At 47.0% G+C, this 72,089-nt stretch overlaps 2 protein-coding genes and 1 long non-coding RNA gene across 5 annotated transcripts; 2 read left to right on the top strand and 1 right to left on the bottom strand.

The window, feature by feature from the left end:
- Positions 1-543: 543 nt before the first annotated feature.
- RCN3 (reticulocalbin 3) lies at positions 544-9,236 on the top strand. Of its 2 annotated transcripts, none has more exons than XM_077259800.1 (7): positions 544-696; positions 2,625-2,872; positions 5,437-5,630; positions 6,948-7,123; positions 7,227-7,287; positions 7,501-7,700; positions 8,321-9,236. In XM_077259800.1, the coding sequence occupies exons 1-7, from the start codon at positions 652-654 to the stop codon at positions 8,426-8,428; spliced, it is 1,032 nt and encodes a 343-aa protein (XP_077115915.1). In that variant the 5' UTR covers positions 544-651; the 3' UTR covers positions 8,429-9,236. The 2 variants fall into 2 exon arrangements, with proteins under 2 accessions (XP_077115915.1, XP_077115914.1); XM_077259799.1 differs by lacking the exon at positions 5,437-5,630 and adding an exon at positions 5,690-5,883 and having other exon boundaries at positions 545-696.
- Positions 9,237-27,222: 17,986 nt separating this feature from the next.
- Positions 27,223-69,262, bottom strand: NOSIP (nitric oxide synthase interacting protein). Of its 2 annotated transcripts, none has more exons than XM_077259795.1 (9): positions 69,191-69,262; positions 53,617-53,709; positions 52,185-52,290; positions 39,603-39,684; positions 38,963-39,104; positions 38,695-38,819; positions 29,546-29,733; positions 28,236-28,344; positions 27,223-28,109 (listed from the first exon to the last, which is right to left on the bottom strand). In XM_077259795.1, exons 2-9 carry the CDS (start codon positions 53,684-53,686, stop codon positions 28,038-28,040), a joined length of 894 nt encoding a protein of 297 aa, XP_077115910.1. In that variant the 5' UTR covers positions 53,687-53,709; positions 69,191-69,262; the 3' UTR covers positions 27,223-28,037. The 2 variants fall into 2 exon arrangements, with proteins under 2 accessions (XP_077115910.1, XP_077115909.1); XM_077259794.1 differs by lacking the exon at positions 69,191-69,262 and adding an exon at positions 54,995-55,159.
- On the top strand, positions 55,074-59,750 carry LOC143770303 (uncharacterized). The gene is made up of 2 exons (XR_013214593.1): positions 55,074-55,163; positions 58,539-59,750. It is a non-coding gene; the product is annotated as an uncharacterized LOC143770303 (long non-coding RNA).
- Positions 69,263-72,089: the final 2,827 nt, after the last annotated feature.

Raw genomic sequence — 72,089 nt, 5'->3', positions numbered from 1 at the left:
TCTGCTCATGTCTTGTGAAAATATTTTTTTTATTTTTTTGAGACTGCAAATTTCTACCAGTGAAAAAGCTTAAAAAAAAATGTGATACAACTTTCCACCACTAGGTGTCACTTTATACTGGTAAATGCAGCGCAGCTCACATTGCTCGCGGATTTCACACTACTCTGTAGCAGCACCTTTCCTCAAAACCCCAATAAAAGCCATCAAATTTAGAAGTTTTGGAAAATACATAACACGTCTATTAAATATTAATCATAACTGAGAGCTTGGTGGCAGCACTGAGTGTGGACTAACTGGCTGGTTACTATGGAAACACTGATCCTCTGTACCAAGAAATTGAACTTTTGAATCTTTATGACCCAATGCGGCACCCTTAGCACTGGCGGCGTGTATAAGGCGTTGCTTGGCAACAGACTTACCATCTGATGACCCGCCCCTTTCCGGCGCGTGTACACCCACTCAAGAGAGGCAGAAACACGTGGTCGTGCTAACGTGGCGAGCACTGACCAATGAGAAGCAAGAGCTCAGTCCAGAACCTTCTCTGACCACGCCCACTCATGGGCGTTCCGATATGCTAATTTGCCCAGGACCCGTCCTTTCCACGCCTACTTGCTGCGAGCATTTTAAAGGGGCCGCGCAGCTGATACACAGATGCAGACTGCGATCGCTGGGCAGAGGCTGGAGGAGCAGCACGAGGTAAAGCGGCGGGTGCGGGGAGACAGGACGGGACTGCGGCATCGTGTGCGGGCGATCATCAGCTGCAGGAACAGACTGTATACAGCGGACTCCATCCTGTGCACTCTGCTGTGCTCTCCCAGCATCCCCCATAGCTCTGGGCATGGCAGAACTACAACTCCCAGCATCCCCCATACATTGGGCATGGCAGAACTACAACTCCCAGCATCCCCCATACACTGGGCATGCAGCAGAACTACAACTCCCAGCATCCCCCATAGCTCTAGGCATGGCAGAACTACATCTCCCAGCATCCCCCATAGCTCTGGACATGGCAGAACTACAACTCCCAGCATCCCCCATAGCTCTGGGCATAGCAGAACTACAACTCCCAGCATCCCCCATACATTGGGCATGGCAGAACTATAACTCCCAGCATCCCCCATACACTGGGCATGCAGCAGAACTACAACTCCCAGCATCCCCCATAGCTCTGGGCATGGCAGAACTACAACTCCCAGCATCCCCCATAGCTCTGGGCATGGCAGAACTACAACTCCCAGCATCCCCCATAGCTCTGGGCATGGCAGAACTACAACTCCCAGCATCCCCCATAGCTCTGGGCATAGCAGAACTACAACTCCCAGCATCCCCCAAAGCTCTGGGTATGGCAGAACTACGACTCCCAGCATCCCCCATAGCTCTGGGCCTGGCAGAACTACAACTCCCAGCATCCCCCATAGCTCTGGGCCTGGCAGAACTACAACTCCCAGCATCCCCCATAGCTCTGGGCCTGGCAGAACTACAACTCCCAGCATCCCCCATAGCTCTGGGCCTGGCAGAACTACAACTCCCAGCATCCCCCATAGCTCTGGGCATGGCAGAACTACAACTCCCAGCATCCCCCAAAGCTCTGGGTATAGCAGAACTACAACTCCCAGCATCCCTCATAGCTCTGGGCCTGGCAGAACTACAACTCCCAGCATCCCCCATAGCTCTGGGCATGGCAGAACTACAACTCCCAGCATCCCCCAAAGCTCTGGGTATAGCAGAACTACAACTCCCAGCATCCCTCATAGCTCTGGGCATGGCAGAACTACAACTCCCAGCATCCCTCATAGCTCTGGGTATAGCAGAACTACAACTCCCAGCATCCCCCATAGCTCTGGGCATGGCAGAACTACAACTCCCAGCATCCCCCAAAGCTCTGGGTATAGCAGAACTACAACTCCCAGCATCCCTCATAGCTCTGGGCATGGCAGAACTACAACTCCCAGCATCCCCCATAGCTCTGGGCCTGGCAGAACTACAACTCCCAGAATCCCCCAAAGCTCTGGGTATAGCAGAACTACAACTCCCAGCATCCCTCATAGCTCTGGGCATGGCAGAACTACAACTCCCAGCATCCCCCATAGCTCTGGGCATGGCAGAACTACAACTCCCAGCATCCCCCATAGCTCTGGGCATGGCAGAACTACAACTCCCAGCATCCCCCATAGCTCTGGGCATGGCAGAACTACAACTCCCAGCATCCCCCATAGCTCTGGGCATGGCAGAACTACAACTCCCAGCATCCCCCATAGCTCTGGGCATGGCAGAACTACAACTCCCAGCATCCCCCATAGCTCTGGGCCTGGCAAAACTACAACTCCCAGCATCCCCCATAGCTCTGGGCATGGCAAAACTACAACTCCCAGCATCCCCCATAGCTCTGGGCATAGCAGGACTACAACTCCCAGCATCCCTCATAGCTCTAGACCTTGCAGAACTACAACTCCCAGCTCGTCCTGGAGCTCTGGACGTGCCCTGTATCTCCCATTATGCTTTGTTGCTTCAGGACTACAGCTCCCAGCATGCTCTGTAGAGGCGGGTGGGCGCACAGTGCTGTGGCCCGCTGCGGGGAGGGTGCAGTGACCTTTCTAGCTCGCAGTGACCTTTGGCTTTTGCAGGGCACAATGATGCGGGCACGCTGCTGCTGCGTCTTCTCCGTTCTCCTCGCTCTGGGGGTTTGCGCCTCGCTGGTGACGTGTAAACCGGCCCAGGAGAAGAAAGACCGCGTCCACCACGGCAAGGACCTGAGCGACCACGCGCACGACGACAGCAAGGACTTCCAATACGACCACGAAGCCTTTCTGGGCAAAGAAGAGGCCAAGACGTTTGATCAGCTCACCCCCGAGGAAAGCCAGGAGCGGCTGGGGTAAGAGCGCCACGGCTAGCCCTTCGGTACTACAACTCCCAGCATGCCAGGCCATGTTCGGAGAGTCGTGCTGTAGGCTGATCTGACCATGCACATATACCATGGGTGTCAGCTGTCACATACACCCTGCATATGGCAGGATCGGAGACCACCCTGATCCCGGCCTTTATACTGTGGCGGTTAGAGCGGGGTCTCCAGTTTAGGCGACCCCCCCATCCATGCCTGTGTCCCATAGTGCTCACTTTCTTTTAGGGTCCCGTTCTAATACATAGAATTAGGAAGTTACCGATTCCAGACATTAAAGGTCATGTAAATCCCCTAAAGTTGTGACCCTCCAAACATTGGGGCTCAGTCTGCAAAAAAAAAAAAAAAAAGCCAGGTGTCCAATGTGACACTCACACATGGAGGAGGAGCGGTCCCCACCATATCCCACCCACAGAAAGCCTGGAGGGGCCGGGAACATTCCAGACTGTTAACGTGGCAGGATCCAGATTTTTTTTTTTTTTTTTTCTTGAGGTAGGAGGGATTAGAATGAGAAACCGTCTGGCCCCTTGTAAGGATGCAGAAGACCTCTCGGCACCAAAGTCCGCTCCACCAGTGCAATGCAATTCCAAATTCTTCTTCTCCCGGGTGGATGGACATCAGTGAGGCTGCCGGGACCGGTCGCTTCTGACCCATTCATAAAAACAAAAGCAGACTTTTTTTTTTTTTTTTTTTTTTTTTACTTGATCCTCCATGCATGTACATTTTGGTTTAGATGGCCCCTTTCTCATGGTTTGGGATCTATGAGCAGATACTTGCCCTGGAGGACCCCGACCATCTGTGTTGCAGGAAAAGTATTTCTTTCAATGGGCATCATGTAATGCTTCATTTTACCCCATGGTGGCGCTGCTTCAGAAATTAACACTTTGGGCATGCCTAATCCTTTTGATGGCAGCGGCTTATTCCCTTCTCTCCATTGAAAACACATGCACGCTCGGATGAGCTGAGAATGCATATGTCTGGGTGTTGGGAGGGATAGGTGATGCATCCAAGATTTATGGCCATCTTTAGTCCAGGTGGATGTGCCTGTGTCCTCCAGTGAGACGACCTCTTTGCAGGGGAGTCGTAAAAGGAACTAAAACGGGGGGTCGTATAATGCAGAAAAGCCCCTTTAAAATGTAAATTCAGACTGACGCTCCGCATGGTCATGTAAGGCTGCTTTCACATTAGCGTCGTGCAATGCGACGTTGCAGCGCACCAACGCATACTGTGCAGGCGCCGCACAACGGGGGCAGCGGATGCTGTTTTTCAATGCATCCGCTGCCCCATTGTGAGGGGCGGGGGGGCGGGGGCGGAGTTCCGGCCGCGCATGCGCGGTCGGAAAGACGGGAACGACGCACCAAAAACGTTACAAGCAACGTTTTTTGGTGGCGACTGTCCAACGCAACTGTAGCACGACAGTTGCGACGTGTGGCAATGCGTCGCACTGTGTCGCTAATGCAAGTCAATGGAGAAAAAACGCATCCTGCAAGCACTTTTTTGCAGGATGCGTTTTTTTCTCCAAAACGACGCATAGCGACGTGCAGTGCACGACGCTAGTGTGAAAGTAGCCTAATACAGGACCGGGATATGCAATGTAAAGGTCGACTAACATGGGTCTGTGGTCAGGTGAGGGTCTGGGCAGTGCACCTTCGGTACAGATGCCATGTTAACGCTTCACAAACTTTGCAAATCTATCAACACCAAGATTTATCAGTGGGTAAACCAGACCCCAAAATTAAGGCCCACACTAAAATTAACTCTGATCCAAGCCAGTTTTCCAAAAATGAATGGGTTTCAAGACCAGTTTCCCTAAATCGAATGAATGGGACCCAAGACCAGTTCTCCCTAAATCGAATGAATGGGACCCAAGACCAGTTCTCCCTAAATCGAATGAATGGGACCCAAGACCAGTTTCCCTAAATCAAATGAAAGGGACCCAAGATCAGTTTCCCTAAATCGAATGAATGGGACCCAAGACCAGTTCTCCCTAAATCGAATGAATGGGACCCAAGATCAGTTTCCCTAAATCGAATGAAAGGGACCCAAGATCAGTTTCCCTAAATCGAATGAATGGGACCCAAGACCAGTTTCCCTAAATCGAATGAAAGGGACCCAAGATCAGTTTCCCTAAATCAAATGAAAGGGACCCAAGATCAGTTTCCCTAAATCGAATGAATGGGACCCAAGACCAGTTCCCCTAAACTCATTCAAACCCCAGTGCAGACACCAAAATGAACTCTGACCCAAGACCAGCCCCCTAAACTAAGTCAGACTCCTAGCAAAACCTAGCCTAAATCCGTCTAAAATGATTAAGACCCCTTAACATAAATGTGACCTTCCCGGTTCTGCTGCGCACAAGCTCTGAGCTGTGACCAGTCCACGATCTTGTGTGCCAGACCTCCGTACCCCATGCTTCTATGATGGAAGGTGTGAGGGGTCCAGATAGCGGAGCAGCCCCTGATCTAACGCTTGCTGTGTTACTGACCGGTGCAGGACACGGCGCTCCGACATTAATCTCTCCAGTTTTTGGTTTGTTGCAGGAAGATAGTTGATAAGATTGACAGTAATAATGACTCCTATGTCACAGCGTCGGAGCTCTTGGCCTGGATGAAGTTTGTGCACGGGCGCTTTGTTTCCGAGGATGTGGATAAGCAGGTGCTGCTGTGCGATAAGAACCGCGACGGAGCGGTGTCTTGGGAGGAGTACTCCAAACAGACTTACTCCCATCTCATAGGTACGGCCCTTGTGCAATCTCCGCTTAATCGTTGTTTGTTTCCTTTCTGTCTCCTGCAGGAAGATAGTAGATAAGATAGACAAGAATAAAGATGGCTTCATTACTGGCGAGGAGCTGAAAAATTGGATCACGCACTCCCAGAACCGATACATCTATGACAATGTGAATAAGCACTGGGCAGATTACGATAAGGACAAGGACAATGCCATCTCCTGGGAGGAGTACAAGAACACCACGTATGGGTATGCCGCAGGTAAGGGGGTGAGAGCATGGCCTGTCAGAGGGGAGGGCTCCTGTCAAACTGCCGCTTCTTAAAGACCACCTAAATGTTCTCCAGAAAAGCCCGGCGTCTCCCTGCCAGGTGTCCGAACTAAACCGACTCGGGTTGGATACTATGGCCAACCCCCACCGGATAGGTGACGACTAAATGTGTGGGGTCTGACCACTGGGACTCGCTCAACTCAAGGATTCTTGTAGTGAGCATGCTCGACCATCACCAAAACTGCGGTGGTCACATGCTCACTGCCATTCCCAAAGATTCACAGAAGTGGAAAAAACTCCTAATTTCCCCCTTTCTTAAAGCATTATTTCCATGATCACAGTTCAGGAGTGCACCGCTCCCCTGCCTCCTGCTTGTCCGGGAGACGGTGCGCTTCTGATGATTGACCGTTCGGACAAAGCTACCTTGTGCAGCAAGCAGGGGCAGCTCTACCTGTGCAGCATAAGGGCCGCATCTAGCGAACAGTTGTGGCGTTCATTGCCCAGGAAGCAGACCACCTCTTATAGACTGCAGCGCTGGCCGGTAACCTACACACCCTTTACAATTACAAGTCTTGGGAATGGAGAGGGTAAATTGCAAAGTTGCTCGTTTCTACAATTTTACCCCTTAAAATGGGAGTATAATGTCCTCTGTGTGAATGGAGTAGCCGTGAGCAGCTCTCTTGTGGCAGTGCCAACAAATTACATGTCTGTATAAGCGGTTTGCATCGCTTTCCCCCATATCGATGGCACATTGGCTTTCTTGGCGGTCTCGGGTGCAGTTTGGGGGCACAGTGCTTGCTCCGGGCAGGATTATGCTTTCATTCCCTTATTGTGCATGCTCTGGTGGAGTAATAAAATATGGAATAGATAAGTTTAGGAACAAAACTGTCCCGGCCGCAGGGGGTGGACATGACACCGGGATTAAGAGAGAATGTGTCATGCCCGACCCCACCCTAAGGCCCTGCACCGTTTTGATGTCGACACCGTGAGTTTCTTGGTTTGATCAATGTTAAACCCAAGCGATGACAAGTAACGTCCGTCTTTCGTCCTTCTCAGGAGAAGTCGAGTTCTACGACATTCCCGATAAAGAAACCTACAGGAAGATGATGAAACGCGACGAGAGACGATTCAAGCAAGCCGACAAAAATGGCGACCTGATCGCCACCAGGGAGGAGTTCACGGCATTCCTGCACCCGGAAGAGTTTGACTATATGCAAGACCTCGTGGTCACGGTGAGACTCCGGTGTTCATGGTGATAGTCCCATCTCTCACGGTGGGGAAGGGGTTCAGGATGTTGTCGTTCATTTCTAAACTTTACCTTACTGGCTTTTGTAGGAAACCATTGAGGACATCGATAAAAACGGAGACGGTTCAGTGGATGTTGACGAATACATTGGTGAGTTATATTATTACAATCCCCTTTTATTAAAACACCTGGGCGTCATAAAGGGGGTCTTCCTTCTGGCTGCTAAAGATTGGGTCATTTACTCTGAAGAACCCTCCCAATATAAAACCTGTTTTTCATCAATCAGGACAGCTTTGATGGAGAAAAATAGTTTAAGGACGATCATGTCCTTAATATTGACTTTCGCCCCCCCCCCCCCTTTAGGCGACATGTTCACTCCTGAAGCCGACGAACCTGAGCCCGAATGGGTTAAAACAGAGCGCCAGCAATTCAAAGATCACCGCGACTTAAATAAGGACGGCAAGTTGGACCGGTCCGAGATCAGCCACTGGATCCATCCACATGACTATGACCACGCAGACCTGGAAGCCAAGCATCTCATCTACGAGTCTGACAAAGACAAGGTAAGCGGTCGTGTAAAGATGAAACCCAACGATTATCCAAAGTCCATGGAAGAAGAAGCCCCTTTTAGCAACATAAACTGTCCCAAAAAAAACGTATCTTCCCATTCCACATATTCCCCTGCATTGATATTTCAGGAAATAATTGCAGAACCACTGTCAGACACAGCCAGACTCCACAAAGAAAAGGCAGAAACTGCTTAGAACCACTCCTGCCTTCCGGATTTCTGAGCGAGTGCCACATACAGTGTCAGGTTATAACTTGCCTTTCCTCTTCCGGACACAGCCATCATATGATTGTCTGGAAGAGAGAACAAGGACTTATCAAGCCCAGATCAGCTCTGCAGTGCAGAAAGGAGGCAGAATTTGACCTGTAATGGAGGTAGTGGCAGCAAAAGTGGATGACATTTCACGAAAGCCTCATGCACATGCTGCCTGAAACCATCATCTCTGCAAAAAACTCAGTCCAGATTTTGGAATCCTCCTCATTTCTACTTCTGCTGCAGAGACCGAACTCTATGGGGAAAATGTAATAGACTAGTGCCCCCCAGTGGCCAAAAAGTGAATGCATAAAAGAGTAGTGTTTGTAGATATATTTGTATTCATTTAATTTTTTTTTTTAGGATGACAAACTGACCAAGAAAGAAATCCTGGACAACTGGAACATGTTTGTGGGCAGTCAGGCGACAAACTACGGTGAAGATCTGACGAGGCGGCATGATGAATTTTAGGACGTTTGGTCCATTTCTGCTCCCGAACGAGCGTACATCACCCAGTACATTGCTGGTAACTGACAGTATGGATTGCTATTGTGACTTGGGGGGGGACTGGAGGGGATGGAAAATGTGGGTATTATATATATAATTTTTTATTTTTTTTTCTGAAGATTTCTCATTCAAGAAATAGGACTGCTGCCGTCGGGGAAATGACGGCAGCCATGCTGTCCTATATTTCTAAAACTTTTTTTCTCTTCTTGTCTTCACAAAAGCTATATCTGATACGGAAAACCTGAATACCATTATTAATAAGGGGTCCGCGCCACTACCCTATTACATGTCTGAAAAATGCGAAGTGGTCCTAGATGGGGACAAGAGTGGTCATGAAAGCAGATCAGATCACTAAGGGTTAAGCCTCATTTAGACATGAGAATACGTATCGGCCATGGGTCCCAAGACCCCCCCCCCCCCCCCCCCCCCCCCAACTTGGGTCTGGAGAGTTGCAGCCAGCCCGTACTCTGATGTGTGGACCAGGCTTGTCCCATCACAATAAACATACATGATCTCCGAAATCAGGACTTTAAATCCTCATTAACTATCAGTATTGGGGTCTCCTAGCCCTCCTACAGGATACAACTGCCTTTACTATCTTGCGATATATCCCCCTTGCTCAGGGTCGGATCCTAACATTACAAGTTCTTGTGTCCACCGCTACGTCTCATTTTCACGACTGACCTAATGTTTTTGTATTTTTTTTTTTTTATATACATTTTTTATTGAGCCCATTTTCAACAAATCAATAAATTATTAAAAAAAAATAAAATTGATGTATTGTTTTCTTAAAGTAAGAGATCGCAAATGCAATTGATGACAATTTGCTGCAAAACTGATGTTAAAACATAATTTTAATTGAAGATGTTATGTCATATTTTAATGTTCAGATAAACCGGATTACTTACCGGCAGGGCCGGACTGGCCATCGGGCAGTTCTGGCAAATGCCAGAAGGGCCGGTGGCAGTAGTGGGCCGCTCGAGTGTGCCGCTGTCGGCACACTCTCCCCGCTGTCGGCGCACTCCCGGCCCCGCATTCAACTATACCGGCGTCATAGACGCCGGTACAGTTGAATGCAATGATGGAGGAGAGAGCGTCTGCTGACGCTTCCTCTCCCATCATTCCCCGCTCTGCCTGCCGCTGACACTGCGGGTGCGCGATGACGTCATATCATCGCGCACCTGCTGTGTGACCGGGCGGGCAGACTGCGACTGCTGAGACCAGAGCCAGAGCAGCGTGGGGCAGGAGGAAAGGTGAGTAGAGTGTTTTTTTTTAATCAATGAGTGATGACTGGATTGTGGAGCTATTGGGGGGGGGGGTGCTGCATTATATTCTATGGGCCTGTGCTGCATTATATTCTATGGGCCTGTGCTGCATTCCATTCTATGGGCCTGTGCTGCATTCCATTCTATGGGCCTGTGCTGCATTCCATTCTATGGGCCTGTGCTGCATTATATTCTATGGGCCTGTGCTGCATTATATTCTATGGGCCTCTGCTGCATTATATTCTATGGGCCTGTGCTGCATTATATTCTATGGGCCTGTGCTGCATTATATTCTATGGGCCTGTGCTGCATTATATTGTATGGGCCTGTGCTGCATTATATTGTATGGTGGCTGGCTGCATTACATTCTATGGTGGCTGGCTGCATTACATTCTATGGGGCTGTGCTGTATTATAGTCTATGGGGGCTGAGCTGTGATGCTGGATACAGCTGTAATTATGTTATATAGTCGTGTTACACTCCCCTCACTTCTTGTAGCCTACAAGTGTACAAAGATATTATACAGTCACCATGTGACAAGTGGGCCTGTGTGACTTCAAATGCCAGGGCTGAATTTTAGTCCCAGTCCGGCCCTGCTTGCCGGTAATACTCTTTAATAGAGCCACGACAGCACCCACTTGAGAGAGGGGATCTGCCCCTAGCAACAGGAAACCCTATGGAGAGATAAAAGGGGCGGTCCCCCTCGCTCCCACAGTTGGGTTACAGAGATTGCGAGGAACCGCCCACCAGTTTTAGTAGGCAATCCAATATCATTATTTATCTTTAGTTAACTTATGTATGGCTAACTACAAGAACCATTCACCCTTATCAGTGCTCTTATGAGAAAATAACTATTAGGGAGGGAAGTGATGGGGTGCTGTCGTGGCTCTATAAAAGAGTATTACCGGTAAGTAATCCGTTTTTTTTCTCTTCGCCACGACAGCACCCACTTGAGAGACTTTCAGAGATAGTTATTTGGGAGGGATCACCGTGTTAAGAACTGATCTACCGAAAGATAAGTCAGATGAGGAATATAAGTCCTATAGTGACTATAAAAGGTAGTAGGAGAAGACCAAGTTGCGGCCTTACATATCAGTTCTATTGGGACCTCCGTTCTCTCAGCCCAGGATGAAGCCATCGCCCGGGCAGAGTGTGCCTTTACGGTTTCAAATAGTAATAAATATAGCGTGCACTGTCAGAAGTTTGGGGTGCAGGTGTAACGGACCAGATAGCCACGTAAATAGTTAAGTATAAATTCACCGCACTCTCACAGGGAATATAATGCAGAATCTTTTCAAATTTATTAAATGTGTTTCTGGGAGCATAACAGAATATTTTAACAAAGCGACGAGACGTTTCGGCTCCGCCGGAGCCTTTATCATACTCGCTTGTTCAGGTAGATAAAAGGTGTAGGAAGAATCGGGATAAGGGTCCCGGTGATGCTATTATTGCGTGATGCCCAGGCGTAGTAGCACAATTAGGGATCGTTGGGGATCTGTGTCAGTAGCGTAGATAGCGGCGCTCCCGTGCCTAGCTGCGGGTCACCGCCGCGATCTATTCTACTGACACAGATCCCCAACGATCCCTAATTGCGCTACTTGATATTCAATTTTTTAAGATTTATTATAGTTCTATATGACCCATCTGGTTTTGGAATCAAAACTAAAGGGGAGTAAAATCCCTTTCCCCTCTGATGAAACAGGACTTCTACCAATACTCTTTTGGATAGGAGATTTATTTACTCGGACTCCCATGACAGCACGACGAGAGAGGGGATCCGCCCATCAGGAACAGGAAACCTACAGATACAAAAGGGCGGCACCTCTCCCCTGCATCAGTTGGTTTCCTGTTCCTAAAGGGACGGGTGCCTACAGACTAATCTAAAGGAGCCCAGGCCGGCCGGCCGAATCTGGTAGCGGGGGGGGGTCTCCTACCTCGGCCGGTGCGGAGAACCCTGGAGACGCCACGGTGGTCCTGGCTGGACTGCACGCGGTGGCGTTCGCAGCAGGGAGCGGAGTCCGGAGGATTTCCTGCCTCCATCAGCGTCAGCGCCGGTAAGTATATCCCATTGGCGGTGCAGCGTGAATGCGGGGTGCCGGCGGCAGGACTGCGTGGGTGAACACCCGGAGCACTGCGATCTGTTCGCGGCATCCTGCACCGCTCTCAGCGTGTGCTGGAGCGTTTCCGGGTGCGGTGACGTGGGGGGGCGGAGTTAGTAGCCGCTTCCGGGTCGCCGGATGTCTGCGCATGCGCAGTCAATCCAAAATGGCGGCGCCCATCGCATCCTGAACGCCGGTCTTCCCACAGCGCTTCCTACCCTCCCTGCTGTATCCTGAGCCAATAGGGTAACGCTGGCCTATCTGCTGACCGGATCCAAGGGGGATTTAAGCAGGTGACGACTGCAGAACCCTGCTTTTGGTCGCAATTCATCATGGAGAGTGGTGGTGAACAGCAGCAGCAGCTGCTGGATGAGGTGCGTCAGAAGCCCAAGGGAAGCGTCCAGTCGTAGAAGCTCATCCGGGAAGGGATCCAGAGCTTCGGCTAGGAAAGAACCCCCTCGTATTCCGGTACTTTACTTTGGCGCACGGGTAAGTGATCTACGTGAAAGCTCACTCTGTGACGCAGGCCCCTTATACTTTATCATTCTAGGGGAAGAAGAGCGCGGACAAGTCAAAACATAAGGAATGTGCCCTCTGTGGGGTCCCCTTACCGGACTCTTGTCCCAAAAAATTATGTGCCCCCTGTATACAACAGACGGTGAGGTCTACAGGAGTGGTTGGGTGGAAGTGACATTAGGTCAGATAGTAGTTATCACCTATATTGTCCTCCCCTAGGTAGCGGAAGAATCTGTGAGTGCGGCTAACCTGAAGGAAATGATCCGTTTGGAAGTAAGGGAATCCCTACGGTCCCTATCCCAAACGGGAGGTTCAAAACATAGGACCCCCCTGAACTCTAATTCTTCGGAGGAAGAAAGAGAAGAGGGTGCCTATCACTCTAGACCTTCCTCCTCTTCATCAGATGAGGAGTCTGGACGATTCTGTCTACCCCTGGATAGAATTGACAAAGTGGTCAAGTCTGTTAGAGGCACAATGGGTATAGAAGAACCCAAGCCGCAGCCCTCAAAACAGGATATGATGTTCAGCGGATTGGATCGTAAAAAACATAGATCTTTTCCGGTGAACGAGAAGATCCAAGACTTGATTCTCCGGGAATGGAAAAAAACGGAGAAAAAGGGTTCCTTACCGCCAGCATTAAAACGCAGGTACCCTTTTGATGATCCGGTCGTGGATACGTGGGATAAAGCCCCTAAGCTGGACGCGGCGGTGGCGAAAGCATCAAAGAAAGCCTCGTTGCCATTTGAGGATATGGGGACCCTCAAGGACCCCCTTGACAGAAAGGCAGATACTTTTCTTAAAGGTACCTGGGAGACGGCGGCTGGATCTCTCAGACCAGCAGTTGCTGCAACATGTACAGCCAGGTCTTTAATGGTCTGGCTGGATCAGTTAGAGACCCAGCTTAAGGACGGCGTTTCCAGAGATACTATTCTGAAGGCTCTACCAACAATGCAGAATGCTGCGGCCTTTCTGTCAGACGCATCTGTGGACTCAGTCAGAATGGCGGCTAGAGCGGCAGGACTCTCCAACGCGGCTCGTAGAGCCTTATGGTTGAAGTGCTGGTCAGGCGACATTCAATCCAGAACTAAGCTCTGCGCCATCCCGTGTAAAGGAGAATATCTCTTTGGACCAACTCTGGATGAGTTGCTGGAAAAAGCGAGGGATGATAAGAAGAAATTTCCTAATCTGTCTTCAGCATCCTACCGCCGGCCCTTCAATAGAAGGAGATTTGGTCGTGGAAAGAAACGCGGGTCCTCACCCTCTAGAGAAAGTTTTAGATGGGAGGACAGACGCGGAAGAGGTACGGGCTATATGTTTCGCCGTTCCTCAAAAGAACAGAAAAAACCGGACCAATGACTAGCGATCCCTGTGGGGGGCAGACTGTCAGCATTCTCCTCAGCCTGGTTTGACATTACGAACATTAAATGGGTCCGAGGCATTGTAGCAAAGGGTCTAAAACAGGACTTCGATCACTGGCCTCGAGATAAATTTGTTAACCCCTTTACGTTCCTCCCCCCTTGAACAAGCAGCCTTGGAAGCAGAGGTCACGAACTTATGCTCCAAGAATGTTTTGATTGAAATCCCAGAATCAGAAAGAGGGAGGGGGTTTTACTCTCCTCTTTTTCTGATCAAGAAGCCAGACGGATCGTTTAGAACGATCATAAATCTCAAGGGCCTTAATAAGTTTCTGGCCAATTAATCGTTCAAAATGGAAACAATCAGCTCAGCAATAAAAATGTTGTTTAAACACTGCTTCATGGTAGTTGTAGATTTAAAGGACGCATACTATCATGTTCCAATACATGAAGACTTCCAGAGGTTCCTGAGAGTAGCGGTGTCAATGGGGGGACAAATTCGTCATTTCCAGTTTAGAGCTCTTCCCTTTGGCTTATCAGCGGCTCCTAGGGTGTTTACAAAGTTAGTGGCCGAAGTCATGGCGCACTTACGAGAGTCTGACATCCTGATTGTCCCCTATTTGGATGATTTCCTTATAGTAGGGTGTTCAGCAGACCACTGCCTTTCTCAGCTAGAAACAACCACAACCAAACTTGAGCATCTGGGGTGGATCGTGAATTATGAAAAATCCCGGTTACAGCCCCAGAAAATACAGAGATTCTTAGGGCTGTTGTTAAATTCAGAAACCCAACAGTGTTGTCTTCCGGCCGACAAATTGTTACACATCCAACAACAGGTGTCTAGAGCAATTGATAAACCATCCATGACCCTTAGACAGGCTATGTCACTGTTAGGATCTCTAACCTCATGCATTCCCGCTGTCCTTTGGGCCCATTTTCACACCAGACCTTTACAATCCGAGGTACTGGTTAATGATAGAGCTTTACAAGGGTCTTTGCAGTCAGATTACTTTGGGTCCAGAAGCTTTAACATCTCTTAGATGGTGGCTAATCAATGACAATTTATCGGCAGGAGTTCCCTGGGTGACACAGGCAACACGTATTGTGACAACAGACGCTAGCCCTTCAGGTTGGGCAGCACACATGGATGACATGATAGTTCAGGGTCTATGGAACCCCCTAACATCAGCCTCCTCCAACCAAAAAGAGTTAATGGCAATTGAACTTTCAGTTAAAAAATTACTCATATCTGCAGGGTCACCACGTCAAGATCCTCTCGGACAACCAGGTGGCGGTCGTGTACATAAATCACCAGGGTGGAACTCATTCCGAATCACTGATGAGAGTGGCAGACCGTCTATTCCAGACAGCGAAGAACCATTTTCTATCTTTAACCGCACTGCACATAAGAGGAAAAGAAAATGTGAAAGCGGACTTTCTAAGCCGCAACACCCTGAGACAAGGGGAGTGGTCTCGTGTTCAACCAGATAGATCCACCTCTGGATGTCCCCATTTGTGGACAATTTGCCACCAGGGACAACCTAAAGACAATAAAATTCTGTTCCCTAAATCCCAGGGAGAATCCTCTGGCGGTAGACGCCTTTCTGATCAATTGGGACTTTCGGTTGGCTTATGCGTTCCCCCCCGCTAGGCCTGATACCTCTGGTAATCAGAAAGATAAGAGAAGATCGGGCAAGAGTTATATTGATTGCCCCATTCTGGCCCAGAAGGGCCTGGTTCACCTGGCTCAGGATCATGTCAGTGGAGGACCCCTGGGTGCTTCCGGACATTCCAGATTTACTCCACCAGGGTCCGATCAGCCATCCTCAATAAAGAGTCTCCATTTGACGGCATGGAGTTTGAGAGGGCGTTACTGAAAAACAAAGGGTTCTCCCCAAATTTAATTGAAACACTTATGAAAAGTAGGAAACAGATTACGACAACAATCTATGCTAGAACCTGGTGGAAATTCCTGGCCTCTTCTGATTTTAATTTAGAAGAGGGAATACCTATAAAACAAATCTTAGAATTTCTGCAAAGAGGCTTAAAGCTAAATCTATCCACTAGTACTCTAAAAGTACAGGTCTCGGCCCTAGGGGCCCTGTTTTCCTGTAACGTCGCCAATAATTATTGGATTTCAAGGTTCATTAAAGCATCTAGTAGGGCTAGACCCATACATAAGGATAGATCTATGCCTTGGGATCTTAACCTAGTCTTGTCAGCATTGACTAGAGAGCCGTTTGAACCATTACAATCAGCTTCAATTAAGGCCTTATCCCTTAAGACAGCATTTCTGGTAGCGATAACATCTGCCCGTAGGGTGGGAGACATACAAGCTCTCTCCAGACTTCCCCCTTATACAGAGTTTCTGCCAGATAGGGTAGTCCTCAGACCAGACCCGGCCTATTTACCAAAAGTGTCATCACGGTTTCACAGGTCACAGGAGATAGTTTTACCATCTTTCCTTCCCAATCCCTCCAACCCTAAAGAAGAGCTACTCCATACGTTAGACGTTAGGAGATGCCTGTTAGAATACATCTCTGTTACTGATACATGGAAGAAAGATAATGCGTTATTTTTATCTTTCCAAAATCCTTGAAAGGGACTCAGGGTATCAAAGTACACACTAGCGAAGTGGATTAGGGAGGCTATCTCTTTGGCTTATACTGCAGGTGGGGGTCCGACTCCGCAGAATCTGAGGGCGCATTCCACCAGAGCCATGGCTACATCCTGGGCGGAAAAATCTGGAGTATCAATCGACCAGATATGTAAGGCGGCCACATGGTCATCCCCGTCCACCTTTTTTAAACACTATAGGTTGGATTTGGGGGCCTCCTCTGATCTCACCTTCGGGTTAAGGGTGCTACAAGCTATAGTCCCTCCCTAAGGTAGTGTTACATCTCTGTAAATCTCTCGTCGTGCTGTCATGGGAGTCCGAGTAAAGCATTAAGCTACTTACGGTAGCGGCATTTCTCGGAGGCCCATGACAGCATCCTTAGTTCCCTCCCTATTCACGTGGGGGTTGCACCTCCTATAATGTATATATCTCACATATGATACCCAGTTCCAATATATTGGTTAAAAATTTTGTATATAAACTGTATATAATGTATATTTTTGCGTGCCACTAACCGCGGTAGTCCTCTCAAGGCTCTGAAATACAACTGATGCAGGGGAGAGGTGCCGCCCTTTTGTATCTGTAGGTTTCCTGTTCCTGATGGGCGGATCCCCTCTCTCCTCGTGCTGTCATGGGCCTCCGAGAAATGCCGCTACCGTAAGTAGCTTAATGCTTTCCTGCTCCAAAAACTGTTGTTGAGATTGAGACTTTAACCCCTTCCTGACATCCGACGTACTATCCCGTCGAGGTGGGGTGGGCCCGTATGACCGCCGACGGGATAGTACGTCATAGCCGATCGGCCGCGCTCACGGGGGGAGCGCGGCCGATCGCGGCCGGGTGTCGGCTGCATATCGCAGCTGACATCCGGCACTATGTGCCAGGAGCGGTCACGGACCGCCCCCGGCACATTAACCCCCGGCACACCGCGATCAAACATGATCGCGATGTGCCGGCGATGCAGGGAAGCATCGCGCAGGGAGAGGGCTCCCTGCGGGCTTCCCTGAGCCCCCCGCAGCAACGCGATGTGATCGCGTTGCTGCGAGGGTCTTACCTCCCTCCCTGCCTGCTCCAGACCCGGATCCAAGATGGCCGCGGATCCGGGTCCTGCAGGGAGGGAGGTGGCTTCACAGACGCCTGCTCAGAGCAGGCACTGTGAAGCAGCCTGTACTTCTCGCAGATCGGTGATCTGTCAGAGTGCTATGCAAACTGGCAGATCACCGATCTGTATTGTCCCCCCCTGGGGCAAAGTAAAAAAGTAAAAAAAAAAATTTCCAAATGTGTAAAAAAAAATAAAAAAAAATATTCCAAAATAATGAAAAAAAAATATATATATATTATTCCCATAAATACATTTCTTTATCTAAATAAAAAAAAAAAAAACAAAAGTACACATATTTAGTATCGCCACGTCCGTAACGACCCAACCTATAAAACTGCCACACTAGTTAACCCCTTCAGTAAACACCGTAAGAAAAAAAAAAAAAACGAGGCAAAAAACAACGCTTTATTACCATACCGCCGAACAAAAAGTGGAATAACACGCGATCAAAAAGACTGATATAAATATCCATGGTACCGCTGAAAACGTCATCTTGTCCCGCAAAAAACAAGCTGCCATACAGCATCATCAGCAAAAAAATAAAAAAGTTATAGTCCTGAGAATAAAGCGATACCAAAATAATTATTTTTTCTATAAAATAGTTTTTATCGTATAAAAGCGCCAAAACATAAAAAAAATGATATAAATGAGATCGCTGTAATCGTACTGACCCGAAGAATAAAACTGCTTTATCAATTTTACCAAACCCGGAACGGTATAAACGCCTCTCCCAAAAGAAATTCATGAATAGCAGGTTTTTGGTCATTCTGCCTCACAAAAATCGGAATAAAAAGCGATCAAAAACGGTCACGTGTCCGAAAATGTTACCAATAAAAACGTCAACTCGTCCCGCAAAAAACAAGACCTCACATGACTCTGTGGAGCAAATGTGGAAAAATTATAGGTCTCAAAATGTGGAGACGCAAAAACTTTTTTGCTATAAAAAGCGTCGCTGGTTTCACACTTCCGTTTTTGTCTGCAGCGTTTTTTGCACAAAAAAACGCATGCGTTTTTTCCCTATATTTAACATTGAAAACGCATGCGGTTTTTTTGTACGCGTTTGGTCGCGTTTTCAAACGCATGCGGTTTTTTCTGCATGCGTTCATTTTCAGAAATACAACCTGCAGTATTTTCTTGCGTTTTTAAGCACATGCGTTTGTTTGCGTTAAAAACGCATGCATTTTTATCGAAAAAAAACAGAAAACACACTGAAAAGCCACCCACCACCATCAAGGTGATAAAGGGATCCTAATCCTAACTCTACCCCTAACCTCACCCCTAACCGTTTAATGAACATTTTCTGACAGTCATAGTGCCACGTATTTCAGTGCCACGTATTTCAGTGCCACGTATTTCAGTGCCACGTATTTCAGTGCCACGTATTTCAGTGCCACGTATTTCAGTGCCACGTATCACGTATTTCAGTGCCACGTGTTTCAGTGCCACGTATTTCAGTGCCACGTATCACATATTTCAGTGCCACGTATTTAAGTGCCACGTATTTAAGTGCCACGTATTTAAGTGCCACGTATTTAAGTGCCACGTATTTAAGTGCCACGTATTTCAGTGCCACGTATTTAAGTGCCACGTATCACATATTTCAGTGCCACGTATTTCAGTGCCACGTATTTCAGTGCCACGTATTTCAGTGCCACGTATTTCAGTGCCACGTGTTTCAGTGCCACGTATTTAAGTGCCACGTATCACGTATTTCAGTGCCACGTATTTCAGTGCCACGTATTTCAGTGCCACGTATTTCAGTGCCACGTATTTCAGTGCCACGTATTTCAGTGCCACGTATCACGTATTTCAGTGCCACATATTTCAGTTGCACGTATTTCAGTTGCACGTATTTCAGTTGCACGTATTTCAGTGCCACGTATTTCAGTGCCACGTATTTCAGTGCCATGTATTTCAGTGCCACGTATTTCAGTCACGTTTAGGGTTAGGGGTAGGGTTAGGGCTAGGGTTGGAGGTAAAGTTAGGGTTGGGGCTAAAGTTAGGGTTGGGGCTAAAGTTAGGGTTAGGGTTTGGATTACATTTACGTTTGGATTAGGGTTGGGATTAGAATTATGGGTGTGTCAGGGCTAGGGGTGTGGTTAGGGTTACCGTTGGGATTAGGGTTAGGGGTGTGTTTGGGTTAGGGTTTCAGGTAGAATTGGGGGGTTTCCACTGTCCAGGCACATCAGGGGCTCTCCAAGCGCGACATGGCGTCCAATCTCAATTCCAGCCAATTCTGCGTTGAAAAAGTAAAACAGTGCTCCTTCCCTTCCGAGCTCTCCCGTGCGCCCAAAAAGGGGTTTACCCCAACATATGTGTTATCAGCGTACTCGGGACAAATTGAACAACAACTTCTGGGGTCCAAGTTCTCTTGTTATCCTTAGGAAAATAAAAATTTGGGGGGCTAAAAATCATTTTTGTGGGAAAAAAAAGAATTTTTATTTTCACGGCTTTGCGCTATAAACTTTAGTGAAACACTTGGGGGTTCAAAGTTCTCAAAACACATCTAGATAAGTTCCTTGGGAGGTCTAGTTTCCAATATGGGGTCACTTGTGGGGGGTTTGTACTGTTTGGGTACATCAGGGGCTCTGCAAATGCAACGTGACGGCTGCTGACCAATCCATTTAAGTCTGCATTCCAAATGGCGCTCCTTCCCTTCCGAGCTCTGTCATGCGCCCAAACAGTGGTTCCCCCCCACATATGGGGTATCAGCGTACTCAGGACAAATTGGAAAACAAATTTTGGGGTCCAATTTATTCTGTTACCCTTGTAAAAATACAAAGCTGGGGGCTAAAAAATCATTTTTGAGAAAAAAAAAAATTATTTTCACGGCTCTGCGTTATAATCTGTAGTGAAACACTTGGGGGTTCAAAGCTCTCAAAACACATCTAGATAAGTTCCTTAGGGGGTCTACTTTCCAAAATGGTGTCACTTGTAGGGAGTTTCAATGTTTAGGCACATCAGGGGCTCTCCAAACGCAACATGGCGTCCCATCTCAATTCCAGTCAATTTTGCATTGAAAAGTCAAATGGCGCTCCTTCCCTTCCAAGCTCTGCCATGCGCCCAAACAATGGTTTACACCCACATATGGGGTATCAGCGTACTCAGGACAAATTGCACAACATTTTTTGGGGTCCAATTTCTTCTCTTACCCTTGGGAAAATAAAAAATTGGGGGCAAAAAGATCATTTTTGTGAAAAAATATGATTTTTTATTTTTACGGCTCTGCATTATAAACTTCTGTGAAGCACTTGGTGGGTCAAAGTGCTCACCACACATCTAGATAAGTTCCTTAGGGGGTCTACTTTCCAAAATGGTGTCACTTGTAGGGAGTTTCAATGTTTAGGCACATCAGGGGCTCTCCAAACGCAACATGGCGTCCCATCTCAATTCCAGTCAATTTTGCATTGAAAAGTCAAATGGCGCTCCTTCCCTTCCAAGCTCTGCCATGCGCCTAAACAATGGTTTACACCCACATATGGGGTATCATCGTACTCAGGACAAATTGTACAACAACTTTGGGGGTCCATTTTCTCCTGTTACCCTTGGTAAAATAAAACAAATTGGAGCTGAAATAAATTTTGTGTGAAAAAAAGTTAAATGTTCATTTTTATTTAAACATTCCAAAAATTCCTGTGAAACACCTGAAGGGTTAATAAACTTCTTGAATGTGGTTTTGAGCACCTTGAGGGGTGCAGTTTTTAGAATGGTGTCACACTTGAGTATTTTCTATCATATAGACCCCTCAAAATGACTTCAAATGAGATGTGGTCCCTAAAAAAAATGGTGTTGTAAAAATGAGAAATTGCTGGTCAACTTTTAACCCTTATAACTCCGTCACAAAAAAAAATTTGGGTTCCAAAATTGTACTGATGTAAAGTAGACATGTGGGAAATGTTACTTATTAAGTATTTTGCGTGACATATGTCTGTGATTTAAGGGCACAAAAATTCAAAGTTGGAAAATTGCAAAATTTTCAAAATTTTCGCCAAATTTCCATTTTTTTCACAAATAAACACAAGTTATATCGAATAAATTTTACCTTTAACATGAAGTACAATATGTCACGAGAAAACAATGTCAGAATCGCCAAGATCCGTCAAAGCGTTCCACAGTTATAGCCTCATAAAGGGACAGTGGTCAGAATTGTAAAAATTGGCCCGGTCATTAACGTGCAAACCACCCTTGGGGGTGAAGGGGTTAAAGAAGTCAACAGGAATGAGTCCGGAGGGACTCGGACAAATTTTAATTTTAAGCCTGAAGTTATGAGGCTAATTGCCCAAGAGTCAGAGGTTACTATATGCCATTGTGTGGAGAAAAAAGACAACCTACCACCTACTGGTAGATCTGTCCTAACGTGGTTTGTCTTCCATTTTAAATGGGTGTTTTCTGAAAAAAATAACCTTTTTGTTAGGTATCCTTATTGGCCCAGCGGTCCTGGTTTCTAAAATCTATTTATTAAAAACGGGCTTCTGGAATGCTCTCCTACAAGATGGAAAATAATTATTAGGGAACCCCTTTTTCCTCTCACCCGCTTTGGTCAGGATTTCATCTAGTTTTGTACCAAACAGGTACTCACTCTGTGGCATGGAAGACCACACAGCTTTGATTTTGTTTGGGCGTCTCCTTTCCAACCCTTTAGCCAAAGCGCTCGACGTGCCGCATTGGTTAGGCCCGCTGATTTGGCTGCTAATTGAATAGAGTCCGCAGATGAATCCACCAGAAATGCTGTAGCGCCTCTGATCAGGGGTAAAGAAGAGATAACTTATCTCTGGAGAGGCCCCCTTTTAGACCTTCTTGTAGGTCATTAAGACAGACATGGACCTTGCCGTACATGTAGCTGATATAGCCGGTTTAAATGCCCCTGTACATGATTCCCATGCCCTTTTTAACAGAGTCGGTTTTGCGATCCAGTGGGTCTTATAGGGAGCCAGAATCCTCTACTGGAAGTAAGGATTTTCTGGACGTGGACGCTACTGCCGCGTCTACTTTCGGGGCTTTAGCTCAAGTAGACATGTCCTCGTCCGTAAAGGGATAACGCCTCTTCGATGATGAAGGCAAACCTTTTTACCCTTTGCTCTCCCATTCTTTTTTTAACTAAATTTTTGATTGCTATTACTGGAAAGGTTGGTCTTTTCCTTTCTGACAATCCTACGAACATATCCTGTGGTGTTTTGGGGTCTTTGGTGTCCTTAATACCCATTGTGTCACAGACAGATTTAACAAGATTATCAATACTTTCTATCTTGCTCACCTTCTGAGGAAATACATTCCTGGGAAATATCCGAATCTCTATCTTCGTTATCAGTAGAACAGTCTGATTTTGGTGAATTATACTTCCTGCTTTTACCTTCAGGAATACTCTCTGAACTACGTAAGGCCCGCAATTCGTCCCTGATCATTTGTCTGATGTCATCTAATCTTACTGAGGATTCCTCACGTAAGGTGGTTTCAATACAAGTGTAACACATTCTCTTTGTATGACTATCTGGGAGGGGCTGGGTACATGAAGCACATTGTTTGTGTTTTGATTTTTTGGTTCTTTTTGCCTAGGGTGCATAGAGAAAAAAAAGGGAGCAATAATCAGCTTAATAGGGCGGGATACACACTCACCCCAGTGAAGCTATCGATCAAGGTACCGGCTGGAGAGGAGGAGATGAAGGCACAGGCTGGGAGGTGGATCGGTCGGATCTTTTCTCCTTAGTGCTTCTTGTGGATCTGCTCTGTTTGGATCGTCCACTGCTTGTGCAGCTGCCAGGTGCATTGACTGTGTCTTCTAACGAAGGCACCGCTGAGTCCTGAGGTGATGCCATGCTTGGACGCCGGGGTATCAGCGCTGGCGTTCTTTTACACTGGAGGCCGCCATCTTCTTCCTGTTGTACCCGGAAGTCTTTGTCACTTCCGGGTCGCGGCCATCTTGCGTGCACCTGCGCACTGCCTGCTTGCCGGCGCCATCTCTCTCCTTCACTCAACCCGGAAGTTTTTGTTTCACTTCCGGGGGAACAGACATCGGGCTCCACACTTGCACGTACGCCCACCGAGAACGGCGTCGCGCTTACCTAGGTGCGTTTAGCCCTCCGCAGGCCAGCTGAAACGTCTTCCTCCTCCGTGAGCCAGGCGACTCCCCGATCCTGGACTCACGGTGCCTGCCAGCAGAAGGGGGAGCTGAACCAGGACCCCCGACGCTGCTTCCAGCACTGGAGCCCCTGCCATCCTCTAGGGTAAACCGCGCAAGAGGCGTCCAGGCCAGGTATCCTCCTCTCCACGAGTTCCCTTAGGAACAGGAAACTAACTGTGGGAGCGAGGGGGACCGCCCCTTTTATCTCTCCATCGGGTTTGTTTCTAGGGGCGGATCCCCTCTCTCAAGTGGGTGCTGTCGTGGCGAAGAGAAAAAAAGGAATTTTCCCCAAATTTGACACATTATATCCCCCCCAACTTATAACTACGGTAACTTTTTTGGCCAAAGGGGGGAGGGTCTCACCACCGATCCAGTTTCGAAGGGAGCCTCCACTCTATTTATTGTCAACGAGACTGACGGAAGTAGTAGAGTGCTGTAATCCGCTTTTTTTCTCCGGATGTCTCGCAAAGAATGGATGGAGTGAAGGTTGAACTCACCACTTCCCCTCTCGGACAACATTCTCTCCTTCACACTCACAATTCCTCGCCCACCCCAGCACACTCCTACCTATCACACATTCAGAAATCTACATGCCATTAACCCTCATACACTTTCAGACTCCTTACACTCATCACTGTCCCCAATCTCTTCTTTTTCCTGTCCTGATCTGGCTGCATATCACTACAATGACACTCTTAGAAGCACCCTAGACCAAGTAGCTCCCCTCACCCTCAGAACCTCCAAACACAGAGTGAAACAGCCCTGGCTCACATCGCAAACCCGATATCTCCAGCGATGCTCCAGGTGTGCTGAACGCTTATGGAGGAAAACTCGCACCCCAGAAGACTTCATACACTTCAAATTTATGTTAAGGACCTATAACTTTGCCCTTCACCTCACCAAACAGTCCTACTACACCACCCTGATCTCCTCACTATCCAACCACCCCAAGAAACTGTTTGACACCGTTCACTCCCTCCTCAGGCCAAAAGCACAAGACCCTATCACAGACATTTGTGCTGATGACCTGGCCACCCACTTTATAGAGAAAATAGACAATATCTGTCAGGAAATCCGCTCCCAGACACCAAGTGCAATGACTCCCGTCCCTCCCTGCATCTCCCCTGGCTCACTCTCCACATTCGATCCCATCACAGAAGAAGAAGTCTCCAAGCTCCTCTCCTCTTCCGACCACATGCACCACCGACCCCATTCCCTCACACCTCCTCCAGTCTCTCTCTCCAGTCGTCACAACTCGCCTAACTACAATTTTTAATCTCTCCCTCTCCTCTGGCATTTTCCCCTCCTCCTTCAAACACTCTATCATTACTCCATTACTAAAAAAACCCACCCTTGACCCATCATGCACAAACAACTACAGACCGGTCTCCAATCTCCCCTTCATCTCAAAACTCCTGGAGCGCCTAGTCTACTCCCGCCTTACCTGTTACCTCTCCACTCATTCCCTCCTAGACCCCTCACAGTCCGGGTTCCGCCCCCTACATTCAACAGAAACTGCACTCATCAAGGTGACCAATGACCTTCTGACAGCAAAATGTAACGGTGACCACTCTGCTCATTCTCCTCGATCTCTCTGCAGCTTTCGACACTGTTGACCACCCTCTCCTACTTTCTAGGCTCCAGTCACTAGGCATTAAGGACACTGCTCTCTCCTGGTTCTCTTCCTATCTTTCTGAACGCTCCTTCAGTGTTCTGTTCTCCGGCTCCACTTCATCTCCTCTTCCTCTCACTGTCGGGGTACCCCAGGGCTCAGTCCTTGGCCCCCTTCTCTTCTCCCTCTACACGGCCCCAATTGGACAGACCATCAGCAGATTTGGCTTTCAGTACCATCTTTATGCTGATGACACACAACTATACACGTCATCCCCTGACCTTACCCCCGCTGTACTACAGAACGCCACTGACTGTCTGTCTGCAGTCTCCAACATCATGTCTCTCTATCTGAAACTCAACCTCTCCAAAACTGAACTTCTTCTGCTCCCGCCTTCTACTAACCTCCCTAAATCTGACATTTCCCTCTCCGTGGGTGGCACCATAATAACACCCCGGCAGCAGGCACGCTGTCTAGGTGTTTTGTTTGACTCCGATCTCTCCTTCACCTCCCACATAATCTCTTGCTCGCTCTGCTTAGACCTAAAGAACATCTCTAGAATCCGCCCTTTTCTCACCATGGAGACAACAAAAACCCTCACTGTTGCCCTAATCCACTCCCGTCTGGACTACTGCAACTCTCTATTAATTGGCCTCCCCCTCACGCGACTTTCCCCTCTCCAGTCTATCCTTAATGCAGCAGCCAGGGTCGTCCATCTGGCTAATCGATACTCGGACGTGTCCGCTCTTCGCCAGTCGTTACACTGGCTGCCCATTCATTACAGGATACAATTCAAAGTACTTGTTCTCACCCACAAAGCTCTTCACAATGCAGCACCCCCTTACATCTCCTCCCTCATTTCTGTCTATCGACCAAACCGACCTCTGTGCTCTGTAAATGACTTTCGCCTAACCTCTGCACTAATCCGTACCTCCCACTCCCGACTCCAAGACTTCTCCCGTGCTGCGCCAATCCTCTTGAATGCTCTACCCCAAGATATTAGGACCATCCACAACTTGCATAGTTTTAGGCGCTCGCTCAAAACACACTTGTTCAGAGCGGCCTATCACGTTCCCTAATCAAACTCATTTTATGTTTGTGTGTGTAGCCCAATTCACTATCTCTATCTACCCCCCACTCCCTGAAGATGGCTGGACCATCATTGTAAATACATCATTGTAAATACACACCTGTACTTTGTATCTCCCCACCTCATTGATTGTAAGCTCTCACGAGCAGGGTCGTCTTATTTTGCTTTATTACTGTATTGTTAACATTGTTACCTATGACTGTTGTGTTCGAAACTGTTAAACTGTAAAGCGCTGCGGAATATGTTGGCGCTATATAAAGATTATTATTATTAACGTGCGCCAACTCCGCTCTGTTCAAGATGCAGCTCTACAGAGACAGATTCTTAAGATCCTGGCAGTCAGACCAACAAGCTTTCTTTCCCCTATCTTATCAATAACTGATACTTTTTGCCATTTAGGAAAAACGGGGATTTTTGGTACTCACCAGATTGTTTCTTTTACTTGTAGCCTTCATGATATTCTGTCCCCACCCCAATGAAGCAGTAAAGAGGATTTTTGGTCCTCACCATATTGTTTTTTTTACTTGTAGCCTTCATGATTGTCTGTCCCCATCCCAATGAAGCAGTAGAGAAAAGAGGATATTTGGTACTCGCCATATTGTTTTTTACTTGTAGCCTTCATGGTTTTCTGTCCCCACCCCAATGAAGCAGTAGAGAAGAGAGGATATTTGGTACTCACCATATTGTTTTTTACTTGTAACCTTCATGGTTTTCCTATGTCCCCCACTAGTGAAGGGGCAGAGAAACCCTTTTAAATACAAAAAGCAGAGTAGTGATATTATTGAGGTTTGTGTAATGTTTAATTTTCCCAGCGGAGGCGCTGCAGGAAATCCGAACAGCTGGATCTGGGGAACCACCAAAAGCTACATCTAGGCAGCTGAACATGGAATAATCCAATGGAAGCAATAGACTCCATTTTAGGCAGATTATAATAGACAGATGCATTACATGTCTACACACCAAGAATTTCCAACATAAAGACAAGAAAAGGCTTTTTGTCTTTTTATTGAACACAGATCAAGCGCTTCAATACATTGCAATAACTCAATTACTTTTTTTTCACCATAATTAGGAGGGATAAAATATTAACAGGAGAAAAGAGTGTAAAGGGGTTGTCCAGATCAAAAAATAAAATATACTATCAAAGTCATCCCGGTATTGGTGTTAGCCGCCTCCATACACACAAACTAAAGTGTGACATTATAATTTTTTTTCAACTGGACAACCCATTTAAAGGGATTTTTCTGGTTTCGCAAAAGCCCTTGTGCTTTAGTCACTCTCCTCGGGTCCAGAACAGGGTCTCTGCCGCTGCTCCTGCCATCATTGATTGGCTAGACACTGGAAGGAGTGACCCAGACTCCGTGTTGGACCTGTGTAGGGCGAGTAAAGAATAATTGGTTTGTTTTACAAACTGCAGTTTTTTAAAAACGGAAAATCCTCTTTGTAAAAATGAACATTTTTACCGCTTCTATATAAACGGAAGGGGGCGATTCGTTTATTAATGTGGATGTGATACCGGTTAGCTCGGGGGGTCTCCATTTTCCAGGCGGATCCCCCACTGGAGCAAACGTGATAAATGATAGAACTCCGAAAAATACAAATAAAGTAACATTATACGTAGCCCACAGAAAACTAGAAGGAAGCGTCAACGGAAAGAATAAGGAAACGTCCCATTATCCGGCATCTTGACAATTTACGTTGCGGATTTGCTCCTCCACGTGTGCATGAGATTTTTAACACCTCATGCACACACCCCGCAGGGACCTGACTGTCCAAGAATCCTTTTTGCTCATGAAGCCGTATCACGCCTGCATGACCGGCCGCGCTTCTTTAGCTTCCAGCTGAACTCCGGACCCGGAGAATCCCGTCCCTCCCTGTAATACAAATACATCATGGTGGGACTCGCTATCGACCAAACAATCAGCGCCACGAAAAAGGATCCATGTGTGGGGCCTTTAGTAAAAATCAAAACGGGATGGGGGGAAGAAATGTCTACATACCCTCTGCAGCACGATGATGTCCTTCTCGGTAAGCTTGTCCCCGCTGATCGGGTCGGTCATATCCTTCTTTATTAGTTTTTCAACACATTCCAGGGTAACAACCGCTCCCCTGCAAAACAGAACGTGGAATATAAATGATATTGGGAACCGATAACTCTGGACAAAACATCTGAGACTTCTACTCTACCATTTTTTTATTTCCAGCAGTCCTCTAGCTTCATGTCACAGCACACCTTCCCCACGGCCTGCACAAAGCATGACCGTATGAATAAGGAGGAGGCAGCGAGAAGGACCGTGGAGGGGGAAGGAAGCAACTTACAATGACTCTTTACTGCCTTAAAGGGGTTGTCCACTACTAGGATAACCCCTTCTTGATCTAAATGTTTGGCCCCGATAAAATAATAAATCCTATACTCACCTCCTGTGCTGGCGCCGTTCCAGCAGCGTCGGTACTCGTGATCCCAGGCTCACATGCGGTTTAATGACTCGTGATCCCTGTGCCCAATCATCACTGGCGTCACTGTTTCCACCGACTTCCGAAGAGGAAGTCAGAGATCAGCTGCAGCCCAGACCTCCTCTTCATGTTCAAAACGTCCGAAGGCGGAGACCGTGACGCCAGTGCTGATTGGTTGCCGGGGTTACGTGTCACGCCTGGGACTGCGAGTGCCGACACCGCTGGAACAGCGCTGGTACGGGAGGAGAGTAAAAGATTATTTTATTGGGGCCAAACATTTAGATCACGAAGGGATTGTCCCAGGAGTGGATAATGAAAATAAATAAAAAATATATATTTATAATAAAAAAAATTTAAAAAAGTTTGCCTCTTTTCCCCCATCCAAAAAAAGAAAAGGAATAAACATATATACATTTATTACATACGCACATATTATAAATATACATATTTTTTGAGCACGACGAAGATACTTGGTAGCACACGAGCATGCTCCGATAACACCTATCCGAGCACACTCATCGCTAGTCACTACTGGTTTCACCCACTAGGCGGCAGCATTACCCCAGGCAGAGCACAGATGGATGCAGCACGTTCTGCAATACAGAAATAACTGCTGTCTAGACTGCAGACGAGAAAGGGCGTCCGCAGCTCCGATGGAGGCAGAGAACGTCGCACGCATGTTGATCATGGCCTAAATCTGTCTGTTCAACAAGCCAATGTTAGGTCACACTGGCATCATTAAATAATAAAATGGTTATTAGCGATGGGTAGCTCTCCCCCGTGCTGTAGAATAATGGGGTCAGACGTGCCCATGGCTTCATTATACCACCGTGATAAAAGAGGAGCTCTAACTCACGAGGGCCGCAGCACGGCGCAAGGAACGGAGTTGCCCAATATGTCCCGAGTCACGGCGCACACGTATCTGTCCTGGCGGTTTATGAGACCCACGCGATCCACCTTATCATCCACCGCTGTGAACTTCACTGAGATCAAGTCTTTCATCTTCAGGGGTCTCCCGCTCATGGGGCAGTACACCGACTTGTCCTGTATGAAAGAGAGAAGAGCAGGAACGACTGAAACCGGACGTGTTTCTAGACTACAAACAGAGGACATCTATCACCCCCAAAATGACTATTAAACCAGCTGTACAGTGCTATAGAGGGCTTATAGTGGGGGAAACACCAAGGTTACTTACCGGTAGCCGGTTTTTCCGGAACCCATGACAGCACACCTGAGAGAGGGGATCCGCCCAGTCAGGACAGGAAACCCTACTGAAAATAAAAGGGCCGTACCTCTCCGTCACTTCAGTTGGTTTTCAGAGCATAACCCCCTGGTTAGTACACATGGCAATCCATCACCAAATCAAATTAACTAACAAAGCACCCAAAGCAATAGTGCACACCGAAAGGGTGATAAAGGGGGGGAATATACGGGTGCCGTCATGGGTTCCGGAAAAAAACGGCTACCGGTAAGTAACCTTGGTGTTTTCCCTTCCCCCATGACGGCACACCTGAGAGACTTTTGTAGAATGAAACCTTAGGGAGGGACCACCGCTTGTAGTACCCTTCTACCAAAGGTTAGGTCAGCAGAGGAAGAAAGATCTAGCCAGTAGTGCTTGAAAAAAGTTGAGGGTGAGGACCAGGTAGCGGCCTTGCAAATTTGATCAATTGATACCTCAGCCTTTTCTGCCCAGGAGGTAGCCACGGCTCTGGTGGAGTGAGCCTTGATGCCTTCAGGAACAGGAGTGCCACCCGCAGAGTAGGATAAACGAATGGCCTCCATGATCCATCTAGCAATAGTACTTTTAGCTACCCCACACCCTCTTTTGTTACCCTGAAAGGCTACGAATAGGGTTTGGTCTTTTCTCCACTGACTAGTCATAGATATGTATTGTAACATAGATCTTCTTACATCTAGCATGTGGAACTTTTGTTCCCCTGGATTTCTAGGATTACTACAGAATGATGGTAAAGTAATCTCTTGACTCCTATGGAATTTTTGAACCACCTTGGGGAGATACGCCGGGTCTGGTCTTAGAACGATCCTGTCATCAAAAGCCTGAGTATAAGGAGGGCATATAGACAGGGCCTGTAAATCACTTACCCTACGTGCCGATGTTAAGGCTACTAGTAGAACTATTTTAAGGGTAAGCAACTTAGGCGATAACTCCTGCAAGGGCTCAAAAGGCTGTTTAGTTAGGGCTTCTAAAACTAAATTTAGATCTCAAGGAGGGATTTTTGGGATAACGACCAGTTGAGATCTACTACAAGATTTTATGAATCGCGAAACCCATCTATTTGAGGCAAGATTACAGTTATATAGGGCCCCCAAGGCTGAAACCTGAACTTTAAGGGTGCTGGTTGCTAACCCAAGATGTAATCCTGCTTGCAGAAATTCTAGGATAGGACCCACTGGAGCCACCTCCCCCAATGGTTCACCCAGGAAGTCAAGAAATGTTTTCCATGTCCTACCATAGATCCTGGAGGTTATGGGTTTTCTGCTTTTCAATAGGGTGGAGATTAAACCCGGTGAGAATCCTTGGAGACTTAGTAACGCCCTCTCAAATTCCAGGCTGCCAGATGGAAGCCCTTCACCTGAGAGTGGGTCACTGGGCTAGCAGGTCCGGAACCTCTGGCAGAATCCATGGGTCCGTTACAGACATCTGCCTTAGAAGGGAGAACCATGGTCTCCTTGGCCAGAATGGAGCTATGAGGATAATTTTCCCTTGATCCTCTCTAATCTCCCGGATCACAGCTGGAATCATCACTATCGGTGGGAATGCGTAGGCCAGAGAGAACTTCCAGGGTATCAGTAGGGCATCTACTGCGAAAGGATGTTCTCTTGGATTTAAGGAGCAGAACTTTTTGACTTTTTTGTTGTGTGAGTTGGCAAACAAGTCTATTTTTAGTGTGCCCCAGGCTTGGACTATTTGTTGGAATATCTGGGGGTTTAGGGACCATTCCCCCTGTCTTAAGCCTCTGCGACTCAGGAAGTCTGCTTGTGTGTTTTCTATGCCCCTGATGTGTAGTGTCGTCAGGGATGACAGGTGTTGTTCTGCCAACTGAAAGGGTAGATTTGATGCTTCCATGAGGCCTTTGGACCTCGTCCCCCCCCGATGATTAATATACGCCACTACTGCTCGATTGTCCGTCAGGATTCAAGTATGGCGACCCCGGAGCAAAGGGAGAAAATGTCTTAGGGCTTTTTCCACTGCCCATAGCTCTTTTTCGTTTGACCCATAGTTTTTTTCTAGTAAGGACCAGGTTCCTTGTACAGAGTGAGACCTCAGGTGAGCCCCCCAACCTGTACCGCTTGCGTCGGTCGTGATGATGTCTTTGACCGGATTTTGCCACTGGACCCCCATTGTCAGGTGGTCTTCCACCGTCCACCAAAGTAGGGAATCCCTTACGCCCAGGGAGAGACAGATTTCCATCTAAATGCCCTCTTAAAGGGAACCTGTCACCCCGTTTTTTAAAGATGAGATAAAAATAGCGTTAAATAGGGGCAGAGCTGTGCTTTACATTAGTGTCTTTTTTGTGCCTTTATTCCCCAGCTATGCTGCCGAAATACCTTTGTAAAGTCGCCGTTTTGGGCTGTCACTCACGCTGGTCTGGTCAAATGGGCGTGGTGACATCGCTGTTTCTTCCCCCAGATCTAGCTTATCTGTCCGTTGGTGGCGTAGTGGTTTGCGCATGTCCAGCTGCCGAATCCACTGCGCAGGTGAAGGAAAAGAGCGCGATCTGCGCTATTCCCCTGGTGATCGGTGGGGGCGGCCATCTTCTTGAGGCCGCGCGTGCGCAGATGGAGTGCTCTGCTGCACGGGGCTTCAGGAAAATGGCCGCGGGATGCCGCGCGTGCGCAGATGGAGATCGCGGCGGCCATTTTCCTGAAGCCGGGATGCGAACTCGGCTTCAGGAAAATGGCCGCCGCGATCTCCATCTGCGCACGCGCAGCATCACGTGGCCATTTTCCTGAAGCCCCGTGCAGCAGAGCATTCCATCTGCGCACGCGCGGCCTCAGGAAGATGGCCGCCCCCACCGATCACCAGGGGAATAGTGCAGATCGCGCTCTTTTCCTTCACCTGCGCAGTGGATTCGGTAGCTGGACATGCGCAAACCACTACGCCACCAACGGACAGATAAGCTAGATCTGGGGGAAGAAACAGCGATGTCACCACGCCCATTTGACCAGACCAGCGTGAGTGACAGCCCAAAACGGTGACTTTACAAAGGTATTTCGGCAGCATAGCTGGGGAATAAAGGCACAAAAAAGACACTAATGTAAAGCACACCTCTGCCCCCTATTTAACGCTATTTTTATCTCATCTTTAAAAAACGGGGTGACAGGTTCCCTTTAACAGTCTTTGAGCTGAGAGAACTTCCCACTGTTTTTGTCTTAAGTGGAATTGTGCCCATCCTACTGCCGGAATACACAATGTTAACGAGCCTAGTAGGGACATCGCCTTTCTTAGAGTCATTGCTGGTTGATGTATTGCTGTACTGGCCAGGTTTATTATCTTGGCTACTTTGTTTTCTGGAAGGAGGCAGAGCTGACGCTCGGAGTCCAGCATTAACCCCAGGAAGGACTGTAGTTTTACTGGTAGTAATCTTGACTTGGGGATATTTATTATCCAACCCAGCTCCATTAGAGTTGATGTTACCACTGATACTTGATGAGTGCAGTGGGACTCTGACCTCCCTATTACAAGGAAATCGCCCAGATATGGGACAATTACTACATCCCGGGACCGGAGGTATGACATTACTTCTACCATTACTTTGGTTTAAACTCTGGGGGCTGTAGACAGGCCGAATGGAAGGGCTGTATGTTGGTAATGCTTTACCTGATTCTGAATATAGAGAGCTACTCTCAAGTATTTCCGATATTCCTGATGTATTGGTATATGGTAGTACGCACCTTTTAAGTCTATTACTGCCATGAAGCAGTGTTGGAAGAGAAGTTTTATGGTCGTGTTTATAGACTCCATCTTGAAGGAGTAGTTCTCTATCGATTGGTTGAGCTTCCATAGATTTACCGTATATACTCGAGTATAAGCCGAGATTTTCAGCCCAAATTTTTATACTTATAGGGCTTATACTCGAGTCACGGTCGGCGGGTGAGGGGGAAGAGAGCGTGTCGCATACTCACCTAGTCCTGGCGCTCCCCCTGCCCGTCCCACGGTCTTCGGTGCCGCAGCTCGTCCCCTGTTCAGCGGTCACGTGGGACCGCTCATTAGAGAAATGAATATGGACTCCACTCCCATAGGGGTGGAGCCGCATATTCATTCATCTAATCAGCGGTACCGTGACCGCTGACAGAGGAAGAGGCTGCGGCACCCGGAGACCAGCTGTCCGGGAGAAGGAGCCAGGGACGCCGGGAGCAGGTGAGTATTACATAGTTACCTGTCCGCGTTCCACACGTCGGGCGCCGCTCTGTCTTCGCGTCCTCTTGTTCTGACTGTTCAGGTCAGAGGGCGCAATGACGTACTAGTGTGCGCGCCGCCCTCTGCCTAAACAGTCAGTGCGGAGAGACGCCGAGACGGGATGCTGAGGAGCTGCAAGCAAGAGAGGTGAGTATGTGTGTTTTTTTTTTATTGCAGCAGCAGCAGCATTGTATATTGCACAGATTTATGTGGAGTATCTATGGGGCAACGGTGCAGAGCATTATATATATGGCACAGCTTTATGTGGAGCATCTATGGGGCCATAATCAAAGGTGCAGAGCATTATATATGGCACAGCTATCTATGGGGCCATAATCAAAGGTGCAGGGCATTATATATGGCACAGCTATCTATGGGGCCATAATCAAAGGTGCAGAGCATTGTATATGGCACAGCTTTCTATGGAGCATCTATGGGGCCATAATCAAAGGTGCAGAGCATTGTATATGGCACAGCTTTCTATGGAGCATCTATGGGGCCATAATCAAAGGTGCAGAGCATTGTATATGGCACAGCTTTCTATGGGGCCATAATCAAAGGTGCAGAGCATTGTATATGGCACAGCTTTCTATAGGGCCATAATCAAAGGTGCAGAGCATTTTATATGGCACAGCTTTCTATGGAGCATCTATGGGGCCATAATGAACGGTGCAGAGCATTATATATGGGGCAGCTTTATGTGGAGCGTCTATGGGGCCATAATGAACGGTGCAGAGCATTATATGTGGCACAGCTTTATGTGGAGCATCTATGGGGCCATAATGAACAGTATGGAGCATCTATTTTTAATTTTGAAATTCACCGGTAGCTGCTGCATTTTCCACTCTAGGCTTATACTCGAGTCAATAAGATTTTCCCAGTTTTTTGTGGCAAAATTAGGGGGGTCGGCTTATACTCGGGTCGGCTTATACTCGAGTATATACGGTATTATAGTTCTCCAAGAGCCATCCGGTTTTTGGATTAAGAAGAGGGGGGAGTAAAATCCGCCTCTTTCTTCCTGAGTTGGGACTTCCTGAAGAACTTTTTTGTGAATGAGTCCCAAGACCTCGGGTTTCCAGAGCAGATTGCTCCTGCTGGGACTTTCTTCGGGGAGTTATTATAAAGTTTTGCCTGGGTGGACGGATAAATTTTATTTTTAGGCCGTCTTTGATAATATTCACGACCCAGGTACTGGGGGAGATATTTATCCAGGCTGGAAAGAAGAGGGAGAGTCTTCCTCCCACGTCTGGCGTAATGTCATTGGGGGGATTTTTTTGCCGATGTAGAGGGCCCTTTAAACATATAGCCCGATCCTCTCATCCTTAAAGTCCCAATTTTTCCTCTCCCCTGGGGGGCGACCTCTGTTATATCTTCTCCTCCGAGAAAAAGGTTTTTTGGAATCTTTAGGGATATTGGGAAAAACTTTCTTTTTATCTCCTGCATGTTCCAGGATCTCTTCTAGTTTTTTTCCCAAAAAGAAGTTGGCCGTCACATGGAATGGAGCACAGCTTGTGTTTAGATGGCAAATCCCCCGGACAACCCTTGAGCCAAAGGGCTCTTCTTGCCGCATTGGACAAGCTCGCTGCTCTGGCCGTTAGTCTTGCGGAATCTGCAGAAGAGTCTGCCAAGAAAGGATGTCGCTTCTGGGTACTTTGTCCCTTAGCTGATCCTCTATCTGCTGTAGCCAGACCATTAGCGCACGGGCCGTACATGTTCCAGCAATTGCTGGCTTCAGCCCCCCCCACTGAGGCTTCCCAGATAGGTCTCAGAAAACCATCTGCTTTTTTATCAAGCGGGTCTTTAAAGGGAACCTGTCACCCCGTTTTTTTGGTATGAGATAAAAATACTGTTAAATAGGGCCTGAGCTGTGCATTGCAATAGTGTAGTTTGTGGACCCCGATTCCCCACCTATGCTGCCGAAATATGTTACCAAAGTAGTCGTTTTCACCTGTCAATCAGGCTGGTCTGGTCAAAAGGGCGTGGTGTCTTCCCCCAGATTTTGCTTAGTTTTCCGTTGGTGGCGTAGTGGTGTGCGCATGCCCAAGGTCCCGAATCCTCTGCCAGGGGATTGAAAAGAGCGCGATGTTCGTTATTTCATTGGTGATCGGTGGGCGCGGCCATCTTCCTTTGGCCGCGCGTGCGCAGAACCGGCGCTCTGCTGGCCGCGGCTTCAGGAAAATGGCCGCGGGATGCCGCGCGTGCGCAGATGGATATCGCGGCGGCCATTTTCCTGAAGCCGAGATGCGAACTCGGCTTCAGGAAAATGGCCGCCGCGATATCCATCTGCGCACGCGCGGCATCCCGCTGCCATTTTCCTGAAGCCGCGGCCAGCAGAGCGCCGGTTCTGCGCACGCGCGGCCAAAGGAAGATGGCCGCGCCCACCGATCACCAATGAAATAACGAACATCGCGCTCTTTTCAATCCCCTGGCAGAGGATTCTGGACTTGGGCAAGCGCACACCACTACGCCACCAACGGAAAACTAAGCAAAATCTGGGGTAGACACCACGCCCTTTTGACCAGACCAGCCTGATTGACAGGCGAAAACGACTACTTTGGTAACGTATTTTGGCAGCATAGGTGGGGAATCGGGGTCCACAAACTACACTATTGTAATGCACAGCTCAGGCCCTATTTAACAGTATTTTTATCTCATACGGAAAAAACGGGGTGACAGGTTCCCTTTAAGAACACCCGAGTCTTCTAATGGAAGGGACGATCTTTTTTAACATTTGGCTACTGCCCCGTCAATTTTAGGGATCTTCTCCCAGGATTCAGAGTCTTTATCCTCAAAAGGATATCTCCTTTTGGATGAAGAAGGTAAAGAACCCATTTTTTCAGGTTTTTTCCACTCCTTCTCAATTAATGCTTTGATTTTCGCATTTACCGGAAACGTGCGTTTCCGTCTCTCTTCTAAGCCACCAAACATGACATCTTCTAGTGACCTAGGTGTCTTCTCCTCCTTAAGACCCATAGCAGATCTAACTGCTTTAACTAATTTGTCTACGTCCTCCGTTGGAAAACATGGACGACCTCCTGAATCACTGTCCGAGGAGGAATCTGAAGACTGGATAGAGGCAGATGAGGTAGAGAAAGATCGGGATGATTTATGACTCTCCTGTCTCTGAGAGGCATCTGACTCTGTAGACGCCTTACGGCTTTTCCTTCTCGGTTTATTAAGGGTCATTTTCAAGGAGTTTTTTATTTCTGCCTGTATTATGGCTTTAAGGCTAGTGGCGAAATTAGGGGTCTCTTCTTGTATGGTTTTATTAATGCAGTCAGCACAGAGATCCTTCTGCCACTGAACTACAAGCGGGTCTTTACAAAGGGCTCACTCTCGGTTCTTTGTTTTCCCGCTAGACTTCCTGGAACCCTAGTGATCAAACAGAAAAAATGGACCCTGTTACCACAAGGGTGACTTTCACGTAGATCACTCACCACCGCCGACAATGAAGGGTACTGGTTTTGGAGGCTGGACAGATGCACGTGAAGCGTCCCTCTTGGACGCCGACGAATCTTGCCGGACAAGACGACCGCTGCTTCTACCACTTGAGCGGCGGCTCCTGGTATGCTGGTGGCTTGGCAAGGCATCTGGCGGGAGCTCCTGCTGTTGCTGCTGTTGTGATGGCAGCTGCTGCTGCTCTTGCTGCCCCACTTCCATAAAGAAGTTTCTGGCCACGAGTGCGTCTTCTGTGGTTGTCACCCCTTTTATGGGGGATCCACTGCACTCCCCGCCTCCTCCGGTGCCCAATAGTGGCCCCTCCCCTGCTCTGCCGCGAGTCTCTATCCACCGGCCGGCGTTTTCTTTATGGGCGCCGCCATCTTGGATCCGGCGCCCGCCTATGAAGACACACAGGCACGCCCATTCCCAGCGTGCCTTGCGTGTGACGTCAGACGGGCGCCCCGGAAGCGGCCGCCGCACGGCAGAGAGAGGAGGGCGGCGTGGCAGCCACAGAAGGAACCCGGCCAGGACCGTGCTGCACCAACACCCGCTCGGACGCAGAGCCCCGGAGGACCCACGGACGGCGCCTCCAGACCCCGAGCTCCGACGTACAGGCGCTGCCTGTTCTTCCACGCCGGGACGGGAGCTGGGTAAGTGGAACCGCCGTGTTCAGCTCAAGGGTCCCTGTCAGGACAGGAAACCCAACTGAAGCGACAGAGAGGTACCGCCCTTTTATTTTTAGTAGGGTTTCCTGTCCTGACTGGGCGGATCCCCTGTCTCAGGTGTGCTGTCATGGGGGAAGGGAAAAATACGTATTTGATCCCTTGCTGAATTTGTAAGTTTTCCCACTGACAAAGACATGAACAGTCTATAATTTTAAGGGTAGGTTAATTTTAACATTGAGAGATAGAATATCAAAAATAAAATCCAGGAAATCACTTTGTATAAATTATATAAATTTACATTTTGCAGTGAGAAATAGGTATTTGATCCCTCTGGCAAATAAGACTTAATACTTGGTGGTAAAACCCTTGTTGGCAAGCACAGCAGTCAGACGTTTTTTGTAGTTGATGATGAGGTTTGCGCACATGTCAGGAGTCATCGTGCCACGGAAATGTACACTGATGGAAAGCGAGACTCACCGGCTTCTTCACCTGCGTTGATTTTGCTTCTGGTGTCAGTGATGGGATCCAAAAACTGGGAAGTTGCTTATTCTTCTCCTCGCCGCTCTGCTGACTGCTGCTCCCGGCCTCTGCCCCGCCGCTCTCTGCTCATACAGAAATAAAACCAGAAACTCATATCATAAATTAGACGTGGAAAATATTCTAATTTTTCACTATTAGTGTAACCAGAAGCCTGACGTCACTGTGAGGGACGCGTCACACGACCGGCGCAAGGTCTGGACCCTACCTGCTTTCCTTGTAAAAGGATTAAGTGGTTTACTGATGATTGACATTTCTTTATCGAGGAATACTTTCATCTTGGATTCTTTGGCAGCTTTGTTTAATTCCTCCATTTCTGTTTTTTTCTCGTTCTTCTGTTTCTCGTAGGCCTGTGTGATAGAGAAAAAGAAAAGTAATTAATCACAAATCCATCAACAGAAAAATAATAACATTACTGGCCTCATAAAATGGTAAAATAATAATGCTATGGGACTCTGAGAATGGTGACACAACCCAAAATTGTATTTAATGTTTTTTACCCATTACATAAAAAAAAATGAATGCAAGTTTTGCATTGCCGTAGTATCACTGACCTGGAGAATAGCGTTAGCAGATCATTTTTACCATGCAAAAAAATAAAAAATAAAAAAAAATGAGGAATTGCATTTCTTCACCGTTTCATCCCACTTGTATTTTTGTTTCCGCCAACAGAAAAAAAAAATTAAAAAGGATGGGGTCATTCAAGACTACAGCTCGTCCCGTTAAAAAAAAATAATTGTGGATTTATAGCAGATTTTCTCAATTCATAGGGTTCCAATGGCTACAAATCATGACTGTTTTCACATTTTTTTTCCCTATTACCAGTACGTCAGAATAATATTTTTTACCTTCATCTGTCGAGCAATTTCTCTTTTCTGATGTAATATGTACTCCAAAATTGCTTCTTTCTCAAAAATATATCCATCTGGCCTGAAAAGAAAAAAAAAAGGAAAAGCATGGTCAGACCGACAGGAATTCCTGTGGGAAAACATCCCGCCCTGTTCCCCAGCTAAAGGGAACCTGTCAGCAGGATTGTGCACAGTAAAGGCTGAGTCACACATAACGATATCGTTGCAACGTCACGCTTTTGGTGACGTAAGCAACGATCCCGCTAACGATCTCGTTATGTGTGACAGCGACCAACGATCAGGCCCCTGCTGGGAGATCGTTGGTCGATGGGAATGATCAGGACCTTTTTTTGGTCGCTTATCACCCGTTGTCATCGCTGGATCGGCGTGTGTGACACCGATCCAGCGATGTGTTCACTTGTAACCAGGGTAAATATCGAGTTACTAAGTGCAGGGCCGCGCTTAGTAACCCGATATTTACCCTGGTTACCATTGTAAAAGTTAAAAAAAAAAACACTACATACTCACATTCTGATGTCTGTCACGTCCCCCGGCGTCCACATGGTTGACTGTTTCAGCGCCGGCCGTAAAGCAGAGCACAGCAGTGATGTCACCGCTGTGCTCTGCTTTACGGCCGGCGCTGACACATTCAGTGCAGGGAAGCTCTCGGCAGCAGCGCGTGCATATTAGTAGCGCTCTTGCCGAAAGCAGTTTTAACCCTGTGGACGCCGGGGGACGTGACACATCAGAATGTGAGTATGTACTGTTTTTTTTTTTTTTTTACTTTTACAATGGTAACCAGGGTAAATAGCGGGTTACTAAGCGCGGCCCTGCACTTAGTAACCCGATGTTTACCCTGGTTACCCGGGTGCTGCAGGGGGACTTCGGCATCGTTGAAGACAGTTTCAACGATGCCGAAGTCGTTCCCCTGATCGTTGGTCGCTGGAGAGAGCTGTCTGTGTGACAGCTCTCCAGCGACCACACAACGACTTCCCAACGATCACGGCCAGGTCGTATCGCTGGTCGTGATCGTTGGTAAGTCGTTTAGTGTAACGGTACCTTAACCTACACACAGTGTCAGGTCGGCGCCGTTATACTGATTACACTGATACCTGGGGTGATGAAATCCGTCTTGTGGTTGTTGTTTGACCCCTTAACGACCAGAGGTATTTTTGGTTTTGAGTTTTCGTTTTTTGCCCCCCTTCTTCCCAGAGCCATAACTTTTTTATTTTTCCGCCAATATGGCCATGTGAGGGCTTGTTTTTTGCAGGATGAATACTTTTGAACGAAACCATTAGTTTTACCATATCGCGTACTGGAAAAAAACAGGAAAAAAAATTCAAGTGCAGTGAAATTGCAAAAAAAAAAAAGTGCAATCCCACACTTGTTTTTTGTTTTAACTTTTGGCATGTTTCAATAGTCTCCATAGGAGACTAGAAGCTGCCATAACCCGATCGCCTCTGCTACATACAGGCGATGATCAGATCGCCTGCATGTAGCAGAATTGCTGACTTGCTATGAGCGCCGAGTACCTGGCAGCTCTCATCGCAAACCGGGAGTTTGAAAATGGCGCCAGACCACCTGCAGAGTAGCAGCTATTGGTGATCCAAGAGCTGCTACTGCACAGGAGCCAGTGGTGCCATCTTGCTAGAGAGGAAAATAAAGCCTCCTCCAAGATGGTGGTGCCGCCGCCTGCGTAGTAGCAGAGAGAGAGAGAGAGAGATTGTCAACGGTCCACTTCCGTCTGTCTGTAACGGAAATCCCACCTCGCTGATTGGTCGCGCCCGACCGGATGCGACCAATCAGCGATATTAAGGCGGGATTTAAACACCGCTTCACTTTTAACTATTGATGCTGCCTATGCAGCATCAATAGTAAAAAGATATAATGTTAAAAATAATAAAACAAAAAAACAACACATTCTCACCTTCCGGCGTCCGCGCCAGCCTTTCCTGCTCCTCGCGATGCTCCGGTCCCAAGAATGCATTGCGGCAATGACTCCAGATGACGTAGCGGTCTCACGAGACCGCTACATCATCACAGGTTATTGCTGCAATGCATTTCTGGGAACGGAGCGTAGCGAGGAGCATAGCTAAAGGCCTGGGCTGGACCCGGGTGCCGCCGGAAGGTGAGTATATAACTAATTTTTATTTTAATTCTTTTTTTCACAGGGATATGGTGCCCACATTGCTATCTACTACGTGGCTGTGCTATATACTGCGTGGCCTGTGTTATATACTGCGTGGCCTGTGTTATATACTGCGTGGCCTGTGTTATATACTGCGTGGCCTGTGTTATATACTGCGTGGCCTGTGTTATATACTGCGTGGCCTGTGTTATATACTGCGTGGCCTGTGTTATATACTGCGTGGCCTGTGTTATATACTGCGTGGCCTGTGTTATATACTGCGTGGCCTGTGTTATATACTGCGTGGCCTGTGTTATATACTGCGTGGCCTGTGTTATATACTGCGAGGCCTGTGTTATATACTGTGTGGCCTGTGCTATATACTGCGTGGGCTGTGCTATATACTGCGTGGGCTGGGCTATATACTACGTGGGCTGTGTTATATACTGCGTGGGCTGTGCTATATACTACGTGGGCTGTGCTATATACTACGTGGCTGTGCAATATACTACGTGGGCTGTGTTATATGCTACGTGGGCTGTCAGACTCTTTTGCCCGTGGCCCTCAAAAAAACAGTAATTGGTCGCGCCCGGCCGTGAACAATCAGCAACAGACGCAGTCCGGCCGCGAATTCGCGTGAGATTTGAACCACGCTTTGCTAATTGGTCGCGCCCGGCCGGTCGAATCCTGTGTATTTAATGTATTATTCTGAAATCTTCATTCAGGACACAACTGACCTACTGAATAAACTATCAGCAATAGGTCCTCTACCAGAAGGAACCATCCTGGCCACCATGGATGTGGAATCTTTGTACTCCAATATCCCACACCAGGATGGATTAAATACCTGCACATTCTTCCTGGAAAGCACAGGGACTGATGCGGATTCTGTGGTGAAACTTATAAAATTCATCCTCACCCACAATTACTTTGAGTTTGACAAGAAGATCTATCTACAGGAGACTGGCACAGCAATGGGAAGTAAAATGGCTCCACAGTATGCAAATCTTTTCATGGCCAAGTTTGGAAGCGACTTTTTGTCCTCATGTCCCATCAGGCCTCTGGCGTACTACCGCTACATTGATGACATTTTAATCATCTGGACGGAGTCTGAGCCACAGCTAAAGACGTTCCATGAACAGTTTGATCAATTTCATCCCACCATCAACTTGACACTCAACTACTCCTGTACTGAAATTAACTTTTTGGACACCATCATTAAGCTGTAGAACAATTAAATAGAGACAACCCTGTATCAGAAGCCAATCGACCGTCCATTTTACCTTAAATGGGACAGTTTCCATCCAAAACTCCATTGTCTACAGCCAAGCCATCAGATACAATCGTATATGTTCCAACCCAATGGATAGGGATGAACACCTTGGTCGCCTCAGAAAGACCTTTTTGAATCAGGGCTACCATCCAAGAACAATTGAAAATCAGATCACAAGAGCCACCAGACTATCAAGGAATCACCTTCTACATTACAAAGCTAAAGAAGAAAATATATACATGTAAGAAAAAATACATGGCACTGCTACTTTTTTTACCCAATGCCACCACGTGTGTATTGCTGCTGCTATGCCATATAAGCCTGGAAGTGGACACTCGGGCGCACAATCTGAAAGTCTATAATGATCCAAGCGAAGAAAAAATAGAAGTGCTCTCACCGGTCCTAAATACAACAATCCTTTATTCAGAACATGTGCAGGTAACCAAAGGGAGAACGTGGAACAGAAGGACGACGGCCGTTTCGCGCTGCTGCGCTTCTACGGGTCCTGATGCCGAATGGAAGTGGGAGAACACCCTTTAGCAGGTACCTTGAAAAGGGAACTCCCACCTGGCTTCACCATGAAAATAAAGACCCTCCCACCAAGTGAACATATCAATACGAACTAATAAAGTGGCGAAAAAATGAAAATACATTAAACACAAGATATAAGGTACCCAATCTATGACAATAGACAGTGAAAAAACAACATAATATAAGCAAACAAAATCATAAAAACAATGCCATATCAATCTTCTCATTCAGACCTAATGGAACCATTGCGTTAGTACGCAGGATCCATTTACCTTCTCTTCTCAAGAGTAACCTGTGGAGGTTTCCCCCTCGCTGCGGTAATGTTACCTGCTCTAGACCGGCAAAACGCAATGTATTAACATCTCCTGCATGAACTTGTCTCACATGACTAATGAGCCTCGGGGCTCCTTTTCCTGTCCGGATGGAATTGAAGTGCTCCCTTATTCTAATGAAGAGCGGGCGAATGGTTTTGCCGATGTAAAAAAAAGCCACAAGGGCAGGTAATCACATAAACTATATTGATAGACCTGCAAGAAATAAATTGCCGCACATAATGAGAAATGGCTCCAATTTGCAGCTTGTTACCTATTGTATGAAAGCGCAGAAGTTACAGTGGCCGCATCTGTAATTCCCCTTTGGGGCCCCTGCTTCTAACCAGCTTACTCGATCATTTATAAAACAATTATGAACTAGTAAATCCTTAATATTTTTGCTGCGTCGGCATGCGAATAAAGGACCATTTTTGGTCATTTCTGACAGATCTGCGTCTTTTCCCAAAATGTACCAGTTCTTGCGAATAATAGATCTAATAATATTGTCCATAGGGCCAAATTTAAAGGAAAAAACAAGCCTTTTAGTTTCATTTTTATCACTAGAAGGTATGCTACCGCTATTAGTAGCTGCCCTTTCTAAAGCTGTATCTAATATTGGACGGGGGTAGCCTGTTGCCTCAAAAAGTTTGTACAGATCTTGCGATTGTTTTATAAAACCGCCAAAGTTACTATTGGTTCTCCTCACTCTCAGAAATTGGCTGTACGGTAAAGCCTGTTTTGGATAATGGGGGTGAGTACTATCAAAATGTAATAACGCATTAGATGCTGACGGTTTTCAGAAAACTTCCGTGTGAATTTTGCCTTCCAGCACTGTTAACATCAAGAAATTCTAAAAAGTCTCCTCCAAATTTTGACATGAATTTTAAATTCATGGTGATGGAACGGTCCACAAAATCAACAAACTCCGTGAAGACCTCCTGGGAATCGTCCCACACCACAAATATATCATCCACGTATCTTAGAAATATTTTAATGTGCTTAAGGAATGGATTATCCATAGCATATACAAATTTGTCCTCGAAGACTGCTAGAAAGAGATTTGCTAGGGTACGTGCAACAGGCGTACCCAATGCAGTGCCCTCTATTTGTGCATACCAAGTTCTGTCAAACATGAACGCGTTAGGTTTTCAAATGAAGGTGAGACCCTCACAAATGAAATCTATCGTATGACTATCTGTAGGGGTGGTTTGAAGAATCTCTCTAATAGCTTCCACTCCCATATCGTGGGGGATTCTAGTATATAGACTTTCTATGTCAATAGAAGTCAAATGAAAGTTAACTTGCCACTCAAAATTTTTTATGGTCTGTAGGAATGTTTTAGTGTCTTTGATGTAAGAAGGGACATCATGTAACAACGGGCGTAATAGCCAGTCCAAGTAACGGGACAGAGGCTCCGTAATGGAGCCTTTGCCCGAAACAATGGGGCAACCGGGGGGGCAAGTAAGTGATTTATGTATCTTTGGTACATGGTACCAATGCGGTTTTAACGGAAATTCGGAAAAAAGTTTCGCTGCTTGTTTTTCTGACATAATACCCAACTCAGTGTATTTCCTCAAAAAAGTGCGTAAAAGATTTTTGAATTTATTTGTGGGATCTGTTTTCAGAGGGGTATAAGTTTTTGAGTCTAAAAATTGTTTATGAGCTTCAGCTACATAATAATCCCTACTAAGTATAACTAAAAGGTTTGTTTTTTCCTTTAATTTGGCCCTATGGACAATATTATTAGATCTATTATTCGCAAGAACTGGTACATTTTGGGAAAAGACGCAGATCTGGCAGAAATGACCAAAAATGGTCCTTTATTCGCATGCCAACGCAGCAAAAATATTAAGGATTTACTAGTTCATAATTGTTTTATAAATGATCGAGTAAGCTGGTTAGAAGCAGGGGCCCCAAAGGGGAATTACAGATGCGGCCACTGTAACTTCTGCGCTTTCATACAATAGGTAACAAGCTGCAAATTGGAGCCATTTCTCATTATGTGCGGCAATTTATTTCTTGCAGGTCTATCAATATAGTTTATGTGATTACCTGCCCTTGTGGCTTTTTTTACATCGGCAAAACCATTCGCCCGCTCTTCATTAGAATAAGGGAGCACTTCAATTCCATCCAAACAGGAAAAGGAGCCCCGAGGCTCATTAGTCATGTGAGACAAGTTCATGCCGGAAATGTTAATACATTGCGTTTTGCAGGTCTAGAGCAGGTAACATTACCGCAGCGAGGGGGAAACCTCCACAGGTTACTCTTGAGAAGAGAAGGTAAATGGATCCTGCGTACTAACGCAATGGGTCCATTAGGTCTGAATGAGAAGATTGATATGGCAGTGTTTTTATGATTTTGTTTGCTTATATTATGTTTTTTCACTGTCTATTGTCATAGATTGGGTACCTTATATTTTGTGTTTTGTGTATTTTCATTTTTTCGCCACTTTATTAGTTCGTATTGATATGTTCACTTGGTGGGTGGGTCTTTATTTTCATGGTGACGCCAGGTGGGAGTTCCCTTTTGACGGTACCTGCTAAAGGGTGTTCTTCCACTTCCATTTGGCATCAGGACCCGTAGAAGCGCAGCAGCGCGAAACGGCCGTCTTCCTTCTGTTCCACGTTCTCCCTTTGGTTACCTGCACATGTTCTGAATAAAGGATTGTTGTATTTAGGACCGGTGAGTGCACTTCTATTTTTTCTTCGCTTGGATAAAGAAGAAAATAACCGGGTGCCTCTAGTAGTCACCTACAATCCAAATCTGGAGGTGCTAAGGGGAGCTGCACGGAAATTACAACCTTTACTACAAAAAGATGCCCACTTACAATCCATTTTTCCAGACCCCCCACTACTGTGTTTTAGGCAGCCCCCAAATTTAAGAAGCATCATTGTCAGAAGCTCCCTCTCCTCTCCAACAGCTGCAGGTACCTCTACTTGCAACCAGAAAAAATGTAAACCTGTCCACTTATAATGACCACGGACAAGATAAAGATCCCCAATTCAAATCAGGACTACAAGATCCCAGGTACTTTCAGCTGCATCACTCCTAATGTGGTGTACCTAATTATTTGTACTAAATGTCCAACTGGGGGTCTGTATGTAGGGGAGACAGGGAAAAAACTGAGAACAAGGATGAACTCTCATCATCACACAGTAAGAGAAAAAAAGAATGGATCTACCTGTGGCCAAACATTTTTGTCTCCCAGATCATAGCACCATGGACATGAAATGACTTGTTTTAAAAAGGTAGCTTCAAATCTCAGAGAGAAAGAAGAGTTTGGGAATATAAGCTGATGATGACCTTTGACAGTCTCAGTGCAGGAATGAATGTGTGAGATGGATTTATGTCTTTTTACATCAACTAAGGAACTTGCCCCTCAGACCATGTGGGGTCATCACAACAGAACCAGACCCCAATCAGAGGACAATAAAACATTCCTTATCTAAGAACTGGTCCAATATTTATGGACATAAGTGTTTATCACTCATGGTAATTCTGCTTCATGTCACCTGTCATCCATGGTTGTTTTTTCTGTGATATGTTGTGCGCAAATATGTGATTCTCCAGAATTTCTTTTAGTCTATGCCGGATGAAGAGACCTGAGTAGTCTCAAAAGCTTGCAATTTGTTACCATCTTTTCAGTTAGCCATTAAAAGGTATCAACCACTGAGGACTCTCAATTCTAAATATTTTTCTATCTACTGGCTAACACGGTACGAAGATATAGATATAGATATATATATCTCAAAAAAATAAAGGGAACACTTGCGTCGCAGGAGAGGGTACGGAGAGGTGAAACTCCCGTGCTTGCCTGTTGTTGGTTCGGGGGAGAACGGAACATGAAAGAATCCGTCGCCCCCTTCGTCCGGAAATAGAAAGGATTTAAAGAAAAAAATTCCAGTGTGCCTCCTACGGACACTAAGCTTGAACTGGGTCTCTGGAAGCCAGCATGAGGGTGTATACTGCAGGGGAGGAGCTAACCTTTTTTTGTCTCAGCTTAGTGTCAGCCTCCTAGTGACAGCAGCATTACACCCATGGTCCTGTGTCCCCCAATGTGGCGATGGAGAAAAACAGAATCTAACTCCAAGTAAAATTAAACTTCTGTGAAATCAAACTGTCCACTTAGGAAGCAACGCTGATTGACAATCAATGTCACATGCTGTTGTGCAAATGGAAAAGACAACAGATGGAAATTATTGGCAATTATCAAGACACCCTCAATAAAGGAGTGGTTCTGCAGGTGGGGACCACAGACCACATTACATCTTTGGTCACTTTTGAATGTTGGCTGTGCTTTCACACTCGTGGTAGCATGAGACGGACTCTACAACCCACACAAGTAGCTCAGGTAGTGCAGCCCATCCAGGATGGCACATCAATGTGAGCTGTGGCAAGAAGGTTTGCTGTGTCTGTCAGCGTAGTGTCCAGAGGCTGGAGGTGCTACCAGGAGACAGGCCAGTACACCAAGAGACGTGTAGGGGGCCGTAGGAGGGCAACAACCCAGCAGCAGGACAGCTACCTCAGCCTTTGTGCAAAAAGGAACAGGAGGAGCACTGCTAGAGCCCTGCAAAATGACCTCCAGCAGGCCACAAATGTGCATGTGTCTGCACAAACTGTTAGAAACCGACTCCATGAGGATGGTCTGAGGGCTCGACGTCCACAGATGGGGGTTCTGCTCACAGCCCAACACCATGCAGGACGCTTGGCATTTGCCACAAAACACCAAGATTGGCAAATTCGCCACTGGTGCCCTGTGCTCTTCACAGATGAAAGCAGGTTCACACTGAGCACATGTGACAGACGTGACAGAGTCTGGAGACGCCGTGGAGAGCGATCTGCTGCCTGCAACATCCTTCAGCATGACCGGTTTGGCAGTGGGTCAGTAATGGTGTGGGGTGGCATTTTCTTGGAGGGCCGCACAGCCCTCCATGTGCTCACCAGAGGTAGCCTGACTCATTAGGTACGGAGACGAGATCCTCAGACCCCTTGTGAGACTATATGCTGGTGCGGTTGGCCCTGGGTTCCTCCTAATGCCGGACAATGCCAGACCTCATGTGGCTGGAGTGTGTCAGCAGTTCCTGCAAGATGAAGACATTGAAGCTATGGACTGGGCGCCCGTTCCCCAGACCTGAATCCGATTGAACACATCTGGGACATCATGTCTCACACCATCCACCAACGTCACGTTGCACCACAAACTGTCCAGAAATTGGCGGATGCTTTAGTCCAGGTCTGGGAGGAGATCCCTCAGGAGACCATCCGCCGCCTCATCAGGAGCATGCCCAGGCGTTGTAGGGAGGTCATATAGGCATGTGGAGGCCACACACACTACTGAGCATCATTTCCTTGTCTTGAGACTGAAGTTTGATCAGCCTGCAATTTGGTTTTTCACTTCGATTTTGAGTATCGTTCCAAATCCAGACCTCCATTGGTTAATAAATTATGATTTCCATTGATGATTTTTGTGTGATTTTGTTGTCAGCACATTCAACTTTGCACAGAACAAAGTATTCAATGAGGATATTTTATATTATAAAAAAAAAATTGGAACGGCATCCAGTGTTACCTCTGATGACATGCAAAGCTTTCCTAACCACCGATCCAGTGACCTCCAAACATAGAATCAAAAAAAGGAAAACAGCACAGAAAAATAACTAAAGAAAAAGTGGACTTTAATGCCTGAACGGTGTGGCGACGTTTCGGATGTAATATCCTTTCTCAACCCTTGAGAAAAGATATTACATCCGAAACGTCGCCACGCCGTTCAGGCACTGAAGTCCACTTTTTCTTTAGTTATTTTTTTGTGCTGTTTTCCTTTTTTTGATTTTATATATATATACCTGTGCAGGTCAGAGGGCGCGATGACGCATATAGTGTGCGCGGCGCCCTCTGCCTGATCAGTCAGTGCGGAGAGACGCCGGGACGGGACGTGAGGAGCTGCAAGCAAGAGAGGTGAGTATGTGGGTTTTTTTTTTTATTGCAGCAGCAGCAATGGCACAGATTTATGTGGAGCATCTATGGGGCAACGGTGCAGAGCACTATATGGCACAGCTATCTATGGGGCAACGGTGCAGAGCATTATATATATGGCACAGCTATGGGGCAACGGTGCAGAGCACTATATATATGGCACAGCTATGGGGCAACGGTGCAGAGCACTATATATATATGGCACAGCTATGGGGCAACGGTGCAGAGCGCTGTATGGCACAGCTATGGGGCAACGGTGCAGAGCACTATATGGCACAGCTATGGGGCAAAGGTGCAGAGCACTATATGGCACAGCTATCTATGGGGCAACGGTGCAGAGCATTATATATATATGGCACAGCTATCTATGGGGCAACGGTGCAGAGCATTGTATATATGGCACAGCTTTATGTGGAGCATCTATGGGGCAACGGTGCAGAGCATTGTATATATGGCACAGCTTTATGTGGAGCATCTATGGGGCCATAATGAACGGTGCAGAGCATTATATGTGGCACAGCTTTATGTGGAGCATCTATGGGGCCATAATGAACGGTATGGAGTATCTATTTTTAATTTTGAAATTCACCGGTAGCTGCTGCATTTTCCACCCTAGGCTTATACTTGAGTCAATAAGTTTTCCCAGTTTTTTGTGGCAAAATTAGGGGGGGTCGGCTTATAATCGGGTCGGCTTACACTCGAGTACTCGAGTATATACGGTATTATAGTTCTCCAAGAGCCATCCGGTTTTTGGATTAAGAAGAGGGGGGAGTAAAATCCGCCTCTTTCTTCCTGAGTTGGGACTTCCTGAAGAACCTTTTTGTGAATGAGTCCCAAGACCTCGGGTTTCCAGAGCAGATTGCTCCTGCTGGGACTTTCTTCGGGGAGTTATTATAAAGTTTTGCCTGGGTGGACGGATAAATTTTATTTTTAGGCCGTCTGTGATAATATTCACGACCCAGGTACTGGGGGAGATATTTATCCAGGCTGGAAAGAAGAGGGAGAGGTCAGTGAGGGATCAGTGACCTGTCAGCAGGCTGCATTGTTAATACCTAGTCAGAGGCACCACATGAAGCCCCCCCCCCCGGCCGCCCCAGAGCACGAGCATATCATTAACTGAAATTAAAGATTATTCAACAACAAGACAGATTTTATCATCAAAGGTATGATTGTAATCAGTATAATGGCTCCAGCCTGACAGTGTCTGTAGGTTAAGGCCCCGTCTCACTTAGCGATTTACCAACGATCACGACCAGCGATACGACCTGGCCGTGATCGTTGGTAAGTCGTTGTGTGGTCGCTGGGGAGCTGTCACACAGACTGCTCTCTCCAGCGACCAACGATCAGGGGAACGACTTCGGCATCGTTGAAACTGTCTTCAACGATGCCGAAGTCCCCCTGCAGCACCCGGGTAACCAGGGTAAACATCGGGTTACTAAGCGCAGGGCCGCGCTTAGTAACCCGATGTTTACCCTGGTTACCAAAAAAAACAAACAGTACATACTCGCCTTTCGGTGTCCGTCAGGTCCCTTGCCGTCTGCTTCCTGCTCTGACTGAGCCGCCGTACACTGAGAGCAGAGCGCAGCGGTGACGTCACTGCTGTGCTCTCACTTCTCACTGTACGGCCGGCAGTCAGTGAGAGCAGGAAGCAGACGGCAAGGGACCTGGACACCGAAAGGCGAGTATGTATTGTTTGTTTTTTTTTACATTTACGCTGGTAACCAGGGTAAACATCGGGTTACTAAGCGCGGCCCTGCGCTTAGTAACCCGATGTTTACCCTGGTTACCAGTGAAGACATCGCTGGATCGGTGTCACACACACCGATTCAGCGATGTCAGCGGGACCTCAACGACCAAAAAAAGGTCCAGGCCATTCTGACACGACCAGCGATCTCGCAGCAGGGGCCTGATCGCTGGTACGTGTCACACATAGCGAGATCGCTACTGAGGTCGCTGTTGCGTCACAAAACTTGTGACTCAGCAGCGATCTCGCTAGCGATCTCGCTATGTGAGACGGGGCCTTTACCGTGCACAATCCTGCTGACCGGTTCCCGTTAATTGATTGTTCTCTCCCAAGGCTGTAAATAGGAAGAGAACTGTCAATCCACTGGAGTTGGAAAAGCCCTGGACAAGTCAGTTCTCTCCCTATGGTCCCTTGCTGGCTTTTCAAACTATATTTTCTCTGAAACACGGCAGCTTTAAGAGCAAGCTATACCTGGCTGCAGTCACGGGGCCGGGCTCTGATTTATGCTGCCCGTGGTCTGACTCTAGTGATAGGTTTGCTTTAAAACATTCAACAGAATTTCCGAACTGATAATCATTGCAGATCTTATGATCAGTCGATGTAATGGTTTTCGGACACTTACGTCACCACCGGGTCTTTACACGGCTGAAGGGACAAGCAACAGCAATCAAAATCTTTTACGGCATCTTTGCTGAGACGAACCGTCTGAGTGCCATATCCCGAGGCGGCTGAAAACAGAAGATGTCAGTGTGTCATCTATCAAAGCCGAAAATGGAACAGAATTTATGTGTCATGGCGGCTGCTTAAACAATCGTGCAGTTTGTTTTTTGTTCCCTCCCCTTCTTCTAAGAACCATAACTTTTTTTTTTTTTTACTTTTCCGTCCACATGCTGACTTTTTTGGGGAGGGAAAAGAGTTAATAATTTTGAATCACATATTTCATTTTAATATCCAAATTTCTTTGTGTTTCATTTTTACCTGGCAACGCGATTCTTCAAGGCAGTAAGGATATGGTGATGCCATCATCGGTTTTCTTTCTTTTCATTACTTTAATAATTCAAAACTTTTTAAAAACACAAATTTGGTTTGTTTCAACTTTTTCCAAGAGCTGTAAATGTTTATTTTTTTTTTTTTAGCCGCCAAAGCTGTGTGAGGGCTTGTTTTTTTGTGTGTGCCATACTGTTACCATTTTGGGGAACACAGGACGTTTTGCTTACTTTTTACTGCATTATTTTTTTGGGAGGGCGGGTTGGAGTGATTTTTTTTTCTTCTTTATTTGCAATTTTATTCCTTCATACATCGGACTTTCACAGACCTGGCCATACCAAGTATGCTAGATATTTCTTTATTCTAGGTTGAGAATAACAGTGGGGTTTATTCAATTTTTTCTTTCTTTTTTTTTTTTTTTTTTAAACGTCCCCAGGGTACTTCCATCTGTGATTGTTTGTTGATCTCTTGTACAATACACTGCAATGATTTGGTATTACAGCATTAAGTAAAAAAATTACACCGACCTGTGGGTGAGAGCAAGAGAATTACCTCTTACACGACGACAACCGTGGCGGCTCCTCTTCTGATTAGCCGGCCTGGTGCGATGTCCGTCAAGCTGCAAGATGATGTCGTGCCAGGCTGGCTAATCGAAAGAAGAACTACCGATGCCTGGAAGTAGCAACCTCCTCTCTTGCTCACATACCGTTCTTACTCTTAGGCCGGAGACACACTGGTGCGAGATACGGCCGAGTCTCGCTGGTTAAAAGCAAGCTGTGGCACCGGCACTCCGGAGCGGAGCGTGCAGTTGCATAGCAATACATGGATCACACATGTGAGAAATACAGCCGAGTCTCGCATGTTAATACCCCGCATTGTCGACGTCGTTCAGGAGCGGAGCGTACAGCCGCATAGCAATACATGGAGCCGGACGCTCCGCTCCTGAGTGCCAGCGGCAATGCCGGGTATTAACATGCGAGACTCGGCCGTATTTCTTGCATGTGTGATCCCGGCCTTACTGATGGACTGGGATGTGTAAATTAATTTGCACCAATTCTAGTACCAACCTGTGTCTTTCTTTTTTTCGTAGTAGGTATAGACAGCTCCAGCAGTGCAGTTTTTTCCATGCCTTGTCATTTTGTACCTTTATGCATGTAACTCTGTAAAAACAAAAAATACATATATGTATATGTTACTCGAGTTTTCCGAGCATACTCGGGTGTTCTCTTGATTATCTTGGACGTGCTCGTAGATTATGTTTGATTCCCCGCAGCTGCAAGATTTGCAGCTGTTAGACAACCTGAACACAGGGATTGCCCGTTTGTTAGGGATTCCTCACATGTATTCAGTCTGTCTAGCAGGCGCAAATCATGCAGTTGCAGGGACTCAAACATACTCTACGAGCACGCCCAAAATACTCGGAGAACACCAGAGCGTGCTCGGAAAACCCGAGTAACGAGCTCACTCATCACTAGTATTAAAACAAAAAATGACAGTAAAACATAGCAAGTAGTGATGAGCGAGCATGCTCAGATAAGGTGTTATCTGAGCATGCTCAGGTGTTAACCAAGTGTCTTCGGCGCACTCGAATAATATGCTCTAGTCCCCGCGGCAGCATGTCTCGCCACTGTACAACTGCGACTGTCTAAGAGCCAGGAGACATGCAGCCGCGGGGACTCGAACATATTTTTCGAGCACGCCGAAGACCCTCAGTTAGCACCCGAGCATGCTCAGATAACACCTTATCCCAGCACGCTCGCTCATCACTAGTGGTAAGGTTGTGACATTATAGCATGGAGTGATCTCCGAGGCGGACAGAAAAGGAAAAGACAACAAGCAGGAAGACGGCCGGAGAAGGGTTCCGTTTTTGGTGATGGCATGGCTGCACCGCTTCTCTGGATCTGTGTGCGCTCTAAAGCCGACAGCAAAAGTTGTTTTGGCTCTGCAGAATCAGAGGATAACAGGGGAAACGAAGCAAAGGGCTTCAAACTACTGCCCTTGTTGCCTAGGAGACCGGCTACCGCTGATAAGACTGCAGAGGTGGCCAGTAACCAAAGCAACAAGTAGTAAACAATAACATTCAAAATGTATCTATTTTCAGGGCCAAAAAGGAGTTTTAATAAGAGATAAAGGTTCTCTTAACAAACACTTGGCATTTGTCTCCTCTTTAAGTGATTGAAATGTCTAGAATCCAAAAAAAGTCACTTTATGGAAGGTTTTTCCATTAATACAGTTGTTGCCATAGAAATGTGTCAGCTCCGAGGTGACTGCATAGTGCTACTGCACGGAAACAGCCGTGGAACTACAAGTCTCAGCATTCCGTCTCCGCCAAGAGCTGCTGGACGTTCAACTACGGCAGAAATGTCCCACACAGTACACAGATATGAGGAGAGACCGATGAGCAGGCGCTCACCGCACCGTGCGCCACACGGCCGCCGTGTTTACCTCGGTAATGTCGCTCTGTACGGTAAATGCTAGAGTGTACGGTAAATGCTAGAGTGTATGGGCTCCTTCCAGGTGTGACGTCATTTCCGGGGGCGTGTCCTATCGGGAGGGGGCGTGTTCTCCAAGGCGGCAAAGGAAAGCAGCATGACAGCTTGTGGACGCCATGGAGGTCAGTGGTTTCAGGGTGAAAAATGCTACTTGCCGATCGCTATTCGCTATTGGGGGAGGCACTGTGGTGGTCGACCTACTTGTCTGTGTGGGGAGTGACCTGTGGTGGGATTTTGGGGGGCTCCGCTGCTGCTGGCTATTGTGGGGGACCCCTGCTGTGGGATTTTGGGGGGCTCCGCTTCTGCTGGCTATTGTGGGGGACCCCTGTGGTGGGATTTTGGGGGGCTCCGCTGCTGCTGGCTATTGTGGGGGACCCCTGCTGTGGGATTTTGGGGGGCTCCGCTTCTGCTGGCTATTGTGGGGGACCCCTGTGGTGGGATTTTGGGGGGCTCCGCTGCTGCTGGCTATTGTGGGGGACCCCTGCTGTGGGATTTTGGGGGGCTCCGCTGCTGCTGGCTATTGTGGGGGACCCCTGTGGTGGGATTTTGGTGGGATTTTGGTGGGCTCCGCTGCTGCTGGCTATTGTGGGGGACCCCTGTGGTGGGATTTTGGGGGGCTCCGCTGCTGCTGGCTATTGTGGGGGACCCCTGCTGTGGGATTTTGGGGGGCTCCGCTGCTGCTGGCTATTGTGGGAGACCCCTGTGGTGGGATTTTGGGGGGCTCCGCTGCTTCTGGCTATTGTGGGGGACCCCTGTGGTGGGATTTTGGGGGGCTCTGCTGCTGCTGGCTATTGTGGGGGATCCCGGTGGTGGGATTTTGGGGGGCTCCGCTGCTGCTGGCTATTGTGGGGGACCCCTGCGGTGGGATTTTGGTGGGCTCTGCTGCTGCTGGCTATTGTGGGGGACCCCTGCAGTGGGATTTTGGGAGGCTCCGCTGCTGCTGGCTATTGTGGGGGACCCCTGTGGTGGGATTTTGGGGGGACCTGCTGCTGCTGGCTATTGTGGGATTTTGTGGGGGGGGGACTGCTGCTGTCTGTTGTGGTGGACTTCTGTGGTAGGCGACCTGCTTGTGTGAGGGGGGCTGCAGGCTATTGGGGGACCCCTGACCTGCTTGTGGGGGGGCGACCTGCTGCATGCTATTGGGGGTGACCCATTTTAGTGGGGGGTGACCTGCTTGTGGGGGGGGACCTGCTGCTGGCAATTGGGGGGACCCCTGTTGTGGGATTTAGGGGTGACCTGCTGCTTATGGGGTGACTTGTTTGGGGTGGGAGACCTGCTGCTGGCTATTGGGGTGACCCCTATGGTGGGACCCCTGTGGTGTGATTTGGGGGCGACCTGCGTGCGGGGGACCCATTTTAGTGAGGGTGACCTGCTTATGGTTGGGTTTGGGGAGGCGACCTGCTTGTTGCGGGACCCCTTTTAGTGGGGGCGACCTGCTTGTGGAGGGGTGACCTGCTGATGGCTATTGATGGGCCCCTGTGGTGGGGTTTGGGGGTGACCTGCTGGCTATTGAGGGGGACCCCTGTGGTGGGGTTTGGAGGTGACTTGCTGCTTACGGGGTGGACCCCTTTTAGTGGGGGCGACCTGCTGCTGGCTATTGGGGAGACCCTGGTGGTGGGGTTTGAGGGCGACATGCTTGTGGTCGGGTTTTGGGAGGGCATGACCTGCTGTCTATTGGGGGGGACCCTTGTGGTGGATGTGGGAGGAGACCTGCTGCAAGCTATTGGGGGACCCCTGTGGTGGGATGTGGGGGGTGACCTGCTTGTGGTGGGATGTGGGGAGGCGACCTGCATGTGAGGGGTGACCTGCTGCAGGCTATTTGGGGGACCCCTGTGGTGAGATTTGAGGGCGACCTGCTAGTGGGGAGGCGACCTGCTTGTCGTTGAATGTGGGGAGGCGACCTGCTTGTCGTTGAATGTGGGGAGGCGACCTGCTTGTCGTTGAATGTGGGGAGGCGACCTGCTTGTCGTTGAATGTGGGGAGGCGACCTGCTTGTCGTTGAATGTGGGGAGGCGACCTGCTTGTCGTTGAATGTGGGGAGGCGACCTGCTTGTCGTTGAATGTGGGGAGGCGACCTGCTTGTCGTTGAATGTGGGGAGGCGACCTGCTTGTCGTTGAATGTGGGGAGGCGACCTGCTTGTCGTTGAATGTGGGGAGGCGACCTGCTTGTCGTTGAATGTGGGGAGGCGACCTGCTTGTCGTTGAATGTGGGGAGGCGACCTGCTTGTCGTTGAATGTGGGGAGGCGACCTGCTTGTCGTTGAATGTGGGGAGGCGACCTGCTTGTCGTTGAATGTGGGGAGGCGACCTGCTTGTCGTTGAATGTGGGGAGGCGACCTGCTTGTCGTTGAATGTGGGGAGGCGACCTGCTTGTCGTTGAATGTGGGGAGGCGACCTGCTTGTCGTTGAATGTGGGGAGGCGACCTGCTTGTCGTTGAATGTGGGGAGGCGACCTGCTTGTCGTTGAATGTGGGGAGGCGACCTGCTTGTCGTTGAATGTGGGGAGGCGACCTGCTTGTCGTGGAATGTGGGGAGGCGACCTGCTTGTCGTGGAATGTGGGGAGGCGACCTGCTGCTGGCTATTGGGGGGGATCCCGTGGTGGGATTTGGGGACGACCTGCTGCTTACAGATGGAACCCTTTTATTGGGGGGTGACCTGCTGCTTACTGGGGGATCCCTTTTATTGGGGGGCGACCTGCTTATGGGTTGGGTTTGGGGGGGGCTGAAGAGGGTTTAAGCTGGGTGGGGGGTGGACATCGAAGGGGGTGTGTGCTGGGTGGGGGGGGTCCACGTCCGATGGGGGTTTGTGCTGGGTGGGGGGGTCCACGTCTGATAGGGGTTTGTGCGGGGTGGGGGGTCTGCATCTGGGGGTTTCTGCTGGGTGGGGGGTTCCGCGTCCGGTGGGGGTTGTACGTCCGATGGGGGTTTGTGGGGGTTGGACGTCCGATGGGGGTTTGTGGGGGTTGGACGTCCGATGAGAGTTTAAGCTGGGGTGGCGTTCGATTGGAGGGGGTGTCTGATGGGATTTATGGTTGGGGCAGGGGGCGTCATATTTGGATTTACGCTTGAGGGGAGGGAATGTCTGGTGGGCTTTGGATTTATCCTGTGGGGTCCGCTGGTTAATGTGAGGTGGAGGTTTCTGACTGGGGGAGCGAGGTTATGCTGTGTGGCCCGCTGGTTAATGTGAGGTGGAGGTTTCTGACTGGGGGAGCGAGGTTATGCTGTGTGGCCATCTGGTTGATGTGGGGGGGGGCTAATGCTTCATTGGGGTACACCAAAAAAAATATGAGCGTATGCTGCTTATGCTATGCAAAAAAAAAATTTAGGTATTTCCCTGTAGAGGAGGCCACACCACCAACTGGCACGAAGCTAATCCTTTTTAGCTTAATGTCAGTAGGAGGCAGACATGGGTCTGGACCACCCAGCCCAGTTTCTGACTTAGGTTTTGGGGGTTTTTTTTATTAACGATTTTCCTTTTTCTTTTTTTTTTTTTTTCAGATACGGCTTTTGAGGGTGACAGTGGAATTGTCACTCTAATCTCCCACCTAGAATTGTCACTACCGTATCATCTGTGGTCTATGAGGCAAGGCCCTGACACATCAAGAGTGTTTGTGGTTCCCCAGAGGACGATCCATGCCACGAATCCCCCTACCCTCTGGCCCCCCCAGAGCCAGATAGAGTAGGGAGGGAAGACGAATCCGTTATGTGCCAGCCGCCAAAAGGTCTGCGTCCAGGTTATTCCATGCCCATCTTCATCATCTGTCTGTGAAGAATGATGTGTGATCTTCAGGACACATACATCCTACCAGGCAGTGAGGGGGCTACTTTAAAAAAAAAATAAAAAAAAAAATGGAAAGGACAGGACAAGTATGTCCTAGTTTGCCCCTGAGCAATATGGACGTCTCCTGGGGAAACCTTCCTATTCATGCAGCCTCCATGTTTTCCAGAGGCTCCTGTGACCCTGCTCTTAAAATATCCAGGCTTCGGTCTAGGCCTTCTCTGGTGGCCGGTCCACACCGCCAGTGCCCTGAACAATCATGCACGCCAACTTTCTAGTGTGTCCTACTCTGCACCTATCAGTTTAAGAGTACTTCGCTTCTGCAACAGAGGACTAAAGTCTGCCTCCCAAGAGATCTGCTGTTCAATTTTGGTTGTTTTGGAAATGTTCTGTCCAAAAAAACGACGGGACAACTCTCCGACCCGCCAGGAAAAGACGAGACCTTCCTTTAGGCCAACCCCCTCCTGGCATCCATGAACCCACCGGCACTGGTCTGCTAGGCCTGGATCTAGCAGACTCTCTTCGACATGATGGGGCGTTCCCACCTTGGATGTTTCTCAGGGTCGGCTGCCGTGTCCTTCACAATTCAAGGCCGTTATTATGATCTCTGGTCTGGGACACCGAAACCTCAGACATTGGAGGCAGGCCTGGGGGGGGGGGCAGAGCCACATACCAAACCGACAGTCCAGCCCCCAGGCACTAACAGCATATTACAGTTTTAAAATACTGTAGAAATGCATAAAATGAAACAAGCAAGGGCATAAAGTTATTCAATGCAAAAAAATGCAGTTTTATAAAATTAGAAATGTTTCTATATCTAATGGTAAAATGATATTTATCCAGTAAAAGTCTGAGATTTCTGTGGGAAATGGTCATTTGTTCCTCTTAAACCAGTTCTGAATGTAAATAAAACATTGCTCTGATGAAGTCTCCACATTGTATTTTAGCCTTTCATTTCATGCGTAGGGCAGGACAAGCCCATGATGTATCTGTGTAACACATGGAAGGTGCTATAATAACAGCCTTAGGCTGGTTTCACACCAGCGTTCGTCAGGGCTGCGGATGGCAGCCTTCTTCCTCCGTTAAGGCTACTTTCACACTAACGTCGCTTGCTGTACGTCTCAATGCGTAGTTTTGGAGAAAAAACGCATCCTGCAAAGTTGCCTGCATGATGCGTTTTTTCTCCATAGACTTTCATTAGCAACACATTGGGACGGATTGCCACACGTTGCATCCGTCGTGCGACAGATGCGTCGTGTTTTGGCGGACCGTCGGCACAAAAAAAGTTCCATGTAACGTTTTTTTGTGCGTCGAGTCCGCCATTTTCGACCGCGCATGTGTGGCCGAAACTCCGCCCCCTCCTCCCCGGAACTCACAATGGGCCACGGATGCGTTGTAAAACTGCCTCCGCTGCCCACGTTGTTCTACATAAAACATACTGTCCGTCGGGCCGACGGTTTGCGACGGCCCGTACCGACGGACTAGTGTGAAAGTAGCCTAAGCCCCGCTCACTGCCACAACTCTTCATTCAGTTCCGCCTACGTCTGCATGCGTCCTGCATACCCTATCTTTAATATTGGGTACGCAGGCCAAGCGGATGCCTCCGCATGCGTTGTTTTAACGCGCCGACTGCAATAAAATGCAACATGTTGCGTTCGACGCAGTTCAGCGCATCTTCAAAATGAGGCATGCCTGCGTACCCAATGTTAGATGGGGGATGCATGCAGACGTAGGCGGAGCTGAAGGAAGAGGCGCAGCAGTGGGCAGGGCTTAATGGAGGAAGAAGGCTGCCGAACGCTGGTGTGAAACCTGCCTGAGACAGGTAAGCCACCTTTGAAACAATGTTCACATGTACAAGCTCTTAGCCCCTTTGTGGCGGGACCAATTTTTTAAAATCTGACCAGTGTCACTTTATATAGTAATAACTCTGGAATGCTTCAACATCCCATTGATTTTGAGATTAATTTTTTTTTTTCGTGTTATATTAGACTTTATGATAATGGTAAACTTGAGTTGATATGTTTTGCTTTATTTTGTAAAAAAATCAGAAATTTTACAAATTTTAAAAAATATAAATTTTTAATGATTTTCCCTTTAAGGCGGGAGTCACACTAGAGAGGAATACGGACGAGTGCTATGCGAGAAAAAAATCGCATAGCACTCGAACCAATGTTAATCTCCCATCACTTTTTTTTCAAGGCCGTATATGTGCGAGTGAAATTGCAGTATGCTGTGATTTGCACCGTATATCAGCCGAGACTCGCCAATGAAAGTCTATTTATGCAAGAAAAACTCGCACCACACGGGCCATCAGTGTGACTTGCGAGAAATACGCAACGGTGTCCTTTGAAAGGCCCGACAATTCAGGTGCAGTGTACAGTAAAATCACACTGACAGGTTACAATAGAATAGATATATATACACACAGTATAGGTGTATTTAAAATCTAAAGAGATACACTACAGACCAAAAGTTTGGACACACCTTCTCATTTAAAGATTTTTCTGTATTTTCATGACTATGAAAATTGTACATTCACACTGAAGGCATCAAAACTATGAATTAACACATGTGGAATTATATACTTAACAAAAAAGTGTGAAACAACTGAAATTATGTCTTATATTCTAGGTTCTTCAAAGTAGCCACCTCTTTCTTTGATGACTGCTTTGCACACTCTTGGCATTCTCTTGATGAGCTGCAAGAGGTAGTCACTGGGAATGATTTTCACTTCACAGGTGTGCCCTGTCAGGTTTAATAAGTGGGATTTCTTGCCTTATAAATGGGTTTGGGACCATCAGTTGTGTTGTGCAGAAGTCTGGTGGATACACAGCTGATAGTCCTACTGAATAGACTGTTAGAATTTGTATTATGGCAGGAAAAAAGCAGCTAAGTAAAGAAAAACGAGTGGCCATCATTACTTTAAGAAATGAAGGTCAGTCAGTCCGAAAAATTGGGAAAACTTTGAAAGTGTCCCCAAGTGCAGTGGCAAAAACCACCAAGCGCTACTAAGAAACTGGCTCACATGAGGACCGCCCCAGGAAAGGAATACCAAGAGTCACCTCTGCTTCTGAGGATAAGTTTATCCGAGTCACCATCCTCAGAAATCGCAGGTTAACAGCAGCTCAGATTAGAGACCAGGTCAATGCCACACAGAGTTCTAGCAGCAGACACATCTCTACAACAACTGTTAGGGCTTGTTTCCATTTGCGAGAAACACATCCGTATCTCGCATGTGGAAACCAAGCTGTGGCGCCGGCACTTTGGAGCGGAGCGTGCAGCTCCATGTGTTCCTATGCGGCCGCACGCTCCGCTCTGGAGTGCAGGTGCTACAGCTTGGTTTCCACATGCGAGATACGGACGTGTTTCTCGCAAATGGAAACAAGCCCTTAAGATGAGACTTTGTGCAGCAGGCCTTCATGGTAAAATAGCTGCTAGGAAACCACTGCTAAGGACAGGCAACAAGCAGAAGAGACTTGTTTGGGTTAAATAACACAAGGAATGGACATTAGACCAGTGGAAACCTGTGCTTTGGTCAGATGAGTCCAAATTTGAGATCTTTGGTTCCACCCACCGTGTCTTTGTACACAGAAAAGGTGAACGGATGGGCTCTAAATGCCTGGTTTCCACCGTGAAGCATGGAGGAGGAGGTGTGATGGTGTGGGGGGCTTTGCTGGTGACACTGTTGGGGATTTATTCAAAACTGAACCAGCATGGCTACCACAGCATCTTGCAGCGGCATGCTATTCCATCCGGTTTGCGTTTAGTTGGACCATCATTTATTTTTCAACAGGACAATGACCCCAAACACACCTCCAGGCTGTGTAAGGGCTATTTGACCAAGAAGGAGAGTGATGGGGTGCTACGCCAGATGACCTGGCCTCCACAGTCACCAGACCTGAACCCAATCAAGATGGTTTGGGGTGAGCTGGACCGCAGAGTGAAGGCAAAAGGGCCAACAAGTGCTAAGCATCTCTGGGAACTCCTTCAAGATTGTTGGAAGACCATTCCCAGTGACTACCTCTTGAAGCTCATCAAGAGAATGCCAAGAGTGTGCAAAGCAGTCATCAAAGCAAAACGTGGCTACTTTGAAAAACCTGGAATATAAGACATATTTTCAGTTGCCTTACACTTTTATTAAGTATATAATTCCACATAGTTTTGATGCCTTCAGTGTGAATGTACAGTTTTCATAGTCATGAAAATACAGAAAAATCTTTAAATGAGGTGTGTCTAAACATTTGGACTGTACTGTCTGTGTGTATGTATGTGTGTATGTGTATATATATATATATTATAATATATCACACGGACAGCGGAATAGCTGATAGTTAATTTGTCGGCTTCTGTTAAATCATTGCAGAGGCTGACAGGATAGGAGACATGGTTTACATACAGTAAACCATTGCAGAACAGTTAGACTTATATAGGTCAGTGACTAATACGGTTAGTAGTGTGTGTGTGTGTGTGTAAAATTTGGGGCCTGTATGTATTTAATAATGTTTTCACTGAAAAAACTGGCGTGGGCTCCCGCACAATTTTCTGTGCCACAGAGTGAAAGCCAGTGACTGAGGACAGATATTATAGCCTAGAGAGGGACCATGGTTATTGCCACCTCAGAAAAGGTGCATCTGTAAGATGCGCCAATTCTGGCACTCAGCCTCTGTCTTCTCACTGCCCTGTAGCGGTGGCATATGGGGTAATAAGGGGTTAATGTCACCTTTGTATTGTAAGGTGACATTAGGCCAGCTTAGTAATGGAGAGATGTCTGATAGATGCCTCTCCATTACTAACCTGTGGGCTTGATGTTACTTGACAATAAAAAGGTGACATCAACCGCACAATTATGAACCCCTCTGCTACAGGGCAAGTGGGAAGAGCGAGGCTAAGTGCCGGAATTGGCACATCTATAAGATGCGCCATTTCTGCGACGGCTGAGAGCTGATGGTTTTTAGCCTGTGGGGCTGCCAATATCCATGGCCTCTTCACAGGCTATAAATATCAGCCTACAGCTGTCTGCCTAGCATTTGCTGGTTGGATTTTATGTCAATATTTTGTGTCCCCCTGTAAAATAGCCAGTAAAGGCTAAGCAAACAGCTGTGAACTGATATTAATAGCCTGGGAACCTTTATGGTTATTGGCTCCTTTCCAGAATAGTAACATCAGCTGTCAGCATTCCCACTGCTGGTTATGAAAATTATGCGGGAGCCCATGCAGGTTTTATTTTTTGAAAAATAAACATATTGCATTTCACGCAGGTTTCTTAGTTGTTTTTTTTACAGCATATGTAGGTTAATTATGTTAATGCTCCTACATGGGTGTGTGTGTGTCTTTAGTTAATATTAATGAGGGTATCTCGTGAAGAGTTTGAATAAGGAAATGCATCAAATTCCTTTATTTATTTATTTATTTTTTTTAATATATCTTTATTTAGCGCTCACGATTTACAGAAACGCATCAAATCCGCATAAAAAAGTACAGAATTTCCACTGCGTTTTCTGCTAAGAGACGCACTAACCATGCAGACATTTCCTCAAGCAAATCTGCAACGTGCGCACATAGCCTTAACCATTATGCGTCCATATTCATTAATGAGCAGAACCACGTGACCGCTGAACACAGGAAGAGCTGCCCGGAGACCATCGGACATGCAGGGACCGCACCAGGAGCAGGTGAGTATGTGACAGCCGCCGCTTCCCCGCCGACAATGACTCGAGTATAAGCCGAGAGGGTCTCTTTCTGCCCCAAAAAATTTCGGCTTATGCGCGAGTATATACGGTACAGCACTCTAGAAGGGTGTGTATAAGGGCATATAGGTGCTGGTGGTACTATATATGGGGAAAACCTGGTGACAGGTTCCCTTTAAGAAACCTATGGAACTAGGTAAAAATTAGCATTTTTTTGGATGGTGAAAAACTTGTAATTTAAATATTGATGGTGGCTGAACTGCAGGTGGTCTGTGTCGCTTCATAAGTTTAAGGCCGGGGTCACACTAGCGTAGAATACGGACGAGCGCTATGTGAGAAAGCATCGCATGGCACTCGGACCAGTGTTAATCTATGGGGCAGATCACATCTGTGATTATTTTTTCATGCCAAATCAGCATACGAGAACAATCGCAGCATATATACCTGACAGAGGCCCATACATTCTGATATTATCAGTAATATATACCTGACAGGAGCCCATACATTCTGATATCATCACTAATATATACCTGACAGGGGCCCATACATTCTGATATCATCACTAATATATACCTGACAGGGGCCCATACATTCTGATATCATCACTAATATATACCTGACAGGAGCCCGTACAGTCTACAGTATATCTACAGTAATATATACCTGACAGGAGCCCATACATTCTGATATCATCACTAATATATATACCTGACGGGGCCCATACATTCTGATATCATCACTAATATATACCTGACAGGGGCCCATACATTCTGATATCATCACTAATATATACCTGACAGGAGCCCATACATTCTGATATCATCACTAATATATATACCTGACGGGGCCCATACATTCTGATATTATCACTAATATATATACCTGACGGGGCCCACACATTCTGATATCATCAGTAATATATATACCTGACGGGGCCCATACATTCTGATATCATCACTAATATATCTGACAGGGGCCCATACATTCTGATACATCACTAATATATATACCTGACAGGGGCCCTTACATTCTGATCATCACTAATATATACCTGACAGGGGCCCATACATTCTGATATCATCACTAATATATACCTGACAGGAGCCCATACATTCTGATATCATCACTAATATATACCTGACAGGGGCCCATACATTCTGATATCATCACTAATATATACCTGACAGGGGCCCATACATTCTGATATCATCACTAATATATACCTGACAGGGGCCCATACATTCTGATATCATCACTAATATATACCTGACAGGGGCCCATACATTCTGATATCATCACTAATATATACCTGACAGGGGCCCATACATTCTGATATTATCAGTAATATATACCTGACAGGAGCCCATGCATTCTGATATCATCAGTAATATATACCTGACAGGGGCCCATACATTCTGATATTATCACTAATATATACCCGACAGGAGCCCATACATTCTGATATCATCACTAATATATACCTGACAGGAGCCCTTACATTCTGATATCATCACTAATATATACCCGACAGGAGCCCATACATTCTGATATCATCACTAATATATACCTGACAGGAGCCCTTACATTCTGATATCATCACTAATATATACCCGACAGGAGCCCATACATTCTGATATCATCACTAATATATACCTGACAGGGGCCCTTACATTCTGATATCATCACTAATATATACCTGACAGGAGCCCATACATTCTGATATTATCACTAATATACACCCGACAGGAGCCCGTACAGTCTGTATCTACATGGCAACACAAGCCTCATTCATACATAAATAAACACAAGACAAAGTTTTCTTAGTGGAAAAATAAGGCCGTGATGTTTATTTTGGGTAACTCATTGATAACTTAACAAACAATCCCAAATAAATAATCAAGTAATTGACCAAATATTCCATAAACCAACGAACCATCCACCCAGAGACTGGGCGATTTTCCCACAACATAAACATCACGACAAAGTACAGCTTTAAGGGAGGGAGGGTAGGGTCTTCTTTCTTCACATGGTACCTCACAATGGTTGAAACCTGCCAGTACCTGGCCATAAATATCCCGGCGACAGCAAGGCAACGCGCTGACAACCAATTGTCAGCCGTTAAAAGACCGCCAAAACGGCTGATTGGGGCCGGATTTACCCAATAAAATACCAAATATGAATACCAAAAATAACAACCTTGGTTAGCAACCAGAAATGGCCAATCAGCTGTAGAGGCTGTGTGGCCATGTGACCCCCCCTATATTCCCTACGTAAAGTAGGGGGGGGGGCTTCCAATAATATATACCTGACAGGAGCCTGTACAGTCTGTATCTACAATAATATATACCTGACAGGAGTCCGTACAGTCTGTATCTACAATAATATATACCTGACAGGAGTCCGTACAGTCTGTATCTACAATAATATATATCTGACAGGAGTCCGTACAGTCTGTATCTACAATAATATATACCTGACAGGAGCCCGTACAGTCTATATCTACAATAATATATATCTGACAGGAGTCCGTACAGTCTATATCTACAATAATATATACCTGACAGGAGCCCGTACAGTCTATATCTACAATAATATATGCCTGACAGGAGCCCGTACAGTCTGTATCTACAATAATATATATCTGACAGGAGCCTGTACAGTCTATATCTACAATAATATATACCTGACAGGAGCCTGTACAGTCTGTATCTACAATAATATATACCTGACAGGAGTCCGTACAGTCTGTATCTACAATAATATATACCTGACAGGAGTCCGTACAGTCTATATCTACAATAATATATACCTGACAGGAGCCTGTACAGTCTGTATCTACAATAATATATACCTGACAGGAGTCCGTACAGTCTGTATCTACAATAATATATACCTGACAGGAGCCCGTACAGTCTATATCTACAATAATATATATCTGACAGGAGCCCGTACAGTCTATATCTACAATAATATATGCCTGAAAGGAGTCTGTACAGTCTGTATCTACAATAATATATACCTGACAGGAGCCCGTACAGTCTATATCTACAATAATATATACCTGACAGGAGCCCGTACAGTCTGTATCTACAATAATATATACCTGACAGGAGCCCGTACAGTCTGTATCTACAATAATATATGCCTGACAGGAGCCCGTACAGTCTGTATCTACAATAATATATGCCTGACAGGAGCCCATACAGTCTATATCTACAATAATATATACCTGACAGGGGCCTGTACAGTCTGTATCTACAATAATATATACCTGACAGGAGCCCATACAGTCTATATCTACAATAATATATACCTGACAGGAGCCCGTACAGTCTGTATCTACAATAATATATACCTGACAGGAGCCTGTACAGTCTATATCTACAATAATATATACCTGACAGGAGCCCGTACAGTCTGTATCTACAATAATATATACCTGACAGGAGCCTGTGCAGTCTGTATCTACAATAATATATATCTGACAGGAGTCCGTACAGTCTATATCTACAATAATATATATCTGACAGGGGCCTGTACAGTCTATATCTACAATAATATATACCTGACAGGAGCCCGTACAGTCTATATCTACAATAATATATACCTGACAGGAGCCCGTACAGTCTATATCTACAATAATATATACCTGACAGGAGCCCGTACAGTCTGTATCTACAATAATATATGCCTGACAGGAGCCCATACAGTCTATATCTACAATAATATATACCTGACAGGAGCCTGTACAGTCTATATCTACAATAATATATACCTGACAGGAGCCCGTACAGTCTGTATCTACAATAATATATGCCTGACAGGAGTCCGTACAGTCTGTATCTACAATAATATATACCTGACAGGAGCCCGTACAGTCTGTATCTACAATAATATATGCCTGACAGGAGCCCATACAGTCTATATCTACAATAATATATGCCTGACAGGAGCCCATACAGTCTATATCTACAATAATATATACCTGACAGGAGCCCGTACAGTCTGTATCTACAATATTATATACCTGACAGGAGCCTGTACAGTCTATATCTACAATAATATATACCTGACAGGAGCCCGTACAGTCTGTATCTACAATAATATATGCCTGACAGGAGTCCGTACAGTCTGTATCTACAATAATATATACCTGACAGGAGCCCGTACAGTCTGTATCTACAATAATATATACCTGACAGGAGTCCGTACAGTCTGTATCTACAATAATATATGCCTGAAAGGAGTCTTTACAGTCTATATCTAGAATGTCATGATTAAGGGAGCTTAGTCTCCAGAAACGCGTTGAGATTCTTACCCATATGGCTTGTGCTGAAGTCTGTATCCTCTATGCTCAATAGTATCTGAATAAAGAAAACTCTTTTTTACGGATTCGGTGAAGCTGGACATTCTTTTCTTTTTACAGTCTATATCTACAATAATATATACCAGGAAGGAGCCCATACACTCTAGCATCTTCAGTAATGAGCCGGCTAGAGTGTATGGGCTGCAGTCAGGCACCTGGAAGGAGCCCATACACTCTCTAGCATCTTCAGTAGTGAGCCGGCTAGAGTGTATGGGCTGCAGTCAGGGAACCAGGAAGGAGCCCATACACTCTAGCATCTTCACAGTGAGCCGGCTAGAGTGTATGGGCTGCAGTCAGGACCTGGAAGGAGCCCATACACTCTAGGCTCAACCCGCTCTGTACGGAAACCCGGGAGTCGCACAGTGATGACGTAGTGGCGCTGCCAGTAGCTGACACGTGATCAGGAGAGGCGGGGCCAACGTGTAAGGCGTCATTGTTCTGATGACGTCATTTGGGCGGGAAAGGGAAGCGTAGGTTTTCAGTGACTTGTAGCCACAATGGGCTGAGCCTCAGGCAGTGAAGTGGCAGAGTTCTGTGCTGGGCAGCCATACACATAAATCACGCAATAAAACTTGTTACTTATGGTGTAAATACTTCACTACAGACATATATTAGAGCTATATGTTATTTCGGTACAATAATTCATTAATTTTCTGTCAGGTTACACATCCGGGCCACCTGAGGGCCAGTGTTAGCCCTAATAAGCCCCTTTTTATCCCATCATTTATATTCTTTCTTTTTTTTAATTAAAATGCAATGAAATATGTATTAGGCCGCAGAGATGAGGTGTAACGCACAGATATTTGTCAAATGTGCGTTTGTAGCCTCGTTCCCAATAAACCACCCATGTAAACATGCCGGTGATGACGAAGAACGGAAGCGTATACATATGTGTGTGTGTGTGTGTCTCCGTTCGGACGGACGGTGACACCCGGACTCAGTGTGGTACTCATGATCCGTGCTCGGCATAATGGGTTTGGGTCAGGAGCGTAAAATCCGTCTGAACCTTATCGGCTGCTCATTACCCTTTATACACAGGATGTGCTGCCGATAAATTGGCACTGTGAGGGGAAAGAACGATCATGTTGGAAAAAGACCAGCAAACGTTTTGTTTTATAGGTGATCGGCGCTCGACGGCCAAAATTGTAGAAACACTCGTTTCCAATCAAATGACGGTGTAAAAATGCAGGCGTTCGCCCTCCGAAAAAGCAAAACGTTTGTTCCTCAGGTGATCTGATCATTTAGGACCACTATCGGTAGCACGTTGTGCGGTGAAAACTTGAGGTGCGCTGCTCACAACATGACTGGCATATAGGGACAGAACGGTCTTATTATTGATAGTTCTGTCTCCGTCATTGTCTGTCGGTGTAGACAGGCGCCCGAAGACTGAGGATAGCTGTCGGCCGATGTTAGTTATCTCTCACAAATGCTCTATACACAGGAAAGAGCATTGACACTTTCTAAGAGAGCGCTGCTTACAGACTTCTCCGATGGTCGATCTTGCTGAAAGCCAAGGGATGTTATGTCTTCATCATTGTTGGTCCGTGTAAACAGGCGCTAAAGACTAAGGGGCCCCATACACAATAGATAGCTGTTGGCTGATGGCAGCTATCTTTCCTGACTCCTCCATTCACAGGAAGGAGTGTTTGCACTTTTACGATAGAGCCCCTGACATACTCCGCTGATGGTCGACCCCGCCGAGAACAAAAGGATCGGCAGTCCAAAGTTGGACTTACCATACTGTTCTATCACCTGACATGTCAGCGAAGAATCGAGAGGCCTCCTTAGACTTTCGGCTGATGCCACCGATATCAGTCTAATGTGTATGGGGGTCTTTAGGCAGGTTTCATATTTTCCAACAAGAACTTCAATGATCGGGCCGGTCATTGGTCTCAGAAGTCTCACAGGCATATACGAATTTTGGTTATGAGATTTGCAGCCAGATCGGACACCGTGTACTCGGACCATGAATGTCGGAAGGTAAAACCAACTTATATATGGTCCATCAGTGCCCATTTAGTGGCCTGAAATCAGATGGATAAAAATGCACCTAAGGTTCATAGAGGATGTAAATAAACTGTGAAAAATTGGGTGAAAGGCTGACCACTTCAACACAGAGTGACCACAAGTGTACTCCCTCCATAAATATTGATAGCTGGACTGCTCACCATTAAAGTATTCCTCCACTACCTTTATATTGACATCCTATCCTTAGGACCCTCTGCCGCCACTGGTCGGATGAAAACAGTGTACGGTGCGGAACAGCACAGCTAGATTAACTGTGTTCCTTCAAGTAGGGGCTGATCTTCAGTACCCGGCAGCGACCACTACATAGTTGAAAGAAATGTGTTTTTCCGCTGCACATCTGATAACATCAGGCTGCCACCAAAAATGAGAACACCTGATCGGTGACAGGAGGGCCGGACCCCCACTGATCTGATACTGATGATCTATTATAAGGATAGGTCAATATAAAGGAATGGAGCAGTCCTTTAGCATTGGCAATACAAGGCTGCTCACATGTAGATTCCTCTCCTAGTGCTGATGTCCTGCAGCAGAGGAGTGTACTGGCCCAATGAGTGTTGATAACTCTTGGGAGATTGAGGAGGGTTAACGAGTGCAATTGACAAGCAAATGTAAAATAAATTCATTTTATTTATATATTTAAAAAGAAATGTAAAGTCCATAAGAATGATATTGCCATAGAAAAAATGTCAGATATGCAGAATACACTTGTGCACAGTAGAGATTAGCAAGTTATTTCGCACTACCTCTTGCCCAGTGCCCACTTCAGTATCCTGTGATCCCCAGACTGGGGCTCTGCATAACACCTCCTTCTTGACGGCATACCCGACACTTCTTCTGATTAGCAGGTCTGACACAATGTCATGTGTGCTTTACGCTGCAACAATTACGTCTAACCGCACCGTCAAGTCAAAAGAGGCATCAGGGATCCCATCCAATCAATGAACGTCTGATGTGTCCACATGACCAGCTTCTGGCAAATTTATTTGCTTATCTCTAGTGCACCTCCTAAGTGAAGAAGAGGATCTGGACCTTTTTTACCAGTCGTAGAAAACAATCTGGCAATTCTTTTGACGGATCGCAATTAGGCCATAGCTGAGATCAGCGCTGTCCTATATTTGCCTTCTATCGGACACTAAGAAGGACAAGTAATGTTGCCCCCTGTAGGCTTGACATATGGCAAACAGATTGCT

Source organism: Ranitomeya variabilis, chromosome 4, assembly GCF_051348905.1.
Source record: "Ranitomeya variabilis isolate aRanVar5 chromosome 4, aRanVar5.hap1, whole genome shotgun sequence".
NCBI lineage: Eukaryota > Metazoa > Chordata > Amphibia > Anura > Dendrobatidae > Ranitomeya > Ranitomeya variabilis.
Note: the sequence above shows the minus strand (reverse complement) of the source record. Positions and strands in the feature narration are given on the sequence as shown.

Bases quoted from the DNA above. Each gene is read 5' to 3' on its own strand.
- NOSIP (XM_077259795.1), bottom strand. From the start codon at position 53,686: ATGACAAGGCATGGAAAAAACTGCACTGCTGGAGCTGTCTATACCTAC. The intron at 52,291-53,616 runs GTTGGTACTAGA...TTCTGTTTTCAG, and splicing joins CGAAAAAAAGAAAGACACAG to CCGCCTCGGGATATGGCACT. The intron at 38,820-38,962 runs GTAGGGTCCAGA...CTGTATGAGCAG, and splicing joins TCCTTTTACAAGGAAAGCAG to AGAGCGGCGGGGCAGAGGCC.
- RCN3 (XM_077259800.1), top strand. From the start codon at position 652: ATGCAGACTGCGATCGCTGGGCAGAGGCTGGAGGAGCAGCACGAG. The intron at 697-2,624 runs GTAAAGCGGCGG...TGGCTTTTGCAG, and splicing joins GGCTGGAGGAGCAGCACGAG to GGCACAATGATGCGGGCACG. The intron at 7,701-8,320 runs GTAAGCGGTCGT...TTTTTTTTTTAG, and splicing joins ACGAGTCTGACAAAGACAAG to GATGACAAACTGACCAAGAA.